The 72,089-nt window shown below is 46.7% G+C and overlaps 2 protein-coding genes and 2 pseudogenes across 2 annotated transcripts; 2 read left to right on the top strand and 2 right to left on the bottom strand.

The window, feature by feature from the left end:
• Nucleotides 1-9,379: 9,379 nt before the first annotated feature.
• Nucleotides 9,380-12,256, top strand: LOC123154333 (uncharacterized; annotated as a pseudogene).
• Nucleotides 12,257-18,967: 6,711 nt separating this feature from the next.
• Nucleotides 18,968-34,669, bottom strand: LOC123153022 (uncharacterized). Its single transcript, XM_044572348.1, has 4 exons — nt 34,255-34,669; nt 19,938-20,530; nt 19,517-19,712; nt 18,968-19,143 (listed from the first exon to the last, which is right to left on the bottom strand). The coding sequence occupies exons 1-3, from the start codon at nt 34,667-34,669 to the stop codon at nt 19,674-19,676; spliced, it is 1,047 nt and encodes a 348-aa protein (XP_044428283.1). The 3' UTR covers nt 18,968-19,143; nt 19,517-19,673.
• LOC123152578 (uncharacterized) lies at nt 34,236-37,644 on the top strand. The gene is made up of 4 exons (XM_044572093.1): nt 34,236-34,366; nt 34,447-34,562; nt 35,351-35,538; nt 36,584-37,644. Exons 3-4 carry the CDS (start codon nt 35,358-35,360, stop codon nt 37,249-37,251), a joined length of 849 nt encoding a protein of 282 aa, XP_044428028.1. The 5' UTR covers nt 34,236-34,366; nt 34,447-34,562; nt 35,351-35,357; the 3' UTR covers nt 37,252-37,644.
• Nucleotides 37,645-43,431: 5,787 nt separating this feature from the next.
• Nucleotides 43,432-43,570, bottom strand: LOC123155173 (uncharacterized; annotated as a pseudogene).
• Nucleotides 43,571-72,089: the final 28,519 nt, after the last annotated feature.

The following is a 72,089-nucleotide window of genomic DNA, read 5'->3' as shown; positions in this document are numbered from 1 at the left end:
AAGAAAATTTTGGAAAGCAATAAAAGGCAACGAATATCATCTCGTTCCCAAAGGTGGCACGTTTTCTACCGAAACCATCACGCTTGTTGTGAGAAGCTCTGGTTTGTGAGAAGCTTATACCAAACCTGTCCCAAATGGGACAAAAGTTTTACCATGGCATGTCGCGTGCCGGTCCATGATACCATGCCAAGTTCTAGGAATTTCAAACGAGTTTTGGATTTACTAGAATTTAAAAACCAGGTATCTCAACATTTTGCCGGCAATCTACAGTGCCCTAGTGTTTCAAATTCATTCTCATTTCTTGCATGGGACCTAAGCATGCACCCAAGGACAAAGATTTGATTTTTCAACCATTTTATATGCACGAGAGCATGTGCATGTATTCCAAATTTGAATTATGCACATAAAATGCCTAGAAAACCCAGTTCATGTGTAAAAATATCCAAACAAACCCTGAAAATTCCAAAACTTAACACAAAAATCATGTGGTTCTATGTTGACACTGGAAATATTTTGAAAGAAATAAGAGGCAAAGGATATCGTCTCGTCCCCAAAGGTGGCACGTTCCCTACCAAAACCATCAGGCTTGTTGTGAGAAGCTCTGGTTTGTGAGAAGCTTATACACAAACCTGCACCAAACGGGACAAAAATTTTACCACTGCATGTTGATGCCGCTCCATGATACCATGCCAAGTTTCATAAATTTTAGATGAGTTTTGGATTTACTAGAATTTAAAAACCAGGTATCTCAATGTTTTACCGGCAATCAAGAGTGCCCTGGTGTTTGAAATTCATTTCCATTTCTTGCATGGGACCTAAGCATGCACCCAAGGACACAAATTTGATTTTTCAACCATTTTATAGGCACGGGAGCATGTGCGTGTAGTTCAAAATTGAATTATGCACATAAAAATGCCTAGAAAACTCAGTTAATGTATAAAAATGTTCAAACGAAGCCCAAAAAATTCCAATACTTAACACAACACTCATGTTGTTCTATGTTGACACTAGAATTTTTTTGAAAGCAATAAGAGGCAATGGATATCGTTTCATACCCAAAGGTGGCACGTTCCCTACCAAAACCATCAGGCTTGTTGTGAGAAGCTCTAATTTGTGAGAAGCTTATACACAAACCTGCCTCAAATGGGACAAAAATTTTACCACTGCATGTTGATGCTGCTCCATGATACCATGCCAAGTTTCATGAATTTCAGACGAGTTTTGGATTTATTAGAATTTCAAAACCAGGTATCTCAACGTTTTGCCGGCAATCAACAGTTGCCTGGTGTGTGAACCTCATTCTCATTTCTTGCAATGGGACCCAAGCATGCACCCAAGGATACAAATTTGATTTTTCAACCATTTTATAGGCGCGGGAGCAGGTCATAATTATAAGAATCGAACACTACTAGGGAAAACCCTAGCAGTAGCGCTGGTTTTGTGCTCACTAGTAGCGCGGGTAGGCGCGCTACTAATAAGGCGCTACAGCTATTGCTTAGCAGTAACGCGTGCCGCACGCGCTACTGCTAGGACAAATAGCTGCAGCGCTTGTTCACTCCCACGCTGCTGCTAATGTAACTACTGGCAGCGTGTTTTATTTCCATCGCTACTAGTATTGTTTTTTTATTTTTTTATTTTTAGTGTATTTATGCGCCATCGTACAAATATTGGTACAATACCAGTTATGAGGTTTACATCATTATGTCCATAATAGTGTGTCAAATGAAGGTGGATTAGGTTCAAGTGGAGGCAATATGTGGTGCATGTCAAAAGTATACTACTAATCCAAACTTGATCTAGTTTGGACTAGTAGTACTTTCGATGTGCACCACATGTTGCCTCCACTTGAATCTAATCCGCCAGCACAAGCTATTTAATCATCATCATAATCATTAGCACCAACAATATTTATTTAATCACCACTAACACTAGCTAATAATAATCATCAGTCATTACCACCAACACTAGCTATTTTATCATCGTAATAATAGTGTAGCACATCATCATCCTCAAACTCATTTCTAGCTAATCACTCCTGCTGCTCTCTCTTAGGTAAAACAACATAAAACATGTGTAGCTCCCCTCCTTGATCAAGTTGGAGCATGCAGATGAACCTATCTCCTAATTTTGGGTAGCACATCTGTTTGCTGCCCCCTAGTACTTGTCTGCGCTCCCCCATCACATATCTGGTCCAGTCTTGCACTATTAAGCATTCATCGCTGATCTTGAATGCACTAAAGTAACATGTATGATATCTTGGCCGTAAGCTAATAATACTCATGGTACCTTTAGTCTCGATCCCATAAGGCACAACATTCATCGGGAGTCCCTATTGAAGAACATCGTATGGTCACATACTTAGCAATGAAGTTTAGCTTCACAAATAATGTATGGAAAAGATGCACTGAGGACAAATAGTAAAAATCTTACCATCCTTCCTAAATAGATGTGACCGTAGTTCATGACGAACACTATTGGTCGCACGTTTTCAGTACTAAGATTTCTAAGTCCAGGAAGAAAATTTGTCTTGACGGTATCAAGATCCTCAAGCCATGAAACATAATGACTTAGCTCCTCGCAGTTTAGTTCAGCCCCGGGACAGTAGTAGGTCCTGTCTACCAAGCGCTGGACATGTTTGCTTGCACCGAAATAAGCTGACAATACAAATTAGTTGTCAACTATTTTTGAATAAACAATATCAAAGACATAAATATGGTTGAGAAACTTATATTTTGGTGTAACTGGAGGCGTCTGCACATCGACCCAGATGTCAGTATTACCTTCAATATCATCTTCCGGACGAATATCAAAGGTGATAACCGTATTAGGCTGAAATGCATAAGTCTTGCATAGTGCTCGCCATGTTTTGCATTCAAAATAGGTGTAGTCGTCTGAATTATATAATTTTGCGTGGAAAATATAACCATGCTCGGTCTTCAAATAAACTTTCTTTACCTCCATATTATGACTAAAACCTATCTTATCCAATACAAAAACTCTTGCATGGCAGGGGATACGCTAGTAGAATAGTAAAAAATATATAAGTTGAAGCAAATAAAGTAGATGTCATGCTTAATTACGAAAAAAGACTTGTCGTTGTGACTTAATGTATCCACTTCGAAGTTCTCGTCCAGCTTGATGCTGAAGCGCCTATCATCATCTAGGAAGATTCCGTTGCACAGGCCGCGCTCGTCTTCGCAGTATTTGCAAATACCAAATTCCTTTTTGTCGTCAGACATTTCTTATGTTCATAGTTAAAATATTAATTGAAAATCAATAAAAGACAACTACCAGGATACTCAACACACAAATCCAAGGCACTCGATATTTCCTACATATTCTGGCAAAAGTCATGCCAAAATTCACGGAAAAATCCGGCATGACCTTTGCTAAAATAGGATATATCGAGCGCCTGAAATTTGCCGGAACGGAAATGAATCAACACTTCGGCAAAACATAGGCCACTCGGAGGTGTAACCTGCAAACATGACCGGCCACTTGGATATTGAGCAACACAAGATATACATTTCAAAATATCTTATAAGACTCAAATTAGCATGCATTCAATAAGCAAAAGTAAATCATCTCATGCGTCCGTACATCGTCGAATATTATCACTAATACATCCCGAATAGTTTCATACATATAACATCACTAGTACAACTAAAACCCTAGCACACGACGGGTATCGGCGCGGGCGGTGGACACCCACAGAAAAGGAACCATCACGGGATCATAGCTCCAATGAGATCCCTGGAGAACCTGCCAGGTATTGGAGAACCTGTGCTCCAACGCAAACAAGTAGCAACGGACGTGCGCGTCCTCCTCACTGACATGGTGACGCACCACCTCCATGAAGTCCTCGAGCCTCTGGACCGTCACTGGCCCACGCGACCGCCACCAAAGAAGGTTCGGGTCAACGACAGGCCAGCTCCTCACCAACCTGCGCCCGCCGGTAGGTAGCGCCTCCCAGTACCACCCCGGCAGAGCCCAGTCCCGGACATGGCCCATCTGGTCAAGCAGGTATCGTCCTCCGCCGACTCGACGACGAGGATGCGGGATAGGCATCGTCCACGTCGATGCGGGAAAATTGCTTTAACTAAAAAAATAGCAACAAGTTCTCACTAACTAGTTCTATTAATTCAACTAGTTCTTACTAAAAATAAACTTACTATAAATAAAAATATTCTAGTACCTAATTAGTACCTAGTTCTTACTAACTAATTAGTACCTAAGAACTACTTCCCTAATTACCATCTAATTTGATGAACCTATAGGGGTGGAAAGTGGTAGCGGATATTCCAATTATCCAACTATAAAGTGAAATAAGTGGTCAAATTTTACTCGTTTTATGATTTATCTTAGAAATTTGATTCGTTTCCACCCTTACATGAACCCTAACTCATTTGAGCCGCATCCGCATCCGATTCGTTTCCACCCTAACTAATTTGACGGAGGTAGAAACCCTAGGCAGAGGTAAGGGAGAGGGAGGAGCAGGCGTGCTCACCTCGGGTGCCTGCGACGAGGGAGGGGCAGGCGGCATCGAGGTCGTGGTCGGGGCTCCGGGGCGGCGTTGAGGTCGGGGGGCGGGGGCGGCGTTGAGGTCGGGGTCGGGGGCGGCGTCCCGGGCGGCGTCCCGGGCGGCGTTGAGGTTGGGGTCGGGGGCGGCGTCCCGGGCGGCGTTGAGGTCAGGGGCGGGGCTGGCGTTGAATCTGGGGTCGAGGCGCCATAGGGAGAGCGCGCGGCGGCCGAGGGGCGACGGCGGTGGCGAGAGTGGAGTTGATTTGGGGGATGAAGTGGTCGTGGGGAAGGATGAACCGCGTGGTTAAGTCAGAAGTACCAGTAGCGCGTTCCAGGAAGGGCGCTACTCCTACGTTAGCTACAGCGCGTTCTGGAATACACGCTGCAGCTAAGGAGATTAGCAGTAGCGCTGGGCCATTATACGCGCTACTGCTAGGTTGGGCTAATCATGTGCGCCCAGTTCAAACGTAGCAGCAGCGCTTTTCGCTAGTACGCGCTACTGCTAAAGTCATAGCAGTAGCGCGGTTTATTTACGCGCGCTGCTACTAAGTAGCAGCAGCGCTTGATTTTGTACAGCGCTACTGGTAAAATTCTGTGTATAGGCTTTTCCCTAGTAGTGGAATGTGTTTGTTTTTATATTATTTTGTGAAGGAATGAAAACAATTTTATATGGAATGGGTTGGGAATTATGGCTAGATCCTGTGTAAATGGAAATTTCATTGATAAGACCTCCTTAATTGTTAGCTAATATTTTACTGGAAATAATTCCGACAACCTCAGGAGAAAAAAAAAGGCATTTACTTATTACAGATTTGGTCAAGGAATTAAAAATATACAAAAAGTCAAAATAAGAGGGTGTTTTCTACAAATTTGAAGCAAACCTGATTTTAGTTTGTTCAAATTCGAAAACATAGTATACCAACAGAATCCTTCCAAGATTCTGATCTAAAAACATATAAAATTGGCTAAAATCAATGCAAGTATAAATTACTTATGATTTTGACAAAAATACATGTGGTTGCATTTTTAACGTATTAAAAAAATAGAAACAAAGTGTATATTCACAATCACTAAAAAAATTCTACCTCAAATTGATATATAATTTGTATATGTATAAGTTTAGATAAGTTAGATTCGAATTAATAAAAGTCAATTTTTCAAAAGATTTTTAAAAACAGAAAAGGATTTTACATGAAAAATAATAGAGAAAAACATTTGCCGACGGCCGCCATTAAAGCCATCAGCATATATATAAGGACGTCAGCGTAGCTCTAGTTATGCAGTCTGCATCGATAAAAAGTCGTCGATATATCTTTTGCCATCGGGAAATACGTTGATTCCGTAGTGTTGCAAATACGTACAACAGAAACTCTTGTTTTTGCGGATCTTGGGCCGCCCCGTACACCGGGACTAAAGACATCCAATTTACAACAAAGATGAAATTTGACACAACGGCCGCAATTTAGAACATTTTTAACTGAAAGAGTCGTCATATTTATTCCCATGAGAATGCCACCCGACCTCCCTTGTGGTGGTGGGCAGTAGCAATCAAAGTCTAACCCTCCATATAAAAATTTCAAAAGGGGCCAAAAGATTAGACCTTCCAGTTTCACTAATGGCAGAGAAATCTAACTTAAAGTCTCTGATTGTCCGGTCAACAAACAAGCATTTTACGGTGTCTCTAACCGTTGCTATTCCAAAACCACATGTCATTGTTTCCAAAACTGACATTTTTTTCTCACTTTCGCTTCGATACAACCCTCTAAACATATCAACGATTTTGAAAGAGTCGTCATATGGTATGGGTTGGGAATTATGGCTAGATCCTGTGTAAATGAAAACTTCATTGATAAGACCTCCTCAATTGTTAGCTAATATTTTACTGCAAATAATTCTGACAACCCCAGGAGAAAAAAAGGCATTTACTTATTACAGATTTGGCCAAGGAATTAAAAATATACAAAAAGTCAAAATAAGAGGGGGTTTTCTACAAATTTGAAGCAAACTTGATTTTAGTTTGTTCAAATTTGAAAACATAGTATACCAACAGAATCCTTCCAAGATTCTGATCTAAAAACATATAAAATTGGCTAAAATGAATGCAAGTATAAATTACTTATGATTTTGACAAAAGTACATGTGGTCGCATTTTTAACGTATTAAAAAATAGAAACAAAGTGTATATTCATAATCACTGAAAAAAATTCTACCGGGACTAAAGACATCCAATTTACAACAAAGATGAAATTTGACACAACGACCGCAATTTAGAACATTTTTAACTAAAAGAGTCGTCATATTTATTCCCACGAGAATGCCATCCGACCTCCCTTGTGGTGGTGGGCGGTAGCAATCAAAGTCTAACCCTCCACATAAAAAATTGAAAAGGGGCCAAAAGATTAGACCTTCCAGTTTCACTAATGGCAGAGAAATCTAACTTAAAGTCTCTGATTGTCCGGTCAACAAACAAGCATTTTACCGTGTCTCTAACGTTGCTATTCCAAAACCACCTGTCATTGTTTTCAAAACTGACATTTGTTTTCTATCCTGATACTACGTCTAACAAGTGAGTTCCTTTTCCTATTGAAATGGGAGATTAGAGCATCTAACTTAGCAAATTCGCCCTCTACATGTCTGCGGACGCGCCTTGGCACGCCCGCGGGCGTGTCCGGATAGGCTCTCATATTTTCATCTCCGCATCCATATATCTTAAATCCGAACTCTCAAATTAATGCAAAGACATGCACGTCAATCATACAAGCCAATGTCGCACGTAAATAGCAAATGTTTGTACAAAGCATAGGTATTGTTTACATAAAATTTATTTTAAGTGCCGAACTCAAGCATTGGCTTCTTTGTTGACATTGTGGGTCCACATGTGCTCCACAAGATCATTGAGTAGTTGTGTGTGCACCTGCTGATCTCGAAGATTCGGATGCATCTGTAGAAAGTTCATCAGCTGAGCCGCATCTTGATCTTTCAGGATTTCAACTTGTTCTCCAGGTGCTTCGAAATCATGGGTTTGGGCTACACCATCACCATCATCCTCGAAAATCTTATTGTGCAGAATAACACAACATGTCATCAGCTGTCACAAAGTTTCTAATTTCCACATCATTGTAGTGATCCGCACAATTCCCCAATGAGCTTGAAGCACACCAAATGTCCTCTCCACATCCTTCCTAGCCGCTTCCTACATTGTTGCGAAGTGGCTCTATTTCTTTCCACGCGGCTCGGATATGGCCTTGACAAACGCCGCCCACTGAGAATAGATACCATCGGCAAGATAATATCTCATGTTGTAGTCTCGACTGTTGAGGTGTAGTTAATTGCACGGCGGTGTTACACCATTGCAAAGCTTCCTGAACACCGGAGATCGTTGAAGCACGTTCACGTTGATGTCGTTTGTGAGAACCCGACATTCCAAAGAAAGCATGCCAAATTCATAAGTCATGTGATGCCACCACTTCTAGTATGATGGTGGCCTCTCTGGTGTGACCTTGATACATTCCCTGCAAACCTTTGGGACAATTCTTCAATTGCCAATGCATGCAATCAATTGAGCCGAGCATTCTTGGAAATCCCTTTGCTTGTCCAATAGCCAACAACTTCTACGTGTCCTGCACATTTGGTTCTCTGAGATACTCAGGTCCAAACATCTCCACCCCGGAACGGGCAAACTTGACAGTAGTATTCAAGCACGTGCTCTACCCCATCCTAACCATCTGATCAACGATATCTGCAGCAGTTCCAAGTGCACGCATCCTTAGAGAAGTCGTGCACTTCTGCTTGGGAGAGAAAGAGAGTTGTCCGCAGCAATCCCCTTTGAGCTTGAAGTAGTCGTCGTGTGCCTCCACTCACTCCACAATGCGCAAGAACAATGGTTTCTGCATGCAAAAATGGCGATGAAACCATGAATCATCCGGGAAAGCAGGCGCGGGAGCAAAGTAGCCTCTGTACATTAGCTTTGCTCCGAATACCCTATCCCGGTTGATCACTCTTCTTTCTTTGATTGAGCCCTTGAAATTGAGGGTGTGCTTCACTTGACGGTCCATCTCCTCTTGCATGCTCATGAGCATAATCATGCCCACTTTTTCGTCTGAATCCGAGGAATCAAAGAACTCATCTTAAATAATTTGGTCAAGCTCCATCGGTCCATACTCCTCGTCCGATGAAGTATCGGAATCCATCGTTTTCCCTAACAAAATTTGAACAAAAAATCCTGTCAGACAATGTGTCGAACACATAAAGCGCAAGGCAGTGCCAGAGAGTTGCTGGACGTACCACGGCAGCGGCCGGGTCGAAGATGAAGTCCCCCGCGGCGAGGACAGAGAGAGCACTGCTCTGCCGGCGCAGAGGCCACGAACGACTGCGGAGGGCGCGCGGCGGCGGAGCTGCGAGCCGGCCGGCGCGGAGGAGGAAGAAGAGAGGAGAGAGCAAATGGATCCGGCAGCTCGGGGCATAGATTTGATGCAATTTGGGGTGAGGTCGGGCTATCGGGTCCGACGTGGCGGGCGTGCCCGGGCGCCCCATATCCGCCGCATATTTAGGCTGGGTGTGAGGGGTGCTGGTCAGCCCGGATGTTTGAGGGTCGTTTGAGGGGCCAGTCTGAATCAGAAAATCATGACCGAACAGTGACCGGGCGGTCCACCCAAGCGTATGAGATGGGTTTGAGAGGTCCGGATGTAGATGCTCTTATCCCAGCCTCCGCATCAATCAATGCACACAGCGATTTATTGCAGAATTCAAGCGTTTAAGGGTTACAGCTGACTTCTCTTGTGCTAGTATTTTGTTAACCCAAGAGGATATCATGCAGGTGTCGCCGGAGCAGCTCATGGCAGTCCCGCTCTTTCTCAGATCACATGTTTCTGGTACGCATCATGTCTTTGTGCCAGCGTAGGGTCCCTCCCATGCATGAAGCATCTACCGTTCATGCCATATTTGCCCTGCCCTTCCATGAAGCATGAATACTACCTCCTTCTGCTGTGTGTGTATCCACTGCTTTGCCGCCGGCTCCCCTGCTCTGCCGCCGGCTCCCCTGCCCTGCGGCTGTATGGTTGGACACAAGTAGCCAGGTAGGGAGCTGATCATTTGGACGCTGATTACTTGCATTTCTTAATCTCAGGCCATGCATGTTGGAGAGGAGGCCACAGCTATGGAAACAGAAGCATCGTGGGAAGGCGTTCATGGCACTGGTTTCCTTCCCGGTGGTCGTGCTCCTCAGCGGCAGTAGCCGAACAATGTCGGGCCTATCGACATCAGCGCTGATCCCTCCGGTGGAGGGTAACTTGCCGGTTCGGCACCGGCCGATCATCGTCCAACGGAGCGATGTAAGTCTTTTCATTCTGCTCGACCGTGCATTAGTTTGGAGTTTGGTAAGATAAACATAATTAGACTTCGACCTATGATCTTATGGTAACAAAAGAGTTGTTGGGTTTGCCAAACAGAATATCCTTTTATTAGGAATAGGTCGTGAAGAGTGAACTGTTGAGTATGTTATTTGTGCATGTATATTAACTAGGCCCACCTCTCTAGTTCGGTTGTATAGATTGAGGTAGAGGCCCCACCTTGTACTTATATATACCATGCACATTGCACCGAATCAATACATCGTGCAATTCATACATCTTCATGAACTAATTATCCTCTTTCTATGGTAGGTCCAAAATACCAGTTCCTTTTGTAGAATGATAACCAAATTGGCAAAGTTTTCGTTTCCTTAGGTTGTATCTACTGTTGAGACCAATCGAAATCTTCTTGAATGTGATTGAATTTATAAAATTATCACACATAGCTAGTACGCATAATCATAATTTATGTCTCCAGAAGCTACTTCAACGTATCATCCCGATGGGCAAGGAAGAGCTGGCCATGGGAAGGAATGGCACGGCCCAATGTAGCAAAAGCAGAGTCCAGACCGTTGCCGATGTGGTCCGCTCAGATGTTGACAGGGGTAATGCTTCTCTCTGTCTGAGTCCTCCTCCTTGATTCATGGATATTTTCCCTAAATTATTCTTCAAAACTAGGTGACAAACAAGTGCAAATGAAGAATATCATGGAGTCGAAGCCCATGGCCTCACAATTCCCTAGGTAATCGTTGCATCCAATCGAAATGTGTTGTTTTGCCCTTCTATGAATGAAAAATAGATGTGTGTAACCTGTTTTTCGTTCCTTGTATGCAGTTCTGCTACAAAGCAGGGGATACCGGAGTTCTTTAAGGATGAATCTGTTGAGAGACCTAAGTTTGCTTCTCTCACAACGCCAGGATCCATGGACAGGAACAATTCAGGGCCTATTGCTGGTATCTTGCGACATATGATGGGCCAAAATGTGACATATGCTCTTCTTAATCACACGGATTATTTTGAGTTCATTCCATTGGAGGAATTCAACTCGGGGAGCAGTGACTATGTTAATTACTCAGAGACAGAGCCCAATGTGCTTATTGAAGTTCTAATAACTACATTTGCAGGTACATTCTTTCTCTTGGAATTCTGATCCTTTAGATTAATGGTAGAGTTTCACCCTGTGTCCTCCTTTAGCTGTTGTCAACTGCGTCAGAAGTACCTAGTGGCTAAACTAGCTTGCTAAGATGCCTTATATTGTGGAACAGAGGAAGTAGCATTTGGTGTACAGAATTAGTCACTATCTCTGAAACTACAAGCCCATTTTGGCTATGTTGCTGTAGGCCTATACTTGTTTGTTTTATTGCACTATGCATCCTGATTGTTTTTTAAGAACAATAAAGATCATTGAATCCTTTCTATATGTATGTATGCAGCTGGGATAATTGTGTGGTTGATATCTACAACGATGAACATCAAGCCGGTGATCTCTAGATGCTTGGGCAAGGATGTACGCATTCTGATTGCTGTTGCTGTTGTGCTCGCGTCTTCCACACATGTGCGGTCTGCTCCTGAAGATATTCCACCTGTCGTGGCCACAGTTTTCGATGAAAGAGGGGAGTCATACGAGCCATTTTTCAATGTTATGCACACGTTGCTAGAAGCAAACACAGAAGCTGATAAGTACGGCCACTATTTTCTTCCTCAACAGAAGCCAGGACCGCCAGCTTGGTGGATCAGTGTCGAGGTGAAAGGTGAAGATATTGGACGCAGTGCCCTCATGTATTTCAGATCAGATAATATATACCTCGTTGGATTTATGAATGGATATGGCACACTATACTGCATGGATGATGCAACAGAAATGTTTCCACAGGGCTGCACCCCGTTGGGTTTCACAGGCAAATATCATGATCTCACAGGTCGAGAAAACAAAGAAGATGATCTTAATCCATTTCTGCGAACCGAGCTTTTAGGAAGGACAGCAGCCCAATATGCAGCAAATATTCTTGTGGAGTACGGGGTTACTATAAAGGCGCCGGAACTTGCTAAGAGAGCCTTGCTTATCTACACTCTTATGATCCCAGAGGCGCTACGGTTTAAGCCCATCGGGAATCAAATCAAGCAAAGTTGGTTACACCCAATGACCCTAACACCGGAGCAATCCAACATTGTCTTCGCATGGCAGGATATGTCTGAATTATTTTGTCGTGGGGATGACATAACCGATCAAACTCCAGTATGGACTAAAGGAGCCAAAAGGCTCGCCAATGCTAACATAGAAAATCGACAGGATATTATCAATACTCTTGATTTTGTGAAATACAAGAAGCACTGCAAGAAGTTCAGGAAGGAAATTCCATAGTATCCTCGGTTCGTTGATTTCCTAATGGAGTAAGATCAACTACTCGCTTATTTACCTGTTTGTTCATTGTGGTATGTGTTTGACCAGTTAGATATACTCTCATATTTTATATTTGTTAGCAAACTTGGCATTGTAATGAGGAACCTCTTTGACATACTTATGGATACTATGAATGCTTTATTATTTACAATGTGAAACTTGTTAGTTTGATGATGAATTCCTCGGATGTATTATGTTGGAATTAACCACAATGTAGTGGTCTCGATCTTGTCCGGCTTGTACGCATTGACAGTCACCTAATAGTAGTAAGATTTAGATGTCCTAACCGTGTAGTTCAGCTTGTCTTATACTTCCTCCGTCCCGAAATAAGTGTCTCAACTTTATACTAACCCTAATACAAAGTTGTACTAAGTTTGAGACACTAGGGCTCATATTTGGTTGCTGGGTAGGAAAAAACCTGAGCAATAAACCCCTAGGGAGGTTTTTTCCCGTGCACATGTGACCCCTCCCACCACGTGGGAGATGTCCCGCTGCCCCAGTGGGCCAAATGGTAACAGGGGGGAGGGAAGGAAATCCCTGACATACTATAGAGTATAGACAAATATAACACAGCAGATCATAGACAAAAATTCTATAGCTAATTTTCGAAAACAACCACAAAAACCACACATACCAAAATTTCTCAATTCAAGTAAATTATAGAATTATTAAAAAAATATTACAACTACCATCACTTCACCATGGTCCAAATATTGGTCCGCATTTCACGACGATCGAGCATTGGCCTAAACCGATTTCTTGTGCCAAAATAAAAGCAATCATTACAAGGGTCATTGATGAATCATTGTACAAGTTTGTGCACTAGAAAAAGTTCTGGATTATCAAGTTGCCATGTCAAAAGTCAGGGACACTTTCGAACAAGACAAGCTGCAAGGTGATGATCACTAGTCCTACTCAAGTCTTTTCTCCACTCCTCATCGACATCACGTACCACAGCCTGATGTTGGCTGAATTACAAAAAGAAATAAGTTAGCTAGATCGGTTCAAAGTCTCACTACACTATTTCTTAGTACAATCATATTGACAAGGAACAGCATGAACCAACATATGATGTGTGCACTGTGAATAACAAAATCATAAAGAAGCTATTTTTTCTTACACAATCTACTAAAATTTGGGGCTGCCACTAGATCATAATGATATGGAGAAGACAATGGAACATTCTCTAGGTGAAAATTTTGTTTGAAAGGGAAAATAACAGGACTCTAGGTGGCTTCTTTGAACATATACAAAAACTCAGATTCAGAATGTCACATGCAGTCACTACAAAGTACTCAGATTTAATATTCATTTGTCAGTGTGTAAAGCAAAAATAATCCTATTTTATGATCAAGCAGGTGGTTGTGTGTGTCATCCTATGACATGTAAAAACGCTAGCTGGACAAGATTGTCACCGATGCAAGCAAGAAAAATAATCACAAGATTGTCACAAATGGTTCCCTATCTTTCTAATTCTAGTACAAAGTGTGTGATATAAGCAAACGTTGATGCTTGAGAACAATGACTTTGTCTTAGCAAAGTACCAAGTTGTGGTGCCATAGAAGAACACATAAATAATGCAAGAAGCACATGAATATGCACTAGCTACCACATATGCCAGAACAGACTACACGTAGATACAAACATGCGCCATTCAAAAACTGATCAATAATTTTCCATGGGCGGAATAGTTGGGAAAAGGAAATCTGTTGCAGTGCAACTAGAAAGGAATCATCGCCCGTGAAAACTCAAAGACATATGCCTAGATAAAAGAAAACCAAACAAAATGCTCAGATAATATTGTTCTTGTTTTTCTTCTCAAATAAAAGATGAAATAAGCTTTAAATACTTCTCCAAAAGAAACATGTAGAAAATGACTGTGGATGTTACTTGTCAGATAAAGAAACATGCAAAGAACCATATATCTAGCTAAGGATATTTCTCCATTTATGCTGCCCAAATAATCTTGATAAATTTTCATGATACAAGAAACATACAAGAAAGTTACACATTGATGCCTTGCCTAGCTCAACACAAGGTCATAACAGAACAAACACAATACCGTAACAAGATGACAAGTTCTAGTTCCGCCTTTATATTATGGGTGACTTGACAAGTACAATTTGGGTAATCAGAAAAATGACTGATAAGTCCTAACCGTTGTTTCCATTGCCCCATTGCATCGCCATTCCAGCCAATCTCAAAGGTTATATCCAACGAAACTATTATCTATGCAAACATAGATATTCATTCAGACAACTGAATACAGTATCAAAAACTAGAGGACCATTGGCGAATCCACTAATCCAATCTACATCAATCAGTTGTAGTCCAAGTTAAGTTACACCCCATATCCAAATGCTAGAATACTCACAGTAGGACCAAGCCTCGGAGCACAAACAAAGCACGAGGACTTCTACAAGAGCATCTGCTCTTCCGAGCAACCAAAACCACTCATCTCCATCAAGACAAAAAATTAGATGGCCTAACAAGTCTTTTACAATCAAGAGATGATTTTTTAGTAATCCATCAGAAACAATGCATGGCTTACACTAAATAGGAGCTAGAAAAATGGTGGTAAAGCCTGACTTCAAAGCAGAAGTAGTGCACATATCTACTGCCAATTAAAAGGAGGCTATTTGTGCTCAGTCTTGATTGGTTACGGTGGGCTCTAGGATGCTGATTGGTTAAAACAAGTGAAGCCGGTGCTTAGATTCTTGGATCTGGATAAAAAAAGTTCATGGACGGTGAGTGTATGGATTGGAGAACAAAAATGAGGTGGAAGAGGAGGGAGTAACCTTGGACAAAGTAGGTGTCTGCCGCCGTCACCGTTACTGGATGGTACATGAGCTTCGAGGCAGAGAGGTTGTCCGGGGAAGGAGGGTGACGGCCGCGGTCCATCGCCGTCGATGTCACTGGAGCTTGATTCATACAACTACATTGATATGCTTGTATCTAAATTTAATCAGTAATCAGTGTTGTGTACCTCATATAACATATGAAATTTGATGTCAACAATGAAAACACTATGGACAGATACGTAGATATGAAATTGAACCAACTGACCCACAGGTCTGGTGCATACAAGTCCAAAGTTTTATCAATAAAGCTTCAGACCACTTCTCACAATTCCATGGGCAGCATAGCATGCTACATAGAAACAAATCATAGCTAGCCCACATGAAAATACAACTCATATGGAGCTGGTGTTTCAAGAGCTACACAAGAAAAATACAAGCTCGTATGGATCTGGTGGTTCAAGATCAGGAGCGGTCAAGGTATGAACTGAAGAAAATGTATGGGGGAAGGAGGGGGCAAACCCTTGATCATATGAGATAGAAACGTCCGGGGAACCGTCGCCGCCGGCATCGCCGGAGGGGATCGGCGCTTCGAGGCGGAGGGGAGATCCGAGGAAGGAGTACTGTGACAGCCCCGGTCCGTCGCCATCGCTGGACGAGCAGAGCTTGGATTCCGAGCACGGTAGGGAGGGGGTCGAGGGCGTCGTTTTTGTCGCCAGCGGAGGAGCTCAGAGGCGGTCGACGGCGCTGTCGCTCCATCGTCTCGCTCGAGCGGTGGTTTTCCTCCCCGACCTCCGGGGTCGTGCCTTTCCTTCCCGTGGAAAGGGCGTGGAAAGGGCAGGGTTACCCCTCGACTGATGCAGACCAAGCGACACGGTCGATTCCCCTGGGCCAGCTCGGCCCATGGTTTTCTGACCCAGGGAAATAACCGGGAGGAACCAAACAAGCCAAGTTTCTCTCTATCCCCAACTGTGGGTACTCACAGTGGAATTTCCTATTGGCCGCTCATTGCGGCAAAATGCCGCCGCTTCGCACAGGGGAACAACCGAGCGACGCTGCTTGGGCCGGCCCACTTACATAGATACGTTAGGAACTGCCCAATCCGGTTTTGTGAACCTTCTAGAAGGTTCCCTGAACCGGGTTTTCGTTTTTTTTATTGGTTTGCTGGTTTTTTCACCTTTTTTTTCTTTTTTTTTCTGTTTCTGTTTCTTTTCCTTTTCCTTTCTTTTTGTTTTTTCTTTTTTCTTTTTCAACACAAGTTCGCAGTTCTACAAAATGTTTAGGATTTTCCAAAAAAGCAAAGAAATGTTCTTATTTTTTCAAAAAATGTTCTTGTTTTCTAAAATTTGTTTCATAATTTCTAGAAATACATGAAAGTTTCAAAAAATGTTCGTGTTCTGCAAATTGTTTTCAAATTTCCAAAACTTTCATGTTTTCTGATTTTTGTTCATAAATTCAATAAATGCTCCGAAATTTCAAAAAATGTTCGTGTTTTTTAAACTGTTCAAAATATTAAAATATGTTCCTGTTTTCAAATGATGTTCTGCAATTTTAAAAAAATGTTCATGGTTCTGAAAAACTGTTCAACAAGTCAAGAAATGTTACGAATATAGAAAACTATTCAGAATATTAAAATTTGTCTCACAAATCCAAATATTGTTCATGTTTTCGAAAAATGTTCTGAAATTTCAAAAAATGTTCAAGCTTTTAAAAACTTATTTAACAATTCAAAACATGAACACATTTTCAATTTTTGTTCTCAAAATTCTATAATTGTTCGAGCTTTTAAAAAAATGTTTGGGAATTTCAAATTATCTTTGCGCTTTACAAAAATTGTTCCCATTATTCAATTTTTTGTTCTCAAAAGTCAATAAATGTTCGCTATTTCAGTCAATGCTCAGGAATTCCAAAATTTGTTTTGTCGAAATATGTTCACGCTTTTATTTTATTTTTTGGAATTTGTCCGAGTTTTTCAATTTTTTGTCTTCTTTATTCAAACTTTGTGCGTTGCTACAAAAAATAACAATTTCGAGGAAAGTTCGAACTATATCAAAAAAGCTGTCCGGGTTCTTTTATACCGCCACGCTCCTATTTTTCACAAGTACTTGTTAGGTCAACTGGTTAGCTGCTCTCCGACCGTAGTTGTAGGTGCTGAGTTCGAATCCTGGTGACAGAGACTCTGCCTGCATTTCCGTTTTTTTAACATCAATGCGCTCACTACATCACCCTCTATTTGGGCCGGCCCAGTCGGGGGGTCCGTGCGTGCGTCGCTTCGCTGTTTGACGCAAAATGCGCTCACTACATCACCCTCTATTTGGGCCGGCCCAGTCGGGGGGTCCGTGCGTGCGTCGCTTCGCTGTTTGACGCAAAATGCGCTCACTACATCACCCTCTATTTGGGCCGGCCCAGTCGGGGGGTCCGTGCGTGCGTCGCTTCGCTGTTTGACGCAAAATGCGCTCACTACATCACCCTCTATTTGGGCCGGCCCAGTCGGGGGGTCCGTGCGTGCGTCGCTTCGCTGTTTGACGCAAAATGCGCTCACTACATCACCCTCTATTTGGGCCGGCCCAGTCGGGGGGTCCGTGCGTGCGTCGCTTCGCTGTTTGACGCAAAATGCGTCGAGTAGGAACTCCCACTCACAGTCTCCTCCTGTGATTTACTGTACTGGTATGATATGCATAACTTGGGCGTCTTTTGTTGTTCCTGGCCCAAGCATATTTTTAGCTAGCAACTGGCATTCATCAACATTAGAAGGGCATAACACCCACAAAAGGTAAAATGCTGCCCTCTGAGCAAGACTGATATCGCTTATTGATTCAGCAGTTTTCTCCTCAGATAATACTTCTGATAAATAACCTTGTGAACCTTCCTGGTGAAATAGTAGAGCAGTGGCAAAATTGAACCAGGTAGGGAAGTTCGTAATTGTCAACCTGCAGCACCACAGCAGGAGCAATTAGCTTTGAATTGAACAGCATTGCTAAATATCTGGATATTATTGTTTGCATGTTAATAAGCATACCAAGCAGAACTGTATTTGAATTTGACCAATCCCTTTGGTGGCTGTTTCTTGCCAAAGTGTGACCCTTTTGATGTTTGTGATTGTATGTTTTTCCATGAAGAGTTGTCACTGCTTGTTTCACCCAAGAAAACCATAGCTTCTATGTAAGAAACAAGATCCAAAAATCGTCTGCATGATATGGGTCCAGTTAGTATGGCAAGTAAATCCCTTTGTTGGCTTGGGAAATAAGCATGTGTAAAGGGACATTTCTGTCCCAGTTCCATGGATATTCCCCATCCCATAGGCTCAAGAAGAATCTCTAACACTCATGATACCACTGCTGTGCAAAGTACTAGCACAGAACCCATACCCCTGCAAACAGAAATGATATACACAAAATAAGGACAAATTATAAAAGAGATCTCCACAAAGAAGCCCAGAAGGTTAATGCATTCAGACAACATGCAGAACCGTGTGGATCCATAATAGTGCTGTGGGTATACCATTTACAACAGGAGGAAGGAATGCTACAGAAGATTAAACAATTAACTCTCTGGTTAATAAAGTTCCATAACTAACAGATGATGAATTTTAAAATGATACAGAACATGAATCTGTTAATTCAGTTTCGAGGTAGTTTAAATCCAAGCTTTGAAGAGTTTACTTGGCCATGAATATTACCCTATTTTCTAATAATGAACTTCAACCTTGCTAGATGCAGGCTCAAGACATAACACTTTTAATTGTGCTGTGTGCAAGTTTAATTGCAAGTGTGAAAATGATTCGAGATGCCAACTGACATAAACACAACAAACTCAGAGTCACAAACAAAAATAGAGAAGCTAGTACAAGTATTATGAGGTGTGAACTTACGTCGCAAGAAACCATATATGGAATAATGACCACATCTCCAAGAACGCTGATGGGGAGCAAACTAAGCATATTACAATCACACGCCATGCTACCCGATCATGTAATTCTTTTCTCAGACAAAGCAAAGGCCTTGTAATTGCTTCTCGTAGCATCTCTGAAAGATCATGTTTCAGAATTGATGGGTCGTAATGCCACAAATGGACCCTGCCACACACAAACCAAAAATGCAAAACAAATCAGTAAAATACGTAAAAGAATGGCAGGATTTTTTTTTCTCAAATTAGGCACAGGAGAAATGATCACTTAATGTAAGCACAGATAAGGTTAAAAAAAGTGCCAATAACCCAACATTGTACTACTCACAAAACAGTACAATTTTTTTGATAAGAGAGGGTTAAGATCGTTGTACACTTCTGGGATTCCAGTTGCACTTTAGCATACATTGCCTTATTGTTCTATATCATGTTTGCAGCGAAAACATTACTAGAAGACAGCTCAAAGCAGACGAATATCATACAACATCCTTAAATCTAATGCTAGTACCATGTTGGTCCATGTAGAACTGTCCCAAGCATACCTTGGCGGGATTGAGCCATCATCGGGAAGCACTTGATAAGATGGATGGGTTGTTACATCCAGAGAAATGGTACCCATCTCGCAACTGCTTTCTCCATCTTCTCTGTAATATGGCGAAGGAAAGAGACACTGGTAACGAGGGGATAACAAGGCTGTTTTCACAGCAGCATGCAACAGATCATAGGAATGCCCCGCAACTGCACAAAATAAAGTCAGAATACATGAACATCAACACAAGCAATTAACATACTGTTAACCTACAGCCAGCCTGAGGAAATGTCATGAGTTGAGCACTGAATTGCAAGTCACGTAGGTATGAATGATTAATAATGCCGCGCCATCTTAAAGTTCGTTTGAAAGTTGCAGCATTGCAATCTACTGCATGCTATTCGGGGAGAGCAAAGGAAGGGGAGAAATCTCACCATCCCGGCCCCCCAATTTCTCGACGAGGGCGGCGCAAGAGCGGACCAGCTCGCGGCAGTCCCGGGGCGAGATGGAGCTCCCGACGCAGAGCATCTCGGCGCGGTCATCGGTCCGGGCCACTCGGCACGAGGCCGAGTCGGAGAGCGCGGAGACGGCGGTGCGGACGAGGCAGCCCAGGCGAGCCCTATCCACCTGCAATGCCAACGCACATCAGCACCGACCAAGGCTCGCAGGGAGGGCAAGGAGATTGGGGGGAGGGGGATTGCCTCCTGTGGGTCGAAGCACATGAGGGAGAGCGCGGCGTCGAGGACCCTGGTTCCGGAGGAGGCAGGGGCGGCGGCGCGGGGGTTGAGGGCAGCCACGAGGGAGGAGATGGAGGCGGAGAGCGAGTCGGCGGCGACGGAGGAGGGGCCCGCGCCGCCGGGAGGGCGGGAGAGGCGGGAGGCCACCTCGGCGAGCAGGTGCGTGACGTCGTCTAGGGGAGGAGGCGCCATTTTTTTGGGGTTTGCCGCCGCGACGGCGACGGCGACGGCGTCCAAATCCGAAGCCGGGAAGAGGGAATGGCCCGGTGGGCTTTTGTGCTTCGGTTCAGCTGGAAATGGGCTTGGATTCGAAAATCTGTATGTCCTAGTCTTAAACTTGTGGCTTTGCAAGTTGCAGTGGTGTAGCAAGACATGAATTTTGTAATCAGACATAAACTCAGTTTTGCTGATCTGGGTGTATTATACTAGCTTATAGTATAGAAGAAATATATATGGCTTTACAATCATGCCAATTAATAATTAATTAAGATGGAGTTTTAGAAGCTTCACATTTGATAACTATTACTTTAGTAAGTTTGCTTGCATGCTTCACATGATATTTGCAGGAGAACAAACCCACAAGTTCAAACCAAGATTTGCATGCAAGTTCAAGTCTCTTTGTTGGATTAAATATTTATTTCTGAGGCTGCACTTGCAAAATACATCGAATTGGTTGCTAAACTTGGTAGTCGTGTTCAAATACGGTGCATTTGTCGCCCGTTCTAAATATTATGGAAATTGTAGTACTAGTACTAAAAATAAAGTTAGAATATTCTTGTCATGTAATAATATGCATACAAAAATAACTTACTTTTAAAACAAGTTAATGTAATTTTTAAAAATATTCACATGTTACTTAAAAAAATCACGCAATAAAGGTAATATTGATGTATTTAAAAAATGTATGTATAATTTCAAAAAGTGTTCATTTGAGGATCTATAGTCTTGGGGTACAGTAGGCTATTAATTTTATTCACACAATTTTTTCCATTTAAATTTATTCAAAAACCAAGTTGATTGGATGATCCAAGAACCAAGTGAGGCTAATTTTGTGGGATCTTCAAAATTAATCAAGATTTGGGGGGGGGGGGGGGGGGGGGGGGGGGCTAGTAACACAAGGGGGTGGAAACACATGTCAAATCCATGCCAACCATGATCTTTGATACCATCTAATGCAAGGTTCCCGATCTTTACGATTCGACTAGTGGTATGAGGATGAACACAAGGGAAACAAGTGTTAAACAAAGGGGAAAAACTCAAATAAAGCAACATAAAGATAACAAGAGCTTGAATGGCTCAAATCCAATAAAACACACCCAAATATGTAGCCTTGAATCTTGGGAACCAAACCCACTCAAGTCTTAATGAAACTAAAATCTCTTATGGTCAGTCCACCGATCCAATAGAACCCAACAAAGAGAAGATTGACAAGAAAAGGTCATGATGTCACTCTAACTAGATCCACTAGGGGATAGGTCTTGGGCACCCCACGAGGGGAGGATCTTGACTCCACATAAGGAGTGGAAAGAGCAATGTTCAATTATCTTTATTAAATTCTAGTCTGACCCTAGATCTGAGGAGAGGAAGAGGTATATACCAGTGTAAGGTAGAAAATGGCATAAGGGGTAAGTGTTGGAAATATGCCCTAGAGGCAATAATAAAATTATTATTATTATATTTCCTTGTTCATGATAATTGTCTATTGTTCATGCTATAATTGTGTTATCCGGAAATTGTAATACATGTGTGAATACATAGACCACAACGTGTCCCTAGTGAGCCTCTAGTTGACTAGCTCGTTGATCAACAGATAGTCATGGTTTCCTGACTATGGATATTAGATGTCATTGATAACGGCATCACATCATTAGGAGAATGATGTGATGGACAAGACCCAATCCTAAGCATAGCACAAGATCATGTAGTTCGTTTGCTAGAGCTTTTCCAATGTCAAGTATCATTTCCTTAGACCATGAGATTGTGCAACTTCCGGTTACCGTAGGAGTGCTTTGGGTGTGCCAAACGTCACAACGTAACTGGGTGGCTATAAAGGTGCACTACGGGTATCTCCGAAAGTGTCTGTTGGGTTGGCACGAATCGAGACTGGGATTTGTCACTCCGTATGACGAAGAGGTATCTCTGGGCCCACTCGGTAATGCATCATCATAATGAGCTCAATGTGACCAAGTGGTTGATCACGGGATCATGCGTTACAGTACGAGTAAAGTGAATTGCCGGTAACGAGATTGAACGAGGTATTGGGATACCGACGATCGAATCTCGGGCAAGTAACGTACCGATTGATAAAGGGAATTGTATATGGGATTACTTGAATCCTCGACATCGTGGTTCATCCAATGAGATCATCGAGGAGCATGTGAGAGCCAACATGGGTATCCAGATCTCGCTGTTGGTTATTGACCGGAGAGTCGTCTCGGTCATGTTTGCGTGTCTCCCGAACCCGTAGGGTCTACACACTTAAGGTTCGGTGACACTAGGGTTGTAGAGATATTAGTATGCGGTAACCCGAAAGCTTTTCGGAGTCCCGGATGAGATCTCGGACGTCACGAGGAGTTCTGGAATGGTCCGGAGGTAAAGATTTATATATAGGAAGTCCAGCTTCGGCCATCGGGAAAGTTTCGGGGGTAATCGGTATTGTACCGGGACCACCGGAAGGGTCTCGGGGGTCCACCGGGTGGGGCCACCTATCCCGAAGGGCCCCATGGGATGAAGTGGGAGGGGAACCAGCCCCTGGTGGGATGGTGCGCCCCCCTTGGGCCTCCCCCTGCGCTTAGGGTTGGAAACCCTAGGGGTGGGGGGCGCCCCACTTGGCTTGGGGGGCAAGCCACCGCCTTGCCCCCCCCCCCTTGAGATGGATCTCTAGGGGGGCGGCTGTTGGGGAACATAGTAATTTCAAAAATTTTCTACGCACACGCAAGATCATGGTGATGCATAGCAACGAGAGGGAAGAGTGTTGTCCACGTACCCTCGTAGACCGAAAGTGGAAGCGTTATGACAACGCGGTTGATGTAGTCGTACGTCTTCACGATCCGACCGATCCAAGTACCGAACGTACAGCACCTTCGAGTTCTGCACACGTTCAGCCCGATGACGTCCCTCGAACTCCGATCCAGCCGAGTGTTGAGGGAGAGTTTCGTCAGCACGACGGCGTGGTGACGATGATGATGTTCTATCAACGCAGGGCTTCGCCTAAGCACCGCTACAGTATTATCGAGGTGGACTATGGTGGAAGGGGGCACCGCACACGGCTAAGAGACGATCAACTTGATCAACTTGTGTGTCTAGAGGTGCCCCCTGCCCCCGTATATAAAGGAGCAAGGGGGGAGAGGCGGCCAAGGGGAGGAGGCGCACCCAAGGGGGGCAATCCTACTCCAAGTAGGATTCCCCCCTCTTTCCTAGTCCAAGTAGGAGAGGGGAAGGAAGGGAAGGAGAAGGAGAAGGAAGGAGAGGGAGGAAAAGGAGGAAAGGGGGGCCGGCCCCCTAGTCCAATTCGGTTTGGGCTAGGGGGGCCGCGCGCCCTGCCTCCTCTCTTCCACCACTTGGCCCATGAGGCCCATTACTTCTTCCTCGTATTCCCGTAACTCCCCGATACCCCCGAAAATACCCGAATCACTCGGAACCTTTACGATGTCCGAATATAGTCGTCCAATATATCGATCTTTACGTCTCAACCATTTCGAGACTCCTCGTCTTGTCCCCGATCTCATCCGGGACTCCGAACTCCTTCGGTACATCAAAACTCATAAACTCATAATATAAATGTCATCGAAACTTTAAGCGTGCGGACCCTACGGGTTCGAGAACTATGTAGACATGACCGAGACACGTCTCCGGTCAATAACCAATAGCGGAACCTGGATGCTCATATTGGCTCCCACATATTCTACGAAGATCTTTATCGGTCAGACCGCATAACAACATACGTTGTTCCCTTTGTCATCGGTATGTTACTTGCCCGAGATTCGACCGTCAGTATCTCAATACCTAGTTCAATCTCGTTACCGGCAAATCTCTTTACTCGTTCCGTAATACATCATCTCGCAACTAACTCATTAGTTGCAATGCTTGCAAGGCTTATGTGATGTGCATTACCGAGAGGGCCCAGAGATACCTCTCCAACAATCGGAGTGACAAATCCTAATCTCGAAATACGCCAACCCAACATGTACCTTTGGAGACACCTGTAGGTTCCTTTATAATCACCCAGTTACGTTGTGACGTTTGGTAGCACACAAAGTGTTCCTCCGGCAAACGGGAGTTGCATAATCTCATAGTCATAGGAACATGTATAAGTCATGAAAAAGCAATAGCAACAAACTAAACGATCAAGTGCTAAGCTAACGGAATGGGTCAAGTCAATCACATCATTCTCCTAATGATGTGATCTTGTTAATCAAATGGCAACTCTTTGTCTATGGCTAGGGAACATAACCATCTTTAATCAGCGAGCTAGTCTAGTACAGGCATACTAGTGACACTCTATTTGTCTATGTATTCACACATGTATCATGTTTCCGGTTAATACAATTCTAGCATGAATAATAAACATTTATCATGATATAAGGAAATAAATAATAACTTTATTATTGCCTCTAGGGCATATTTCCTTCAGTCTCCCACTTGCACTAGAGTCAATAATCTAGATCACATCACCATGTGATTTAACATCAATAGTTCACATCACCATGTGTTTAACACCCATAGTTCACATCGATATGTGATCAACACCCAAAGGATTTACTAGAGTCAGTAATCTAGTTCACATCGTTATGTGATTAACACCCAAAGAGTACTAAGGTGTGATCATGTTTTGCTTGTGAGATAATTTTAGTTAACGGGTCTGTCACATTCAGATCTGTAATGTATTTTGCAATTTTCTATGTCTACAATGCTCTGCACAGAGCTACTCTAACTAATTGCTCCCACTTTCAATATGTATCCAGATTGAGACTTAGAGTCATCTGGATCAGTGTCAAAATTTGCATCGACATAACCCTTTACGACGAACCTTTTATCACCTCCGTAATCGAGAAACATATCCTTATCCCAGTAAGGATAATTTTGACCGTTCTCCATTGATCTACTCCTAAATCACTATTGTACTCCCTTGCTTAACTCAGTGTAGGGTATACAATAGATCTAGTACACAACATGGCATACTTTATAGAACCTATAGCTAAGGCATAGGGAATGACTTTCATTCTGTTTCTATCTTCTGCCGTGGTCGGGCTTTGAGTCTTACTCAATTTCACACCTTGTAACACAGGCAAGAAACTCTTTCTTTGACTGTTCCATTTTGAACTTACTTCAAAATCTTGTCAAGGTATGTACTCATTGAAAAAACTTATCAAGCGTCCTGATCTATCTCTATAGATCTTGATGCTCAATATGTAAGCAGCTTCATCGAGGTCCTTCTTCAAAAAACTCCTTTCAAATACCCCTTTATGATTTGCAGAATTATTCTACATTATTTCCGATCAACAATATGTCATTCACATACTCTTATCAGAAATGCTGTAGTGCTCCCACTCACTTTCTTGTAAATACAGGCTTCATCGCAAGTCTGTATAAAACTATATGCTTTGATCAACTCATCAAAGCGTATATTCCAACTCCGAGATGCTTGAACCAGTCCATAAATGGATCGCTGGAGCTTGCATACTTTGTTAGCTCCCTTTGGATTGACAAAACCTTCCGGTTGCATCATATACAACTCTTCTTCCAGAAATCCATTCAGGAATGCAGTCTTGACATCCAACTGCCAAATTTCATAATCATAAAATGCGGCAATTGCTAACATGATTCGGACAGACTTAAGCATCGCTACGGGTGAGAAGGTCTCATCGTAGTCAATCCCTTGAACTTGTTGAAAACCTTTTGCGACAAGTCGAGCTTTGTAGACAGTAACATTACCGTCAGCGTCAGTCTTCTTCTTGAAGATCCATTTATTCTCAATTGTTTGCCGATCATTGGGCAAGTCAACCAAAATCCACACTTTGTTCTCATACATGGATCCCATCTCAGATTTCATGGCTTCAAGCCATTTTGCGGAATCTGGGCTCACCATCGCTTCTTCATAGTTCGCAGGTTCATCATGATCTAGTAGCATGACTTCCAGAACAGGATTACCGTACCACTCTGGTGCGGATCTCACTCTGGTTTACCTACGAGATTCGGTAGTAACTTGTTCAGAAGTTTCATGATCATCATCATTAGCTTCCTTACTAATTGGTGTAGGTGTCACAGAAACCGGTTTCTGTGATGTACTACTTTCCAATAAGGGAGCAGGTACAGTTACCTCATCAAGTTCAACTTTCCTCCCACTCACTTCTTTCGAGAGAAACTCCTTCTCTAAAAAGGATCCATTCTTAGCAACAAATGTCTTGCCTTCGGATCTGTGATAGAAGGTGTACCCAACAGTCTCCTTTGGGTATCCTATGAAGACACATTTCTCCGATTTGGGTTTGAGCTTATCAGGATGAAACTTTTTCATATAAGCATCACAACCCCAAACTTTAAGAAACGGCAACTTTGGTTTCTTGCGAAACCACAGTTCAGATTGTTTCGTCTCAACGGACTTAGATGGTGCCCTTTTTAACGTGAATGCAGCTGTCTTTAATGCATAACCCCAAAACGATAGTAGTAGATCGGTAAGAAACATCATAGATTGCACCATACCTAATAAAGTACGGTTATGACATTCGGACACACCATTACGCTGTGGTGTTCCAGGTGGCATGAGTTGCGAAACTATTCCGCATTGTTTCAAATGAAGACCAAACTCGTAACTCAAATATTCTCCTCCACGATCAGATCGTAGAAACTTTATTTTCTTGTTGTGGTGATTTTCTACTTCACTCTGAAATTATATGCACTTTTCAAATGTTTCAGACTTTATGTTTCATCAAGTAGATATACCCATATCTGCTCAAATCATCTGTGAAGGTCAGAAAATAACGATACCCGCCGCGAGCCTCAACACTCATTGGATCACATACATCAGTATGTATTATTTCCAATAAGTCAGTTGCTCGCTCCATTGTTCCGAAGAGCGGAGTCTTAGTCATCTTGCCCATGAGGCATGGTTCGCAAGCATCAAGTGATTCATAATCAAGTGATTCCAAAAATCCATTAGCATGGAGTTTCTTCATGCGCTTTACACCAATATGACCTAAACGGCAGTGCCACAAATAAGTTGCACTATTATTATTAACTTTGCATCTTTTTGGCTTCAATATTATGAATATGTGTATCACTACGATCGAGATCCAACAAACCATTTTATTGGGTGTATGACCATAGAAGGTTTTATTCATGTAAACAGAACAACAATTATTCTCTTATTTAAATGAATAACCGTATTGCAACAAACATGATCAAATCATATTCATGCTCAACGCAAACACCAAATAACACTTATTTAGTTTCAACACTAATCCCGAAAGTATAGGGAGTGTGCGATGATGATCATATCAATCTTGGAACTACTTCCAACACACATCGTCACCTCGTCTTTTACTAGTTTCTGTTTATTCTGCAAGTCCCATTTCGAGTTACTACTCTTAGCAACTGAACCAGTATCAAATGCCGAGGGATTGCTATAAACACTAGTAAAATACATATCAATTACATGTATATCCAATATACCTTTGTTCACTTTGCCATCCTTCTTATCCGCCAAATACTTGGGGCAGTTTCGCTTCCAGTGACCAGTCCCTTTGCAGTAGAAGCACTTAGTCTCAGGCTTAGGACCAGACTTGGGCTTCTTCACTTGAGCAGCAACTTGCTTGCCGTTCTTCTTGAAGTTCCCCTTCTTCCCTTTGCCCTTTTCTTGAAAATAGTGGTCTTGTCAACCATCAACACTTGATGTTTTTCTTGATTTCTACCTTCGTCGATTTCAGCATCACGAAGAGCTTGAGAATCATTTCTGTTATCCCTTGCATATTATAGTTCATCATGAAGTTCTACTAACTTGGTGATGGTGACTAGAAAATTCTGTCAATCACTATTTTATCTGGAAGATTAACTCCCACTTGATTCAAGCGATTGTAGTACCCAAACAATCTGAGCACATGCTCGTTGCTTGAGCGATTCTCCTCCATCTTTTAGCTATAGAACTTGTTGGAGACTTCATATCTCTCAACTCGGGTATTTGCTTGAAATATTAACTTCAACTCCTGGAACATCTCATATGGTCCATGACGTTCAAAACGTCTTTGAAGTCTCGATTCTAAGCCGTTAAGCATGGTGCACTAAACTATCAAGTAGTCATCATATTGAGCTAGCCAAACGTTCATAACGTCTGCATCTGCTCCTGCAATAGGTCTGTCACCTAGCGGTGCAACAAGGACATAATTCTTCTGTGCAGCAATGAGGATAAACCTTAGATCACGGATCTAATCCGCATCATTGCTACTAACATCTTTCAACATAGTTTTTCTCTAGGAACATATCAAAATAAACATAGGGAAACAACAACGCGAGCTATTGATCTACAACATAATTTGCAAAATACTATCAGGATTAAGTTCATGATAAATTTAAGTTCAATTTAATCATATTACTTAAGAACTCCCACTTAGATAGACATCCCTCTAATCCTCTAAGTGATCACGTGATCCAAATCAACTAAACCATAACCGATCATCACGTGAGATGGAGTAGTTTCAATGGTGAACATCACTATGTTGATCATATCTACTATATGATTCACGCTCGACCTTTCGGTCTCCCTGTTCCGAGGCCATATCTGTTATATGCTAGGCTCGTCAAGTTAAACCTGAGTATTCTGCGTGTGCAACTGTTTTGTACCCATTGTATTTGAACGTAGAGCCTATCACACCCGATCATCACGTGGTGTCTCAGCACGAAGAACTTTCACAACGGTTCATACTCAGGGAGAACACTTTTACTATGATAATTTAGTGAGGGATCATCTTATAATGCTACCGTCAATCAAAGCAAGATAAGATGCATAAAAGATAAACATCACATGCAATCAATATAAGTGATATGATATGGCCATCATCATCTTGTGCTTGTGATCTCCATCTTCGAAGCACCGTCATGATCACCATCGTCACCGACGCGACACCTTGATCTCCATCGTAGCATCGTTGTCGTCTCGCCAATCTTATGCTTCTACGACTATCGCTACCGCTTAGTGATAAAGTAAAGCATTACAGGGTGATTGCATTGCATACAATAAAGCAACAACCATATGGCTCCTGCCAGTTGCCGATAACTCGGTTACAAAACATGATCATCTCATACAATAAAATTTAGCATCATGTCTTGACCATATCACATCACAACATACCCTGCAAAAACAAGTTAAACGTCCTCTACTTTGTTTGTTGCAAGTTTTACGTGGCTGCCACGGGCTTAAGCAAGAACCAATCTTACCTACGCATCAAAACCACAATGATAGTTTGTCAAGTTGGTGTTGTTTTAACCTTCGCAAGGACCGGGCGTAGCCACACTTGGTTCAACTAAAGTTGGAGAAACTGACACCCGCCAGCCACCTGTCTGCAAAGCACGTCGGTAGAACCAGTCTCGCGTAAGCGTACGCGTAATGTCGGTCCGGGCCGCTTCATCCAACAATATCGCCGAACCAAAGTATGACATGCTGGTAAGCAGTATGACTTATATCACCCACACCTCACTTGTGTTCTACTCGTGCATATAACATCAACACATAAAACCTAGGCTCGGATGCCACTGTTGGGGAACGTAGTAATTTCAAAAATTTCCTACGCACACGCAAGATCATGGTGATGCATAGCAACGAGACGGGAGAGTGTTGTCCACGTACCCTCATAGACTGAAAGCGGAAGCGTTATGACAACGCGGTTGATGTAGTCGTACGTCTTCACGATCCGACCGATCCAAGTACCGAACGTACGGCACCTCCGAGTTCTACACACGTTCAGCCCGATGATGTCCCTCGAACTCTGATCCAGCCGAGTGTTGAGGGAGAGTTTCGTCAGCACGACGGCGTGATGACAATGATGATGTTCTACCGACGCAGGGCTTCGCCTAAGCACCGCTACAGTATTATCGAGGTGGACTATGGTGGAGGGGGGCACCGCACACGGCTAAGAGACGATCAACTTGATCAACTTGTGTGTCTAGAGGTGCCCCTCTGCCCCCGTATATAAAGGAGCAAGGGGGGAGACGCGGCCAAGGGGAGGAGGCGCACCCAAGGGGGGCAATCCTACTCCAAGTAGGATTCCCCCCTCTTTCCTAGTCCAAGTAGGAGAGGGGAAGGAAGGGAAGGAGAAGGAGAAGGAAGGAGAGGGAGGAAAAGGAGGAAAGGGGGGCCGACCCCCTAGTCCAATTCGGTTTGGGCTAGGGGGGCTGCGCGCCCTGCCTCCTCTCTTCCACCACTTGGCCCATGAGGCCCATTACTTCTTCCTCGTATTCCCGTAACTCTTCGGTACCCCCGAAAATACCCGAATCACTCGGAACCTTTCCGATGTCCGAATATAGTCGTCCAATATATCGATCTTTACGTCTCGACCATTTCGAGACTCCTTGCCTTGTCCCCAATCTCATCCGGGACTCCGAACTCCTTCGGTACATCAAAACTCATAAACTCATAATATAAATGTCATCGAAACTTTAAGCGTGCGGACCCTACGGGTTCGAGAACTATGTAGACATGACCGAGACACGTCTCCGGTCAATAACCAATAGCGGAACCTAGATGCTCATATTGGCTCCCACATATTCTACGAAGATCTTTATTGGTCAGACCGCATAACAACATACGTTGTTCCCTTTGTCATCGGTATGTTACTTGCCCGAGATTCGATCGTCGGTATCTCAATACCTAGTTCAATCTCGTTACCGGCAAATCTCTTTACTCATTCCATAATACATCATCTCGCAACTAACTCATTAGTTGCAATGCTTGCAAGGCTTATGTGATGTGCATTACCGAGAGGGCCCAGAGATACCTCTCCAACAATCGGAGTGACAAATCCTAATCTCGAAATACGCCAACCCAACATGTACCTTTGGAGACACCTGTAGAGTTCTTTTATAATCACCCAGTTACGTTGTGACGTTTGGTAGCACACAAAGTGTTCCTCCGGCAAACGGGAGTTGCATAATCTCATAGTCATAGGAACATGTATAAGTCATGAAAAAAGCAATAGCAACAAACTAAACGATCAAGTGCTAAGCTAACGGAATGGGTCAAGTCAATCACATCATTCTCCTAATGATGTGATCTTGTTAATCAAATGGCAACTCTTTGTCTATGGCTAGGGAACATAACCATCTTTAATCAGCGAGCTAGTCTAGTACAGGCATACTAGTGACACTCTGTTTGTCTATGTATTCACACATGTATCATGTTTCCGGTTAATACAATTCTAGCATGAATAATAAACATTTATCATGATATAAGGAAATAAATAATAACTTTATTATTGCCTCTAGGGCATATTTCCTTCACCGGCGCCCCTCCTGGACCCCTATATAAAGAGGGGGGAGGGAGGGCTGCGCACCCTAGCCCCTGGCACCTCCCTCTCCCTCCCGTGACACCTCTCCCTCTCGCTGAGCTTGGCGAAGCCCTGCCGAGATCACCGCTGCTTCCACCACCACGCCGTCGTGCTGCTGGATCTCCATCAACTTCTCCCTCCCCCTTGCTGGATCAAGAAGGAGGAGATGTCTTCCCCAATCGTACGTGTGTTGAACGCGGAGGTGCCGTCCGTTCGGCGCTAGGATCATCGGTGATTTGGATCACGACGAGTACGACTCCCTCAACCCCGTTCTCTTGAACGCTTCCGCTCGCGATCTACAAGGGTATGTAGATGCACTCATCTCTCTCGTTGCTAGATAACTCCATAGATTGATCTTGGTGAAGCGTAGAATTTTTTTTATTTTCTGCAACGTTCCTCAACAGTAAGGTACAAGGGCTTTGCCCATATTCACACATAGGTGGAACCTAAAAGGGGGTAAGTGGGAAAGTCCTCAGGCATGACTGCAGACAGTTTGCGGTTTCCGGTTTGTCTGCGCGCATATTGGAGGTGGCACAGACATGTCCATGTTTTTCCACTAGCAAAATGGAGGTCGTGCGTATAGTCCGTGCTTTGTTCGCGGCTTGTTTGCGATGCCTATAGTGACTCTTCCATCCTTTTTATTTGGGCTTATCTTCTCCTCCCTCAGTTTCGCCTCTGCCGTCACCTGTAGTGGTTCTTGTGGATACCTGAGTATGTATCCACTTGAGTTAACAAACCATTCATACATGGTGAAAAGTCACATGTGTTCAGGAATAGAGTCACCTCGGCTCGTAGAGCTTTAGCTTGGGCTCTCTTCATGGGGCCAATGGACATCATCGAAGTAGTCGGTGGCATAATTGGACTTGAGGAGGTGATGTCCGAGGGCCACACAGGTATCACATGATGACCTTGACTTAGATCCACATGATTATTTTTTTGTAATAAACTTCTCAACATCTTGATCCTTCATAGCTTAACATATAAGCTAGAGCATGCTTTCATTTTGAGTTCCTCATAAGAACTCCATCTTCTACACTTTCTTCTGTTTCAACCTTGAAACCAATACATGGTCCTCAAGTATTGCCTATGAAAACATCCTTTAGATATAAATCAATAAAAACACTAGTTCATAAAAATATCATTAATTATCAAAACCACGCATGGGGCTCCATGCGCTTTCCTGATCACAGTCGCACAAAGTGCCAACTTGTGTGTGTGCGCGTGAGATGGTCCTCAAGCTCAAAATGCATGCCCAGTCCAATGTAGTCAAACGTACACGCCTAAAGATCTCCTTCAAGTTCTTTGGACCTTTCAAGATTGTAGAGCGTGTCAATGTAATGTCAATGTAATGTCAATGTAATCGCTTACATGTTGGAGTTGCCACCAGACTGGCATGTGGACCGATCTTCCATGTGTCGCAGATCAAGTCGTTCACCGCGAAGCTATAGACGGGTCTTCTTTGAGCTGCAGCAACCCGATAGCCTTACAACGGTGCCTCTATTCCCCGCTTATACTGGACGGCTGCCAAAAAAAAAGGGTAACGACGCGATGGTGCAGATCCGGGTACAATTGTGGTCTCTACCACATGATTCCACGATGTGGGAGGACTACGAAGTGCTACACTATCGCTTTTTTATTGGCGCCATTCCGGTAGGGATAATCGTTTCAAGGAGGAGAGGATATCACACTTGTGCCTACAATTGATGATGTTCTCGCGAACTAGAAGGAAGGAGAGTGGGACCCGCGTGTAAGTGATAGGAAGGTGTTTACATGTGTGTGTGTGTGTGTTTGTGTGTGTGTGTGTGTGTGTGTGTGTGTGTGTGTGTTTGTGTTTGTGTGTGTGTGTGTTGCCCCGGTCACAATGTGTAGATGATATAACCCAGCCAACGTACTGAATGAGTGATGAGAAAGTAAAATCTTGCTTCCCATAGTGGATATTTCTAACTCGTGAGCTTTAGTGGTCTCTCTATTTGATTTTTTAAAAATCACATTTTCAAGTTTTTAGAAATGTGGAAAAGAATTCTTGCATGCTGTCACCGACGTATCCCACAAACACGCAAAATATCAATTTGAAATACTTTATATTCGAAGCTACACAAAAATGACAGACGTGTGGATTTGAATATACACACTTTCAAGTCTTCAAAATATACAAATCTTGTCTTCTTAGAATTTCACATCGTGATATTTCATATTTGTAGCATGCATCATTGAATCCATCCACAGAGTTCTTTGAAAACTTGTACAATGTGGTTCCTATTTTTTTACAACGGGGTCACTACTAGAGCTCAGGAGTCAAATAGCTTTTCGACCTTCCCATCTCCTTATCGCACCCACCTTCTCTATTGCTTAAAAAGAAAAAAGAAAAATCTTCTTTCCTTCTTACCTCCTCCTCAAGTAAGCTCCCGAACTGGGCCTTCGTTCAAAGCCCGCAATCCACGGCCCCTTCACTTCACATCTAACCCCGAGCCCCAACACTGCACCGCTTTCTCCTTCCGCTTGCTTCGCGTCGCGGAGCCGCGGAGGAAGGAAGACCCACGGGCGCGGCGCGACTCCTGCCGCCAGCGAGCATCGGCGGCGGCTGCTGCGTCGGAGGTCAGTCCCGTACCGCTCGTGCTCTTCCCCCGCTTCCCCCTCCCTCCCTCCTCGCTCGCTAACATCTCGGGCGCGCGCAGGCAGGCAGGCAGCCGCGGATGCACCCATTCCGTCCTCCGCTCCGGCGACGTTGAAGAGGTCGACGACGTGCGCTTCGCTCACCACCCGCTCCTCCTCCGCCGCCCCGCCCGAGTGGGTAAGTGCATCGTCCTCTCCTCCCCCTCCCTCGGCCGCGACGCGCGTGCGCCCGCCAACCGGAGCGCGGCTGGCAGATGGATGACCGATTTTGGGTCTGTTTTCCATGGATTACGGTTCGGTTAGATGAATCGATGCTTTTTACATGTTGAATGAGCGATTGCTGCTGGATATGGCCCTGGATCCTGCCTCTGTCTGTCTCGCTGTATCGGTGTGTGCATGCCTGTTGTGGTTGTTCTGCTGCAGTGCTGCTTCAGTTCCAGGCCTCCGTGCTGTCTGTAGTGTCCGCGGTAGCGTGTTAAGGTTCTGGGTCAACTCTGTCGAGTCCTTGAGGTTGGCTGCCCTGCTGTTGTGTGCCTTTATGTCTGCTTAGTCTGAATCAAGTTAAGTTCATCTGCTCGTTTGGTATGTGTGTCACTCTGGTTTCCCCACGCCTGAACATGACTGCATTTTGCTGAACTGAACGTGTGGTCATCCAGGACATTGTCTACCAGCAGCGAGCTACAACTGTGTGTGTGTGCGTTGTGGACAATGCGTTGATTGTTGAGGCCTTTGGTTCCCAGTTTAATTGTGGACAATTTCTGCTTCCTCCATGCGGATGGCACCCGCGGCTAGCTTGTACACCTGCCGCATTTTTTCCTCAAAAAAAAGTTCTAAAACCTGCCTGATGTATTGCTTGATGGAATGCCTGAATCTGTGCTCTGTTGATTATTTGCCTAACTGTTTTATCTAGTTGTTTTCATCTACTACTGCTGTTTGTTTGAATGCTCCTTTGATGCTATATGCCAGAGAGAAGATGATGGGAGCAGCGAGGAAGATGGCGACGGTGGTCGTCTTTGGCCTGCTTATCACCACTGTCTCTGCAGGAAGAGTGAGTATTCTTTCCTCTCCAACATCCGCTGAGCATCTGAGACGCTCCTCACTTGCCTCGGCCACCACTTCCTCAAGCAGACCAAAAGACTCCACAGTTCATATTGGTACGTCTTTCGTTTCCACCAACCTTTCTGTATATGCTTAAGACATTCCGTACTTTTGTACAAGCTAGGAGATCATCACAGGAGTGTCATCTCGCTGTGACCAACGAGTGCCCTGCACACCCACTGACACCCAGTATAAGCTCAATTCTCCTAACTGAACTACAGCCCCCAACTATGGCTAATTTTCATTGCGCTTAGTCAATCATGATCTGAGTAATCCGCCAGCGCTCCCGGGCTTCTGAAAGTTTTAATTGAGTTGGAATAGAACGTGCACACATGTATACACTTGGCAGGATAACATGTATAATAGTTGCACTCAACTCTATGCATATCTAACTTCAAAACAATTGTAATGAAGACAGCACACACCTGACGTGTAGGATCCTACATTTGGTGCATCACACATTATCATTCCTCCTGTTTGATATTTACAGCTGCCTGTGGATGGAGATTTCTGCAGTGTTGTGAACTTGTGATATTTGGGAACTCCACTAGGACCTGAGTTTCTCATGTTAGTTTGCATTGCAGCAAGTGTGGGAATGTTAGCTATACATTCCGGGCAATGTTTGTGATGTGTGTTTAAGATTAGATCGATTTTCTCAAGAATTTTTTTGTTACATGCCATTCTATTTGTACAGCATTGGTCTAGTTCATACGGCGGCCATATCGCACATGGATGCATGTGTTTGTCGCCTTGCGTGTCTTCTGAAATCAGTTGTAGTTCATTGTTGAGTAGATTCTTCTTCACCATACTGATTTACTAACTCTGTCAAGTTATAGGCTGTGTTGGTTCCTCAACAGATTTCTCTCGTATTTCATCTACTTGTACTAGTTTTATTTTCCGAGCAACATCCTAGTACCGCAGAGCGAACGCCTGAACTGCTTTATCTCCACAATCAACTACTAGTTTTTTTTTTATATATTCAGTTGCTTCAAGAAGTCTGTTCAGACTCTTAGCTAGACCTGCCAACATTAATTCTCGTCCCTTTGATGCTATTTACAAGTGTGGATGCATATCTTGTCACTGATTGAAATTTGCTTGCAGATTCTGTGATTGGCTGCACTCCAAAGGAAGTGGCAAGAGAACTGGTAATCAATTGCCGCGAGCCTGTCAACGCTCCAATGCCAATTGAGGCTTGCTGCGCGGTCGCTGTCGGCACTGTTGGAAGGCCCTCCTGCTACTGCTTGGTCAAGGAGGAGGCTGCCTTTGGGATGTCGCCGCTTTTCAACATCAGCAACATGGCGCAGCTGCTGGCCAGATGTGGCGCGTCAATCTACTTAAACAAGGCTCTCGACAACCCATGCGATCGGTCATACGATGAGAAGGAAACAGCTGAGTGCACATCGCCTCAGATGACACCCAAGACAGACGGTTGCAAGACCGCCAAGGTGTCAGGTTATGTTGCCTGGATACTGGCCGCTGTGTTCGGTGGGTTCTTGGCTTGGATGGTATGTTGCCAACCAGCACCGGCAGCACAAGTTGTGTACATGCCAGAGATTCAGTTGGTGAGGCCTAGAGGAAACCAAGATGAAGACCAGGGACCGAGAGGATCTGATGCAGGGGCTGGAACCAGTGGCAGTGATTCATCTAATACAGACTCTGAAGATGGGGAAGATGCTGTTTCGCATACAAGTCAGGACCTCATCCTGGAAGGGAAGAGGAACCGCAACGCGAACCCGAGGTTCGTTGGAGGTCCGTGGGTTAAGAAGTGAATGATGAAGGCGAAGTATGCTACTTGAAATATGCTGTTGAGGGAGAAAATCTTGTCTTGGTACTGACTGTATGATCGATTTTGGAGCAACTATGACACAACCGCACTAGCTGTGGTTCTAGGAATACCAGCGATACCATTTTGCTATATACACATGGTCTTAGAATATTGCTGTAGCGTAAGATTCCTCCCTTGTTGAGATAACACAGCGCTTATGCGTCATACTGTATTGCATTCAGGTGGGGATTTTGATTCTCAGTGGCTCACGCGCTGGATGAGCTGGGATGTACTATTTTTTTCCTTTTTAAGAACAGGGTTCGTGTGAGGCATGAACAGGCAAGAGCTGTAACATTGACAGTACACGTAAGATCAACTCGATCCATATTGAAATATCCTTGCTATTCGCAACTCTTATCTTCCTTCCTATTCGCCAGGTTGATCAAAACGTCAATCCTTTTTGTTGCCATGCATCAGAATCTGCAAGAAACGTAGTACAGTGCATCAGGATAATGTTATAACTTCGCAACTATGATTGGCACACAGAAACATCAGTAGCACTAGCACCCATGTTTTTGTGACTTTCTTTACTCCAAACGGTAGTAAACACTGTAAACTATGGAAGGAGCAGCATATCACTGTGAAAGGCGACTAATATAGGAATACAACTTTAGTTAACGACTCTTTTATCAAGGTTTTGGAGAAAAAGTACTAATCACAGCATTTGTTTTACAAGTAAAAGAAGCAACTTATATCCAAGAACGAATCTCAGCCTAAATAAATTTCCAATAATATCCTTGGGCAGCTTCTTACAAATTACAATCTTGTTCATTTGGAGGCAAAGGCCATATAAGCCCAATGATTCCTTGACATATAAAAGTATTGACTGGACACCTTCAAATTTAAAATCTAAAGAGGAGTTGAAAAGTTAAACAGCCAGCATAATATGTGTTGTGTCCGTGAAAGCAGTGTGTTAAGACTTAAACAAGTTGATATGTGAATTTCCTTGTATCTAACTTGAAGAGAAACTACTAAAGCAGTTGTAGAAACTGAAAGTAGCCATTTTGCACACCTGTGTAAAAATCAACTCAGTCAGGCCCTACTTGCTTTTTCTCGAGAAAACACCCGTGCCGATGCATACAAGACCCTGAAAGGGCTACACCTGCAAAGGATAAATGGAAAGTTAGATAATTGCGGTCTTAGATGCCAGTGAGCTCAAACATGCTGATATCTACAGGTGGAGGTACTAAAAAATAATTCCATGCCAAATTTTAAATTTGCAAGTATTTTGAAGACCACCGTGCTAGTTATACCTGTAACTGACAAGCTTGCTGAAATAAAATGAGGGCAGGATGCATCTTCTTCATCCCTTTTCTACGGAATAACACGATGAACATGTAAGATGTAAGTAGTACTGTAGTCTGTAGATAGTCTATAAACCAAGGGGAAAATGAAGGTAAGTAATTATTATAATGACTCTATAATAATCAGTGTTTTTGAAGGAAAGTGAAGCACACATAGGCCTCGTGATTTGTATTTTCTTTCGATTCAGAAATTTATCTTAGGTTATCAAATGGGCTGAGGATACAGATACTATGTATATGTACATTACAGTTGTCCGCTCAGCCAAGGCATTTTGCTCAACCTCAGAACTGAAGCAAGACGTGGAACAAATTAATATGCCTATTCATTTAGCAATGTTTGTTTACACCAGATCACTCAGCAAAATTTGACACTAATTAAGATCTTTTTTATAGAAAACACTAAGAGATCAAGATAGAGTACTATCGATGTAATATTTTTCATTTTCCCATGATTTTCTAGAGGCAATCCCAACATAGAGGTCCACTCTGCCTGAAATACAACTCATGCATGAAAGTTTGGATCGAACGTCTTGCCTAACGAGGCTGACGGATTCATGTTATATAGATGGGAAGATCCCACAATACAGAGTCGGTTCAGTATTACAAGATCTGGACGAACAAGGAAACTAGAAAGAGTCCGAACCAACTACTAAAACGTAGCTAGAGTCCTGATACAAGACGTAATTTAACATCCTCCCTTAATCACAACCTTGACAAGTTGAGCTTACGCTTGAATGACTCAAAACTTCTAGTAGGCAAAGCTTTTGTAAGACCATCTGCAATCTGATCCCTTGAATGTACAAATCTTATCTCCAGCTGTTTGTTGGCAACTCTTTCTCTGACGAAATGAAAGTCTATCTCAATGTGTTTTGTTCTTGCATGGAAGACTGGATTTGCAGAAAGATATGTGGCACCAAGATTGTCACACCATAGACATGGAGACTGAGTTTGCCTTACACCAAGTTCCTTAAGCATAGACTGCACCCAAATAATTTCCGCTGTAGCATTAGCCAAAGCCTTATACTCTGCTTCTGTACTTGACCTTGAGACAGTAGCTTGTTTCTTTGCACACCAGGAGATCAAATTTGGCCCATAAAATATTGCAAATCCTCCGGTTGACCTTCTATCATCTGGACAACCTGCCCAGTCTGAATCAGAAAAAGCACTGAAAAGTGTGGAAGATGACTTGTTGAACGTTAGGCCAATGTCTGGAGCATTTTTCACATATCTTAAGATACGCTTTGCAGCTGTACAATGAGCTGTAGTAGGTGCATGAAGAAACTGACACACTTTATTCACAACAAAGGAAATATCAGGACTTGTAAGAGTCAAGTACTGAAGGGCACCTACTATACTTCTGTATCTGATGCTATCCTCTTGATTCAAGAGCTCTCCTTCTGCAAGTGACAACTGTTCTGTACTGGACAAAGGTGTTGGTGATGGTTTGCAAGCTTGCATGCCAACTCTAGTCAGAAGATCAGTTGCATATTTTTCCTGAGAAAGATGAAGACCTTCTCTAGTTTTCTTCACTTCAATGCCAAGGAAGAAGTGCAAGTCTCCTAAATCCTTGAGAGCAAATTCTGAGTTTAGATCTTTTAGCAGCCCTGTCACTGCCTCATTTGATAAGCTTGTAACAATGATATCATCAACATATATAAGCACAAATATAGATGTATTTGACTTATTATAAATAAACAAGGAAGTATCAGACTTGGAAGGAGCAAAACCAAGTTTTTGTAGCTTTAAACTCAACCAAGAATACCAAGCCCTCGGAGCTTGCTTCAGACCATACAGTGCTTTGTCAAGTTTGCACACATGAAAAGGTGCATTTCTGTCCTCAATCCAGGTGGTTGTTTCATATACACTTCCTCTTCCAGAACACCATGAAGAAATGCATTCTGCACATCTAGCTGTCTCAGACTCCAGCCCCTGGACACATCAATAGATAGGACAAGACGGATGGTAGCAGCTTTAACAACTGGACTAAATGTGTCCTCATAATCGATGCCATATCTTTGTTTGAAACCTTTAGCAACGAGTCTGGCCTTATAACGGTCTATAGTTCCATCCGACTTCTTCTTAATCCTGTAAACCCACTTGCAGTCGATCAAATTTTTACCTCTCTGTGGGGGTACCAAATGCCATGTTTTATTTTTCTGAAGTGCCAAATATTCCTCCTTCATAGCCTTTTTCCACCACGTGTCACCAAATGCTTCCTCAAGATTAACTGGTTCTCCTGTTGAACATGCTAAGCCAAATTTAGTAATATGCTTGTAATTTACGGGTTTGATCACTCCCTTTTGTAGCCGTGTACGTGCTAGTTCAGAAGGAGCAACAGAAATAGCTGGCATAGAAGATCCTGGAGCATGCACAGCTGATCGGGGCAGCTCCACCGATCCTTCGATGTCCCCTGCAGCGCCCGATCCCGAGGGAATCTCGCTAGACGACGGAGACAGGCATGGATCTTCTGTGGCCAAGGCTGTAACATATTGCTGCAGAATATGCATAGAAGATCCCGGCTCCTCGTGACGAGCCAACGATCCCGCATCTGGCGCAGCGCATCCACTGGACCCGACAGGACCTATCATGGGCTCCAAGATGGGCCCTGAACGGGCTGAGGGAATGGCAGCCCGCTGAGTGTACACCCGCGGTTCGTCCGTGAAGCGCGAGACGACCTGAGGGAGGCCGTGACGCCGCGTGTCAGATGGAGATTGGCGCGGTCCAGCGCTGGCGGTCTGCTCGAGATTGGTTTCTGCTCGCAAGGAAGATTCTTCTTCCTGCTGCTGCTGAAATCCCGAGATGGATTCTGCGCCAGTCCTATTCCCTGGTGGAACACACATGCGATAATGCTGATTTTGGACCAGATTTGAACCATTTTCTGCACCGTTTCTTTCTGCATATGTGGTATATGTTCCTGTAGTATCTGCAACATCATGCAACTCATAACCAGAGTCAGCAGAGTTAGTCAATTGATCATTCAAATTATCATCACCCCCTTGACCAATGCCGGTTAAGTGAGATGGAAGAAGCAATATTTCTTTGCGAAGAAGAGCACCAGCATTAGGATGAAGGTGTTCAAAAGGAAAAACTGTCTCGTCAAAGACAACATCACGAGAAATATAGGCACGTCCGGTAGGAACATCAAGACACTTAACTCCCTTGTGTTGGGCACTATAACCGAAAAAAAACGCACTGTTTGGAACGAAACATGAGTTTTCAATTATTGTATGGACGAAGATTAGGCCAACATGCACATCCGAAAATACGAAGGGGTGTATAATCTGGTTTGACATGAAAAAGTCTTTCTAATGGTGTTTCATTCTGGATAACACGACTAGGGAGCATGTTGATAAGATGAACAACAGTGAGGAAAGCTTCATCCCAAAATTTTAACGGCATGGAAGCACCGGCTAGAAGGGCTAGACCTATGTCAACAATGTGTCGATGCTTGCGTTCGGCAGAACCATTTTGTTGATGAGCATGAGGGCATGAGACATGATGAGAAATACCAATTTGCTGGAAAAAGGAATTTAACTTCTCATATTCGCCACCCCAATCAGATTGGACGGCAATAATTTTATGATCAAATTTGCGTTCAACAAGTGCTTGAAATTTATGAAAAACTTGAAATACATCGGACCGTTTTTTGAGAAGATAGATCCACGTGTATTTGCTATAATCATCAATGAAACTAACATAATAAGTATGACGACCAACAGAAGTAGGGGCAGGACCCCACACATCAGAAAAGATAAGTTGCAATGGCTGAGTAGAAATACTAGTGGAAATAGGATATGGCAACTGATGAGACTTAGCTCTCTGACATGAATCACAAATAGTGTCACTACTATGCTCACCAACAAACGGGAGCTTATTATTTCTAAGAACTTGTTGAACTACAATAAATGAAGGATGTCCTAAACGTGCATGCCACCGCTCCGATGAAAGTTTAATGATTCCATATGCTTGTTTATTTGAGCTTCTAAACCGGGGAATCAACGGATATATTCCTTGTATGCATCTACCTCGATGAAGAATTTTCCTCGTGACCTGATCCCGAATCAAAAAGAAATAGGGATGAAATTCTAAAAATACTTTGTTATCAAGGGCAATGCGATGAACAGAGAGTAAGTTCTTCGAGGCACGAGGTATATGCAAAAAATTTCTAAGATGTATATCTTTGTGTGGGGTTTTGATAATAGAATGACCAATATGACTTATCCGCATACCTGTCCCGTTGGCGGTGTGGACTTGATCATGGCCGTGGTATTTCTCATGCATAGTCACTTTTTCTAGCTCGCTAGTGATGTGATCTGTAGCACCGCTGTCAACATACCAATTTGTATCGACTCCATAAGAGCCATCTGCAGCTGTAGCAACTCGTTTTCTTTGATAATTGTTGTCCTCGGCATAGCGCCAGTTGCAATCCTTGGCAATATGATTAGTTTTCTTGCATATTTGGCAGGGCCCAAACTCATCAAATTCATGCCCACGCGATGTATTGTTGTTACCAGATTGTCCTCCTTGGCGGCCCCTATTGTTGGAGTAGAAGGGACGACCATTGCCGGAGCAGTTGTTACCACCACCACCGTTGTAGCCACCATAGCCAGAGCTGCCTCCTTGCTGGTTGTTGTAGCCACCACCTGCTCCTTGCTGGTAGCCGCCACCGTGCTGATTGTAGTTGTTGCCGCCGCCGCGTTGTCCACCATAGTTGTTGCGCGGTTGGCCACGGTTGCCCTTGGGACCACGACCACCACGTGAAGCAGCATTAGCTGAGGACTTGAAATTGCCGGCGGTGCCCTGGAACAGCTCCACCCTCTGATCGAAGTTGGACATGAGGGCAAAGAGGGTGTCGAGGGAGACGAGCTCGGTGCGGACGTCAAGGGCGGAAATCAGCGGCTGGTACTCCATATCCAGCCCGGAGAGGATGTGAGACATCAGCTCTTCGTCACCGAGAGGACTGCCAGCAGCCGCTAGCTCATCAGCCAGCGACCTCATATGGGCAAAGTAAGTTGCCACGTTCTGGTTTCCCTTCTGCGCATTGGTGAGGGCGACCCGAAGATTATTTATCTTGCTGCGTGATGTAGACAAGAACATGTTGGCGAGGTAGGTCCAGAGGCCATGCGTCGTGGGGATCGACACCACTTGGATTAGTACCTCGTTTGTCAGATCATTGAGAAGATACCCAAGCACGAGCTGGTCTTGGCGAACCCAGATCGCGTGCTCGGGGTTTGGCGTGGTGATGTCCTTGCCGTCCTTGTCCTTGGAGGCGAGAACCTTGGGTGGCTCGGCATCTGATCCATCGAGGAGACCAGAGGCCGGCGCTGCGAACCTGCGGAAGGATCTGCACGCGCCAGAGGATATAATTCTGTCGGGTAAGTTTTTCTGTAACCTAGGTGGAAAGCACAGCGGTGGAGGAAGAAGACGCCATGGCTGGGTGGAGGTTTTGGTGTATCGGGGTGTTTGCTAGATGCGATGGAAGAGCCTCGCTCTGATTACCATGAAAGTTTGGATCGAACGTCTTGCCTAACGAGGCTGACGGCTTCATCTTATATACTCCCTCCGTTCCGAAATACTTGTCGTAGAGTTGTCTAGATACAGAGGTATCTAGCACTAAAATGAGTCAAGATACATCCGTATTTAGACAAATCCAAGACAAGTAATTCGGAACGGAGGGAGTAGATGGGAAGATCCCACGATACAGAGTCGGTTCAGTATTACAAGATTTGGACGAACAAGGAAACTAGAAAGAGTCCGAACCAACTACTAAAACGTAGCTAGAGGCCCGATACAAGACGTAATTTAACAGTGCATGCCAGCAAGATAAATATAGTGCTTTCAGGTAGTAATTAAGGTGAACTTCACCAATCATGACCATGAAATACTTTACATGATCACACACCATCAGACAACAATTTTAATGTACAAAAGAAAAGATTCATGAGAGTTAGAAACACCACCATTCAGCTCTCTTTGTAGATACATACACACGTTGATAGATAGAACAAGACATTGACACGTCAAATGTATTGTACTCACTTACAGGAAGATAAGGTGCCGAAGGTAGACAGAATACCACTTCTGAATTAAGCATGACATTAAAAGAAAAATTATCTCTGGGGAGTAGAGATGAAGAACAAACAGCGAAAGCACTTGCCTGGCTGCTCCACAGCAGCTACATACCACTTTGCCTGTTCGTGGATCAGGAAGAAGGCAAATGAGTTTAAGTCCATGAATTAATATTTCAGATAAAACAAAAAAAGAGAGTAATGTTCGAAAGCTATCCGGTGCCGCTGGATCTATCATAGTGCACACACTGAAAAAGTACATCTACGAACCCCTAATTTATAAAGTCGAAATGATCCAGCAAAGCAAGTGGGAGCTCTTGTAGATGGCGTTGCAGAGAGAGTAGCGCAAGGAAGCTCTGCATCTCATGCCGTCTCCAGCCCTGAATGTCATCCCTGCAACTGTCACACTGAATTAACTGCACTGCCGATTTCCCTTTTCGGGAGAATTCATCAGATCGAATCATAGTTTTAAACTAGGAAAAAGGCCCGTGCGTTGCAACGGGGCGTACTTAATCTAGGAAAAAAGTGCATGACAATGAGTCACACATAATTTAGTCGTTCAACATCAATCGTGTGACCATATCTAATATATGCGTTAAGATTCCTCATGTATATCTTCTTGTTCTCTCACCCTCTCTGGTGGCACTTAGCCTAGTGCCAATGACATGGTCCATTCTGAAGCCATTTCATGGTATAACATTAGCTACCATCGACTCATATGATGCATGCACCCAGGATATATATTTCTTCTTCTTATTCCACCCACGAGATTTAACGATGTTATCAAGATAGCTTGTCAGCCAACATGGATGTACATTGCACACGACGAAAAGCAGTAATTATGTTCATATCTAAACGGTCTTATATTTCTTTACAGAGGGAGTATATTCTATGTAGAATAAAAATGACCAAGAATCGAAGCTTATTACTCAGTACACTTATCTTGTTACAAGCTAATCCCGTGTCATTATAGAACTTGGTAGAGTTTAGTAACACTTTGATGGAAAAATGATCAACCAAATGATCTGCATGAGCAGACTACCTTATCAGAAATGAGTACATGACTCTCCTTCCTTGCTGCTGGTAGCTTATAACGCTAATACAGCATACTAAACTCAACTCAATCAAGGTAATATGTATGCTCCCCTCTGAAACACGCCCTTAACTACTGAAGAAAAATAAGAAATAGTAGTCAGCTTCATGCAAAAAATCTTGACGAAAAAGAAGAAATAACAATCAGCTCCATGTAAAAAAAATTATGCTGCAGTGTAATAGAAACATAATTAAGTTACAGAAGGCTGACCAGCTATTCCTGTCCACTAAGCAAATCTGTAGCACTGTCAACCAGAAGCATTGCACAATGCTAAACTTAACATATGTATACCACACCGTTCATCCAAACCTATTTCAGCAAAAGAAAGATCTATTATTTTAGTTTTACATAATTTTTGTAAGCAAACAAAATTGTTGGAAGTGTTGCCGTGCAATGTCAGCTCTACATGGACCGAATAAACCACAGTAAGCTGATGTTAGCTATCATAGGAAAATTGCCCGTGATAATAGAGGTTCAAACTGTAGAAGGAAACACTTGACTGGAGGAGAGAAGAATAGTGATAAAAATGAGTAGTAGTAATTACTAACTGGATCTTACGTGATTGGTTCCCCACCCCATCCCCTCCTCGCTCTCGCTCTCGCGTCGCCCCCCCGCGGGCGGCCGGCCGCGCACCTCTCTCTCCCGCCTCCAGCCTCCCTCTCCCCTTCCTCCCCGCCACTGTCGCTGGCGCCCGCGGCCGGCCTGGCCCCGGGGTCGCTGGTGGCGGCGGCCTTCCTGCCCTTCCCCTCCCGGTGGCTCCGGCGCGGGGCGGAGTTGCACCGAGGGGTGCTCCTAGGCGGCGGCGGTCCAGCTGGCGGCGGGGTTCCTTGTCGCAGAGCAGGCGGGCGGCTGGGCGGCGGCGCCGTCGTTGGCGGCGGGGTGGCGTTGTGGCTCGTCCTGGCGGCGGCGCTCGGCCCAGATCTCGGCCCTACGGGGCCCATCTGGGCCTGGGCGGGCCGGCGGCGGGGCTGGTTGGCGGCGTGATTCCCGGGATGCAGGGGAGAGGCGTTGCACGACGGGGGCTGGCGGCACCGATGCCAGCTTGCTGCAGCATGGCCGGCGGGGCTTAGCGGGCCCGTTTCGGGCCTGGCCGGGCCAGGGGTGGCCTGGTATGCCCCGCTGCCGTGTCCGGTCGGCTACCGCGACAGTGCCGGAGGCACGACTTCTCGCACGACGGCGGTGGAGGTGGTTCCCTTCCGCTCGGCATTGTTGTTGTTGATGAAGCTATGTACCTAGGGTAGGGTCATGGACCTGTCCAAGCTACTCTCCCCAAGGACATCCCTAGAAGAAATCACCTTTCAATCGACTTGGAGGTGATCCACTCGACGAACTCGAAGACACTCGACCATGAAGCCTACCACTCGACCAAGACCCGCCCACTCGACGGCCAGGAGATCTAAAGACGCTCCGCACGCTAACGGTCGGGCATTAAGTAGCCTTCATGGTCATTATAACACTTTATTAGTGGCGTTACCAGTAACGCCGACCTTAATGTACTTTAAACCCTGCATAACTGAGGGCCGGAGGGGTCTGGCGAACTCTATATAAGCCACCCCCCCTCCTCAGTGCAAGGGGTTCGCACCCCTGTAATTCATACACGCATAATCCAGTTGACCGCCTCCGGGCTCCGAGACGTAGGGCTGTTACTTCCTCTGAGAAGGGCCTGAACTCGTAAACCTTGTGTGCTTACAGCTACTCCATAGCTAGGATCTTGCCTCTCCACTACTACCCTCCTACACTACTGTCAGACTTAGAACCACGACAGTTGGCGCCCACCGTGGGGCAGGTGTCTTAGCGACTTGTTGGAGAAGTTGCGTTTTTTCCGATCCAAATCATCATGGTTTCAGGCGGAGTTTTGGTAGAGGGCCGCGAGATCCATCTCAGTGCGCTCACGTTCATCGCCGACGACTCCGCTTGGCTTCAGGAGGCTCCGCTCGACGTCGACGCGCTCCCTGTCCGCGGGGCAACGCACTTTCGCGCGTGCGTTCGCGGCGTCCTCTTGCAGCAACCGTCGACCCATTATCGGTCGGCCCCTGTGTTGTCCTCCCTCCCTGTTTCCCGCCGGCGCAAGCGCTCCAGTCGGTCGAGACTTCAGCGGTGGGTGAGACACGCGGTGGCTCGCCAGTCGGTCACCCCTCAAGTCGCGACGATCGAGCCCGACGAATCTCTCTACGGCCTGTTCGATCTGTCGACTGGCTCCGTAGAGACTGCTTCCGAGTGCGACATCAGTGATCCAGCGGCGGAGGTTCTGATGGTCGATGGACCTCGCAGTCCTCCCGGTTTTCCCCGCACTGACGGAGGCGCCGGCGGTGGCGACCCATCGCATGCCCATGAGGAATATCTCCCCGAGCCTCTGACGTCGCTGCAGAGAGAAGAACTTCGCCGCCGGAACATGGATGTGCTACACACTCCTATCGTTGGAGAAACCCCCGAGGCCCGTGCCTTGGAGGACGCGCGCTTGGCCAGCTTGGCTGAGCGCACTCGACTGGATAACCTCCAGCGAGCACTCGACGAGCGCGCACGACAACGGGTTCCAGAATCCAGTCGTTGGCAGCTCTTTCCGCCACCAACTCAGGTATATCGAACTCCGATTCAGAATTTAGCAGTTGCAGCCCGTATAGCAGAATCGATTCAGCCTTCTCAGTCAGAGGCTAGCAGAGGCCTGTTACAGATCAGAGCATTACTCAGGGCAGCAGGAGATCAGAATCCAGCCGTGTCACAGTCGCGGAATAGGATCCACAGTAGATCCGTCGCTGCAGATACAGTCCAGTCAGCCCACAGCCCAAGATCGCCGCCGAGGCGTGAGGGACGTGGAGACAGGCGTGATCAGTATAGGAACCGTGAGCAGTATGATCACCGACTCGATCGTGATGATCGACGTCGAGTGCCCACCCCTCCTCCGCGGAGTGGATCGTACGTGCCTCGACAGCAGGATGACAGACGCCCTCACAGTGTGGGGCGAAGGATTCCAGTCGACCCCAGGGAACCAGGCTTTGATGCGAGATCTATTCTCGTTTAGAGTTTAGTCGACAGGAACAGAGCTCACCGAGAAGGTAATGATAGAGATGTACCCACCAGCAGCAGAGTATACGTCTCAGGACCAGAGTGCTTCAGCAGAGCCATCAGGGCCGCGGTGATTCCTCCCAACTTCAGGTTGGCGACTAGAGTCAGTAAGTTCACTGGTGAGTCCAAGCCTGATACTTGGCTTGAGGACTACCGAGTGGCTGTTCAGATTGGTGGCGGCAACGATGAGGTGGCCATGAAACACCTGCCTCTTATGTTGGAGGGTTCGGCCAGAGCATGGCTGAATTAGTTAGCACCCAGCAGCATTTACACTTGGGAAGATCTTGCCCGAGTGTTTGTCAGAACATTTGAAGGAACTTGCAAGCGACCAGCAGGATTGACAGAGCTGCAATCTTATGTGCAGAAGTCGAGTGAAACTTTGAGGGATTACATCCAGAGATGGATCACGTTGCATCACACGGTAGAGAATGTGTCTGGTCACCAAGCAGTCTGTGCCTTCAAGGAAGGCGTTAAGTACAGAGAGCTGAACTTGAAATTCGGTCGAACCAGAGACATGTCTCTGAGTCGAATGATGGAGATTGCCACCAAGTATGCCAATGGTGAAGAAGAGGATCGACTCCGGAGTGGCAAGCACAAGTCAGTCGCCCACGAAACCGGAGGAGGGAATTCCAGTCGAAAGCAAAAGCGGAAAGCCGAGCCAGCTGCTCCGGGAGAAGCCTTGGCCGTAATTCAAGGGAAGTTTAAGGGAAAACCCAAAGGGCCTTGGAACCCTAAGAAAGTGAAAGACCAAGACGGAAATGATGTGTTGGATCTGCCATGCCACATTCACACAAAGAAAGATGAAGAGGGTAAACTCATTTACCCGAAACATACCACTCGACAGTGTCGGCTCTTGATCCAGCATTTCCAAGGGAAGCAGCCCAAAGATAAGGAAAAAGAGTCGGACAAAGTTGAGGATAAGGAAGATAGTGATGATGGATAACCCCAGGTCAATTCCACCCTGATGATTTTTGTTGACGTTGAAAGCAAAAGTCGACTCAAAGTTATCAACTGAGAAGTGAATATGGTCGCTTCGGCGAAGCCCAGTTATTTGAAATGGTCTCAGACTGCCATCACATTTGACCAGTCTGATCACCCAACGCACATTGCCACCCCTGGGAGGCAAGCTTTGGTGGTCGACCCAGTTGTCGAAGGCACTCGACTGACCAAAGTGTTGATGGATGGAGGCAGCGGCTTGAATATATTGCATGCAGAGACGTTGAAAAGGGATGGGCATTCCGATGTCCAGACTCAGTACCAGCAACATGAGCTTCCATGGAGTCATTCCTGGAAAGAAGGCTGAGTCACTCGGCCAAATCGCTCTTGATGTGGTTTTCGGTGACTCCAAGAATTATCACAAAGAAAAGCTAATGTTTGAGGTTGTGGATTTTCAGAGTGCTTATCACGCTATTTTGGGCAGGCCAGCTTATGCACGTTTCATGGCTCGACCATGTTATGTGTATCTCAAATTGAAGATGCCTGGTCCCAGAGGTGTGATCACTATTACTGGCAATTGGAAGAAGGCGGAAGAGTGCTTTCAAAAAGGCTCAAAGATCGCCGATGCACAGATGGCGGTGGTAGAGTTATAGGAATACCAGAAAACTGCAGATCCAAATGATTTGTTGTGAGCCAACAAGCCCGCTACAGAGTCAGCGTTCCAGTCGTCCGGTGAGACGAAGTCGATTCATATCCACCCGACCCATCCTAATGCTGCTCCGACTCATATCTCAACAACACTCGACTCCAAATAGGAAGAAGCGCTCATCCAGTTCCTCCGTGAGAACTGGGACATCTTCGCATGGAAGCCTTCTGACATGCCAGGTGTTCCCAGGGGGCTGGCTGAGCACCGTCTATGAGTCGACCCGAAAGTGAAACCTGTCAAAGAACATCTTCGACAGTCCGCCGTCCAGAAGAGAAAGGCCATTTGCGAGGAGGTGGCTCGGCTCTTAGCGGCGGAGTTTATCCGAGAAATTTACCACTCCGAGTGGCTCGCCAATGTTGTCATGGTCCCCAAGAAGGACAAGTCACTTCGCATGTGCATTGACTTTAAACATATCAATCGGGCTGCCCGAAAGATCATTTTCCTCTCCCCCGCATCGACCAGATAGTCGACTCGACTGCAGGGTGTGAGCGTTTGTCTTTTTTGGACGCCTATTCCGGTTACCATCAGATCCGTCTGTATGGGCCTGATGAGATCAAAATAGCTTTCATCACTCCATTCGGGTGCTTCTGTTATGTTACCATGCAATTCAGCCTCAAGAATGCCGGAGCCACGTTCATGAGGATGATTCAGAAGTGTTTGCTCACTCAAATCAGTCGGAATGTGGAAGCATACATGGATGATATTGTGGTCAAGTCACAGAAGGGTTCCGACCTGCTGACTGACCTTGCTGAAACCTTTGCCAACCTCAGGAGGTATGATATCAAGCTTAATCCATCAAAGTGCACATTCGGAGTTCCTGGCAGAAAGTTACTCGGTTTTCTCGTTTCCGAACGGCGAATAGACGCCAATCCAGAAAAAGTTGGTACTATACTCCGGATGAAACGTCCTGTGCGTGTGCACGATGTCCAGAAGCTTACTGGTTGCTTGGTCGCTTTAAGTCGATTCATCTCTCGTCTCGGTGAAAAGACATTGCCTCTTTACCGACTGATGAAGAAGCCAGACAAGTTCGAGTGGACTCCGGAAGCTGATGCAGCGTTTGCAGAGCTCAAAGCTCTGCTCTCCACCCAGCCGGTGCTTGCTGCCCCAATCAGCAAAGAGCCTTTGCTGCTTTACATTGCAGCCACGGGACAAGTCGTCAGTACAGTACTTACGGTCGAGCGGGAAGAAGAAGGAAAAGCCTTTAAAGTTTAGCGCCCAGTGTATTATGTTTCTGAAGTTTTGACTCCATCAAAGCAAAGATATCCTCATTACCAGAAGCTTGTATATGGGATTTATATGACCACGAAGAAGGTTGCACATTACTTCTCTGGCCATTCCATTATAGTCGTCAGCGACGCTCCATTGTTAGAGATTCTACACAACAGAGATGCAACTGGTCGAGTGGCAAAATGGGCGATTGAACTCCTTCCCCTAGATATCAAGTTTGAGGCAAACAAAGCTATCAAGTCCCAAGCAATAACAGATTTCATCGCCAAGTGGATTGAACAGCAACTACCGACTCAAGTTCACTCGGAGCACTGGACCATGTTCTTCGATGGGTCTAAGATGCTGAATGGTTCCGGTGCTGGGGTAGTATTGGTTTCCCCCCGAGGAGATAAGCTCAGATATGTTCTCCAGATTCACTTTGATTCCTCCAATAATGAAGCAGAATATGAAGCACTTTTGTATGGGTTGCGAATGGCCATTTCACTCGGCGTCCGTCGCCTCATGGTCTATAGCGACTCAGATTTGGTGGTTAATCAAGTGATGAAGGAGTGGGACGTCAGAAGTCCGGCCATGACTGGTTATTGCAATGCAGTGAGAAAGCTAGAGAAGAAATTCGAGGGGTTAGAGCTGCATCATATACCCCGACTGAAAAATCAAGCAGCTGATGATTTGGCAAAAATTGGTTCCAAGAGAGAAGCCATTCCCAGCAATGTGTTTTTGGAACACATCCACACACCATCAGTTCAAGAGGATCCTTTCACTGAAGAAGCCCCGCAGCCAAAAAGTGCCTCGGATCCGACTGAAGTTGAGGTTCCAGCTGTGGTCGACCTGATCATGGAAGTTTTGGTCATCACTCCCGACTGGACGGTGCCGTACACCGCGTACATCCTAAGGAAAGAACTCCCAGAGGATGAAGAAGAGGCTCGACAGATAGTCCATCGATCCAAGGCCTTTACAGTCATATAATCCTTGATGAGATCCACTCGGGGACGGTTGTATAGAGAAAGCGTGACTGGAGTCAGTCAGAAGTGTATAACACCAGAAGAAGGTCAGATAATCCTTGATGATATCCACTCGGGGACCTGTGATCATCATGCGTCCTCTCGGACCAATGTGGCTAAAGCATACCGAGCGGGATTCTACTGGCCAAGAGTAAATGAAATGGCGAAAGAGATAGTCGACAAATGTGAAGGATGTCAGTTCTACTCCAATATGTCCCACAAACCCGCGTCAGCCCTGAAGACCACTCCACTCGTCTGGCCCTTCGCTGTTTGGGGATTGGATATGGTTGGACCACTGAGAACAGGAAGGAGCGGCTTCACTCATGTGCTAGTGGCAGTCGACAAGTTTACCAAATGGATTGAAGCTAAGCCTATCAAGAATCTTGATGCCTGCACTGCTATCAGTTTCATCAGAGAGTTGATATTCAAATATGGAGTTCCGCATAGCATCATCACTGATAATGGGTCAAACTTTGATTCTGACAAGTTCAGAGCTTTTTGCGCCTCCCAAGGCACACAAGTTGACTATGCTTCAGTTGCCCACCCCTAGTCAAATGGACAAGCAGAAAGAGCAAACAGTCTAATTCTCAAAGGACTGAAACCCCGAATGATGCGCGATCTCAAGCACGCAGCAGGCGCATGGGTCGACGAGCTTCCATCAGTTCTTTGGGGATTGAGGACCACCCCAAACCGGTCGACTGGAACAACCCCATTCTTTCTGGTCTATGGAGCTGAAGCAGTTTTGCCGAGTGACCTGCTTCACAATGCACCCCGAGTCGAGCTCTACTTTGAAGATGAAGCAGAACAAGCCCGGCAGGACGCAGTCGACCTCCTAGAAGAAGAAAGAGAAATGGTCATGATCCGATCGACTATCTATCAGCAAGACTTGCGTCGATTCCATGCTAGAAATGTGAAGAGTCGAGCCTTCCAAGAAGGAGACTTGGTCCTCCGAGTGGATCAACAGAAACCACACAAGCTCGCTCCTACTTGGGAAGGTCCCTTCATCGTCACCAGAGTCCTCCACAATGGAGTGTACCACCTTTACAATGTCGATCGCCAGATTGATGAGCCACGAGCTTGGAATGTGGAGCTGCTCCGCCCCTTTTACACTTGAATTCTCACTCGGATGAGATGTAATAAGAAAAACTTGTGTAGTTTATTTATCAAAGACAAGAGTGTTATAATTTTCCCAGTGATTGTTGTTGCCTTTGTTTGCATGTGAAATTCCCCAGTGGGTGGCTTAGCTGCGAATCCGTTTTGCCTAAGTTTGTAAAAAAAATTCCTACCGAGTGACGAGCAAGTCTCCCACTCGGGGGCTTAGCTGCCAACCCATTTCGCCTAAGTGTTTGAAAGTCCTACCGAGTGGTGAGCCAGCCTCCCACTCGGGGGCTTAGCTGCAGTCCAGTACTCGCCTAAGTGTTTGAAAATCCTACCGAGTGGTGAGCCAGCCTCCCACTCGAGGGCTTAGCTGCAGTCCAGTACTCGCCTAAGTTTTTGAAAATCCTACCGAGTGGTGAGCCAGCCTCCCACTCGGGGGCTTAGCTGCAGTCCAGTACTCGCCTAAGTTTGAAAAAATCCTACCGAGTGGTGAGCCAGCCCTCCCACTCGGGGGCTTAGCTGCAGTCCAGTACTCGCCTAAGTTTGAAAAATCCTACCGAGTGGAGAGCGACCCTCCCACTCGGGGGCTTAGCTGCAGTCCAGTACTCGCCTAAGTTTTAAAAAATCCTACCGAGTGGAGAGCGATCCTCCCACTCGGGGGCTTAGCTGCAGTCCAGTACTCGCCTAAGTTTGAAAAATCCCACCGAGTGGGGAGCGATCCTCCCACTCGGGGGCTTACCTGCAGTCCAGTACTCGCCTAAGTTTGAAATATCCCACCGAGTGGAGAGCGACCCTCCCACTCGGGGGCTTAGCTGCAGTTCAGTACTCGCCTAAGTATGAAACACATCCCGATCCGCAAGGACGATGAGGTGCAGGTCGACTGCTACCTTCTCCTTCGGAGCTTCGCCACAAGTACAATGTGCGCTCCATCCCGATCCGCAAGGACGATGAGGTGCAAGTCGACTGCTACCTTCTCCTTCGGAGCTTCGCCACAAGTACAACATGCCCTCCATCCCAATCCGTAAGGACGACGAGGTGTAGGTCGACTGCTACCTTCTCCTTCGGAACCTCGCCACAAGTACAACGTGCGCTCCATCTCGATCCGCAAGGACGATGAGGTGCAGGTCGACTGCTACCTTCTCCTTCGTTGCTACCCCACAAATACAAAGGTTGTCTCGAGTGAAGAACAAGTTCCACTCGATAGAGGATTCATGAAGATATTCAACGATAAACCAAGTTTAGATAAATCCTAAAGGTCCCAGACCGCAGATCAAAGTACTCGAGCATTCAGCCCGAAAGAGTTTAACGATTACAAAAATCCACTCGGCATTCCGAGGCAAATTTAAAGCGAAGCATAGAAATTTTACTCCTCAGGTGGAGGGCTGGAGGGCGCGACAAACTGGTCCAGGTCAATCCCATCAGCGATCCGAGTGGTAGCAGCAATGAAGGTCTCCATGAAAGACTGAAAGTTGTGATTCCTGGTATTGGCAACTTGGATATCCGCCAGCTTTTCCTCTCGCACCTCCTTGCAGTGAACACGGACCAAGGACAGAGCGACGTCAGCGCCACACCTAGCAGAAGACTTCTTCCATTCCTGCACTCGACCTGGAACTTCATTCAGTCGAGTCATAAGAGACTCGAGGTCATTTTGAAGCGTCGTTCCAGGCCAGAGCACCGTGTCGATCCGTGACGCCGCAACCTTCAGTTGAGCAAGGTAGTCAACCACACCAGCAACACGAGACTCCAGTCGGAGCACGTTCATAGCAGCCTCATCCTTCACCGGAGAATTAATGGGGTCCAAGCTTGTCTCCACTCGACTGGTCTCCTCCTCGAAGTTCTGGCAAAATTCTGTAAACACAATTCAAAGATAAGTCAGTGGCTTTACGTTGATGACAACAAGTCAGTCAGGTAGGCGAGATTACCTTCAAGCATGACGAATAACTTCTTGGCGAGCCCTCCCAGATAAGCCTCCAGATCGTTCCTCTTCCCTGCCAGTTCACTTGCCTTGTCACTCAGAGCTATCTTATCATTCTTCAGACGGCTGACCTCTTGGTTGGCCGCGTCGAGAGCAGCTTTCAGTTTGGAGTTCTCCTCTTCAAGGTTACCGACTGAAGCTAATTTTTCTTCCGCAAGCTTCGTTTTGTCCGAAGCCGCCTTCTGCGCCTCGGCAAGGTCATGGTCCTTCTTCTTCAGAGCCTCCTCCATTTTATCTGCGAAATGACAGTGAGATCAGCATCAAGAATGGGCAGAAAGAAAAGACAGTCGTCAAATTCTCACCAGCCATACCCTTTGCTTCGTCTCTCTCCTTCTACAAGTTCTCTTAGGCAAGCTTCAAGTCAAGGTTGAGCTGGATCTGTTTGTTTTTCAATTCAGTATAGCGAGCCACAAGCTCGCAGGATTTCTGCGAAGAATCAGTCGACATATATCAAAGGTGGGTTGCTTCCGAGCGACTAAGAGAAAAATCGTGACGTTTCTAATACTACAGCCGAATCAAAAATATTCAACAGTAGTCTCGGGGACTACACCCAGTGGGTGCACTCAGCGTGCCCCCACTGGTTCGACCGAAAGATACTAAGAGGTTATGATCTCATCATGATCTACAAAAAAAGGGGGTTCTTCAGACCTTAGTCGACTGCCAGCAGTCGACCATGGTCTCGGGGACTACACCCAGTGGGTGCACTCAGCGTGCCCCCACTGGTTCCAAGATTCCATTCGACATGGCCTGACCAGACCGAACGAAGAAGTTCGAGTGTAGAAACAAAAAATACAAAGACTACAGTCGACTGCCAGCAGTCCACCATAGTCTTGGGAACCACACCCAGTGGGTGCACTCAGCGTGCCCCCACTAGTACAAAACATTCAGTCGACACACCCAGTGGGTGTACAGATGTAATGACCTTCGGAAAGAGAGTTTTCAGATAGCATATCCTAACAGAACAAGCCGTGATCAACTAACCTGGACATTACTTTGAAGAGCTGAACTGGCATCATAGGCTGCTTGGCTGGCTTCCCGGACCACCTTCACCTGCTCCATCATGATCCTCGCCTGGCGTATAGCCTCCTTAGCAGCACCCACTTGGTCCTCTGGGACGTGGTGTGTGGCAAAAAGGAAGGGCGGATCAGAAATCGATGATGAAGGCCGAACACTCGTCGGCGGCACAGCAAAGGACACAGAAGTCCGAGTGGTATTACCACCCTCCTGAACTACTGTCTCAGGTGCTGATGCAGTTTGTGGTGTCTTGCCAGTTGACGCCTTCCTGTTCTTCCTCGCCCTCAGCGGCACTTCGTCATCATCATCAGGGAGATCAATGACATGAGGAGGAGCTGTAAGAAAAATCCAAAGTTAAAGACGAAAATCCAATCGACCAGAAGAGACCGTCAATCGACCAAGAGTGAAACATCAGAAATTATACCAAGGTTGGAGGTAATAGCGTCTTCCATTTCCTGGTCATCGTTCTTGGCAGAGATCTCGGAGGTAGCAGCACTGCAGATTTCAGAAACCAGTCGGTTTAGTCAATGAGTCGACCAAGAGTCCGTCCATGCTCAACAAAAAAAATGCAAGTTCTGCTGTTACCCGGAAATGGTGGGAACGGTCATCTTCATCTTGGGCAGGGCCTTCGGCGGCTTTCACGACGCCGCTCGCGGATGCTTTGGCGCTTTTTCAGTCGGCGCTAGAGAAGACGTCCAAGGGCGTTTTGACGACTGCCCAACAGGCACAGTCGCCTTTCCACGTTCGCGCGCAGGGTCGTGGGTGAGCTTGGATCGCCTTTCCGTGCGGGGAGGATCGACTTCTTCCTCCTCCTCTCCACTGGAGTCGTCGTCATCATCCTCCTCCCCTTCACCGTCAGATTGCCACTCCTCCCCACTTTCGCCTCCGCTCGCCTCCCACTCCTCGGCCTGCTCTTGCGACCCGTTGGGCATCGAGTACATATTAGTAATGGTCTGGGAGACAACAAACAAGACAAACGTCAATCGACTGTTTTTAAGCGAACAGAATGAAGAAAGCAAGGTCGCAGTCAGAGATGCAGAATTGGACCTGGTCTACTTCGTACATTTGGTCGAGTGGAGGAATCCTCCTGGCTCCTCGGGGGTTGTCCTTGTTCCCTGTGATACTCGACAACCACCCTTCCAACGTCGCATCGTCGACCTCCTTCGGATGAATCCGAGTGGTGTCATCAAGGCCCGAATACATCCACATCGGATGGTCACGAGCTTGGAGCGGTTGGATGCGCCTCCGGAGGAAGACCTCTAATAGATCCATTCCAGTCACCCCGTCGCGAACGAGCTGAACTACTCGACCAACCAACACTTTGACTTGCGCCTTTTCTTTCGGTGTCACTTTCAGAGAGGAAGGTTTTTCTGCTCGGTCCAGGGAGAAAGGAGGAAGGCCCGTCGCCTATCCTGGAGCCACCTGGTCTCTGTAGTAGAACCAGGTCGACTGCCACCCGCGGATTGACTAGGGAAGAATCATAGCTGGAAAAAAACTTTTGCTTCTCATTTGGATCCCAAGACCCCCGCACATCTGAATCACTTGCGTCCTATCGTCACTCGACTTGGCTTTCTTAACCGACTGAGAACGACAAGTGAAAATGTGCTTAAAGAGGCCCCAATGGGGACGGCAACCCAAGAAATTCTCACACAAAGATACAAAGGCAGCAAGATACACGATGGAATTTGGAGTAAAGTGATGGAGTTGCGCTCCAAAAAAGTTCAAGAAGCTCTGGAAAAAAGGATGAGGAGGCAGAGAAAATCCGCAGTCGACATGAGTGGCGATGAGGACGCACTCACCCTCGCGAGGCTGCGGTTCGATCTCGTTCCCCGGGAGACGCGCATATTTGTTAGGAATGAATCCCCCCTCGATCAGATCATCGATGTCATCTTGCCGAATCGCCGAAGGCATCCAATCGCCCTGGATCCAGCCCTTCGGCAGAGCGGACCTCGAAGAAGATCCGCCCCGACCAGACTTCTTCGCCTTCGCCTGCGCCGTCGCTTTCTTCGCACGCTCCAGGGCCGCCGTTTTCTCCTTCACCATCGCCACAGACGAAGCTCGAACGGGCCGGCGGCGCTGAGACGAAAGCAGAGGTGGCGGAAGAATTCGAGAAGAAAGGGGAAAAGTGAAGGCGCACTGTTCAAAAGCCTTGGGCCGGCAGTTTATATGGAGTCGCTTCCGAGTGGCTGACCTGTAGGCCCAGGCGATCCTGTCAAATCCCGCAATAGTCGCGCGCGCGATACGTGGCGAAAAAGGTGGCGCAGAGATCGAGGCGGCTCCGTCCTATCCCAACCGATTACTGCGGCCTCCCCCGTCCCGCGCGCTTCCCGAAATTCGAATCCCGCGAAATCCGCGGGCAGCAGAACAACTTGTCAGACGAAGGATCTCCTCCACGCAGCCACTCGGGAATCTTCAAGTAAAGAAATTCACCCGACTAAAGAAAACCGGAAAAGAAGTTGGTGACATCACCCGGGCTCATTGATCCGAAACAAGATACACTCATGACACGAAGAATGGGTCAGAAGAGTCTTCAACTCCTTCCCCACTCAAATCTCGATCCATTCGGGGGCTAATGATGAAGCTATGTACCTAGGGTAGGGTCATGGACCTGTCCAAGCTACCCTCCCCAAGGACATCCCTAGAAGAAATCACCTTTCAATCGACTTGGAGGTGATCCACTCGACGAACTCGAAGACACTCGACCATGAAGCCTACCACTCGACCAAGACCCGCCCACTCGACGGCCAGGAGATCTAAAGACGCTCCGCACGCTAACGGTCGGGCATTAAGTAGCCTTCATGGTCATTATAACACATTATTAGTGGCGCTACCAGTAACGCCTGACCTTAATGTACTTTAAACCCTGCATAACTGAGGGCCGGAGGGGTCTGGCAAACTCTATATAAGCCACCCCCCCTCCTCAGTGCAAGGGGTTGGCACCCCTGTAATTCATACACACATAATCCAGTCGACCGCCTCCGGGCTCCGAGACGTAGGGCTGTTACTTCCTCTGAGAAGGGCCTGAACTCGTAAACCTTGTGTGCTTACAACTACTCCATAGCTAGGATCTTGCCTCTCCATTACTACCCGCCTACACTACTGTCAGACTCAGAACCACGACAACTGTTGTTCTCGTCGCGTGGCGCTTCTCTCCGGTCTTCTCGGCCTCGTGGTGGTCCTCGTAGTGAGACGGCGTGGGCGGCGGCGCAACTGCGTTGGCGCATTGGGTGGTTGTTTGGATGGTTGGCTCCGGATGGGCGGTGGTGTTTGGTGTGCGGGAGAAATCCTTGCCGGTTCGTCCGGTGCCGATGCGGTGACACCGGCAGGTGCCACCATTCCTTCTTGAAGGGCGTCGGTGGTAGCCATCCCCTACTTTCCTCCACATACCAGGGGAAACCCTAGGACTTGTCCGGGCAGCAGCGTCGTTGGCGTCGCATACCTTTCTGGAGGTGCTGCTTGGTATGCGGCACTCGGAGCCTCGGGCTGTGGTGGGGTGTATCCGGAGGGCGCAGCGGTGGCGGGCCTTCTGCGCTTTGTCGATCTGCCGTTGTTGGCATTATGTTTCTTCTTCCTTTTTTGTCTTTGGGCTTGTTGTGCTGCTCGCCCCAGCGTCGTGATGTATCCTATGTTGGCTGGTTGCTTTGGAATACAAAGCGGAGGAAATCCTTTTTGGGTAATTACTAACTTCGCTTAGGTTGCATCACAAAGGTCAGTGATGACTCACCTTTATCCTCATCGTGCCGCACTACCCACCCTACGCATCACTGCAGCTATATATGCCCACTGCATGCAGTAGTAGGCGTTGAGCTTGATGACGAGCAGCTGCTGAAATCCCAATGATCCTAGGGTTGAGATTGCGATATCCTAGGTGGCTCCTCCAGTGCACGATCTTGTTGCCCAAGATGACCTAAAGATAGGACCAACTCGGCACAGCAAGAGAAAATAAAATAAGAACAAAGCTGAACGGCGACAAAAAAAATCGATGATGCAAAGGCCTATTCGATCAAGCATCAAGAAAACAATGCGGAAAATCAGAAGCCTAATCACCAGCAGCCACAAAATCCATCACACATGCCTAATCACCAGCAACCAGTAGCCACAGATCCACCAGCACATTCCTTAAAAAGCCACAACCTAAGTTGAAGGCTTAAAGCACAGATCATGCACGCATGCATGACAGCGTGAGCAGCAAAGTGTGAAAGGAAACCAAAACGTGGAGACGGAAACCAAAACGTGATGACACCAGGTCTTCGACTGCACATCTCCAGCGCTTGTGATTCCAAACTGTCAGAACCAGAGCGAGGGTAGGAGAGAGAGGTTTTGTGCAACGCTTGATTTCATTGATACAAAGATTACACGTATATGTAGTCACACAGCTCAACTGAACCAAACGAGAACCAGCCGTAGGAATAGGGCAGCACTAACCACTAACCCCACTCCTCTATACATGCAGTACACACGATCGCTAACACCCCGCCGCAGTCGAGTCATCGTCCGCTGGTAAGACACAGAGACTGGACCTGAAAGCTTGAAACGAGCTGGTTGGCAAACCTTTAGTCATGACGTCGGCTAGTTGTTGAGTAGTTGGTACATAAACAACACGAAGCTCACCGAGAGCCACCTTTTTCACGGACAAAGTGGATGTCCAACTCAATGTGCTTAGTCCGCCGATGATGAACAGGGTTCGTAGACATATACACAGCTGAGATATTGTCACAGAACACAACAGTGGCCTTGGAGAGAGAGCAGCCCAATTCGCCGAGAAGTTGCCGCAGCCAAACACAATCAGCCACCGTGTTGGCAACGGCGCGGTATTCCGCTTCCGCGCTGGAACGCGACACGGTGGCTTGTCGCTTCGACGACCAATTGACCAAGGCGCCGCCGAGGTAGACGCAATAGCCGGACGTAGAACGGCGCGTGTCCGGGCAGCCGGCCCAGTCCGCACCGGAGTACGTCACAATGTCAGTCGAGGGAGAGCGGGTAGAAGAAGACCCGAGGTAGCTGTCCCGCGAACATAGCGAAGAATCCGCTTGAGGATGGCGAGGTGGCAATCCCGTGGATCATGCATGTGTAAACAGGCTTGCTGGACGGCGTAGGCCAAATCCGGCCGGGTCATCGTGAGATACTGAAGGCCACCAGCAAGGCTCCGGTACTCGGATGGGTCAGAAACTGGACTGCCGGAGGCCGCAGCAAGCTTGGGCTGGGTGTCCACTGGAGTTGAAGCTGGCCGACAGTGAGTCATGCCGGCGCGCTGAAGGAGTTCTTCGGTATAGTTGGACTGACTGAGGAAAAATCCATGCGGCGTGCGACGAACCTGAATGCCAAGGAAGAAATGAAGAGGCCCCATATCCTTCATAGCAAATTCGTGTTGTAGCTTGGAGACGATGTCGCGTAGAAGATCCGAAGAAGAGGCTGCCAGCACAATATCATCCACGTACAGCAGGAGATAGGCAATGCTGCTACCCTGCTGTAGGATGAAGAGGGAGGCGTCGGAGCGGGACGCGGCGAAGCCGATCGTGGTGGCGAAGCCGGCGAACCGCTGGAACCATGCTCTTGGGGCCTGCTTGAGCCCATATAAGGACTTCGAGAGGCGACAAACATGATCGCGGCGTGCCGAGTCGACGAAGCCAGCAGGCTGGTAGCAATGGACCTGTTCAGCGAGGATGCCGTGGAGGAAGGCATTTTTCACGTCGAGCTGGTGCACCGGCCAGCCCCGCGAACAAGCCAGAGTGAGAACTGTGCGGATCGTCGCCGGCTTGACGACCGGGGAGAAAGTTTCGCCGAAGTCGATCCCCGGCCGTTGAGCAAACCCACGGGCAACCCATCTCGCCTTGTAACGCTCCAGGGACCCATCCGAGTTCATCTTGTGCCGAAACACCCATTTGCCGGTCACAACAGTGGTGTTGGGAGGGCGAGGGACGAGCGTCCAAGTGGCGTTGGAGATTAGGGCGTCGAACTCGGACTGCATAGCGGCGCGCCAGTTGGGATCACGGAGGGCGTCGCGTACAGAGGAGGGCAGGGGGGAGATGGGTGTGGCGGCGAGGAGGGAGTCGGTGTAGCGAGGGTTAGGTTGGAAGATGCCGTGACGAGCTCGCGTGATCACCGGATGACGGGGAGGGGCGACAGGCGAGGAAGACGAGCTGGCGGCTGGGCCGGTGTGTGGGGAAGGAGGCCCAGGGGTCGGTTGATCCGAGCCGTGAGGTGTAGTGGGCTGGCCCACCAGCGTGGTGGCATGGAGGCATGGAGAAGAAGGGTGCGGACTCCGTCATTAAGTGTACGAAGAATGCGCTCGGCCTTGCCATTTTGTTGGGACGTGTAGGGGCAAGAGAGACGAAAGCGGGTGCCATGTGACTCGAGAAGAGAGCGATTCACAATGTTGTCGAACTCACGTCCATTATCCGTTTGGAAAGCTAGGATGGGACGGGAGAATTGTGTGCGGACGTAGGCATAGAAGAGAGTGAGAAGGCGGTGAACTTCAGATTTCCGACGAATGGGAAAAGTCCAGGCATAATGTGTGAAATCATCAAGGATCACTAAATAATACTCCCTCTGTCCGGAAATACTCGTCGGAGAAATGAATGTATCTAGATGTATTTTAGTTTTAGATATATTCATTTTTATGCATTTTTTCGACAAGTATTTCCGGACGGAGGGAGTACAAATAGCCGGATACACTTGGTACAGGACTTGTCCAGAGATCACAATGACATAGGTCAAAGGGAAATGAAGTTTTAGTAGTGGAAGAAGAGAAAGGTAGCCTAGTGTGTTTGCCCGTCCGACAAGCAGCGCAGTGCGTCGAAGGGCTTTTATTGAAACTAAACTTGTAGTAGGAGGATGCCTTGGCGAGGGTGGCGACGCCAGGGTGACCAAGCCGCTGGTGCCACAAATCGGCGGCGACGGTGGCGGTGAGGCAGTGATGAGGGCGGACGAACGGGTAAAGGTCGCCGGAGGAATCACATCGGAGAAGAACCTGGTGGCCAAATCCTTGATAGAAAAGCCATACGGGTCAAATTCAACAGAGACAGAATTATCACGAGTGAATGCACGTACGGAAACTAGATTCTTAATTAAATCAGAATGTCAAGAAGGGAAAGTGAACGAGAATTTGTGGGAAGGGAAGCAGAACCCACGGCGGTGATTGGTAAGGCAGAGCCATCACCAACAATTATCGTGGAGGGAGTGTAGGGATGGGGAGGCGAAGAGAGTATACCGGATCCTGAGCCCATGTGCGAGGACGCGCCGCTATCGAGAATCCACTCGCCCCCGGGCGCGGACGGAGGCTGCACCGAGAGCTGGTTAAGGGCCGCGATCAACGCAGCCTGATCCCACTTGGGCGCGGACGGCGCGGGAGCGGAGTACGACGCCTGGAGGGCGTGAGGCAGGGCCGGCGTGGGCGGCCGGACGCCAAGGAGCCCCGGGGCGGACCAGGCCTGAAAGGTGCCGGCCACGGCCGGAGCGGTGGGCGCCGGTGCGCGGTAGCCGGCATGGGAGCCACCAGGTGCCCCGCCATGGTGAGGAGCCCCGCCGGTGGACGAACCAGCGCCATTAGGCGCGTTCTTCTTGCGCTTCTTCCGGCTGCTGTTGCCGGAGGGGCCGGGAGCAGGAGACCCGGCGCCGAGGAGAACCACGGGAAAGTGAGGGGCCGGCGCCGTCGGTGGTGGTGGCGGGCGCGAGGCATGGAAGGCCTGCGCCTGGGCGATGAGGGCGTTGCGGGCGGCGGAACGCACCTGGCGAGCGAGACGCTGCTCTTCAAGTAGGATGAAGGAGCAAAGCTTGACGAAGGAGGGAGGGCGCCCGCGCGTCATGTGCGGGATCGCGTGCTGGAGGCGCTCGTCGAGGCCGCGCAGAACGTTGTCGACGAGATCGCGTTCCTTCACACGGTCATCTGCTTCAGCTTGGACGTGTATTCGACCACAGAGAGGTCGCCTTGCATGAAACTGTGAAACTCATCGCGAAGGTAGGTGGCGCGGGCGTGGCGGTTGCTGCGGAAGAGCGACCGGAGGGAGCGCCAGAGGGAACGCGCCGTGTCGTTGCGCTCCTCGACGATTTCCAGAGTCGAGGGCGTCACGGTGGCGTTGTACCAGGAGACGACGGCGAAGTCGTTGAGTTGCCAGTCGGAGGAGACCTGCGCCCGCGAGCCGTCGACGTGGTCGAGCAGGCCGAACTTGGCGAGCGCGCCGAGGAATTGGCGGCGCCACAGCCCGTAATTCTCCTTCTCGTAGTCGAGAACGACCAGGACATGTCACGGATGCGAAGCGACTGGATGGTTTGGGTGGGAAGGGTTTGGGTTGCAGCGGGCAGACCAAAGTCCTCGTCGGAGTCGGAACCGGCCGAGGAGGAGTGGGAGGAGGAGCTCATGGTCGCCGGGAGGTTGGGAGGGCAGCGGAAGCTATGGATCTTAGGCTGATACCATGTCAGAACCAGAGCGAGGGTAGGAGAGAGAGGTTTTGTGCAACGCTTGATTTCATTGATACAAAGATTACACGTATATATAGTTACACAGCTCAACTGAACCAAACGAGAACCAGCCGTAGGAATAGGGCAGCACTAACCACTAACCCCACTCCTCTATACATGCAGTACACACGATCGCTAACACAAACATCCAATCGTGCGCCCGTTGCTCTGGCATCTCTTGTGCGACCGTCAGAGACGTGGCCGAGGAAACCCAGAGCTAGGGCGTCGGGCGCCTACGAATCGTTGCTCTGGACGACAGGCGACACTGCGGCGGCCGTGGAGAAGGTTGGCTGGCTGAGCACGGCGAGGGCCCCCACGTGTTCCATGGAAAGCGTGACGTGCCCAGAGGGGTGCGCGGGCGACGGCGTCGGCGACTCGGCGGGGTAAGTCCATCTTCAGAGGCAGCGAGGTGGCTGCGCGGGACGGGCCCGACATAGTGGAAGGAGAGCGCGAGAACGATGGATGGCGGAGGAGTCGAAGAGCAGGCCCAGATCGGCGGCGGAGGGTAGGTCATAGGGGCGGACGAAAAGGACGCAGCGGCCATGAACAACAGCTTTGATGTGGGTTTGAGTTTGATCTCGAGTATATGTAGTACACGTAATCTAAAGAAGCTAACCTATAATACCAGTACAATACGATTTGGTGAAGAAGCCGACACGGACACCACAATTAGCCCCCAGTACGCGAAGCAGAGCAGCGGCCAGATATCTTTTTCCCTCCGAAAAACCCGGAGCCCCCTAGGAGGCGATTAGGGTTTCTCGGGAGGACTGCGGCGGCGCGCGCTGATCTGCTCGGCGGGGTGCGATTTGAGGGTTGCGGATCAGCGATGGCCTCGCCTGCTGATCGGTGGCAAGAGAGGGAGGCGCTCTCGCCCAGGGCGGCGAGGGCAAAACTGGTGGAGGCGCTAGGCAAGATGGAAATAACAGATGAGGAGGCGACTCCATTGGTACTTGACGATCTGGAAGAGGGGACACGGGAGAAGTGGATGCTGGCGGGGAAGGTGCTTCATCGACATACGCTTCACATCCAGACGATCTCCAACGCACTCCGGCTGGCATGGGGAAACCCTAAGGGTTTATCCTTCAAACCTGCAGGGGAAAACATGTTTGTGGCAGAATTTGCACGTCAGAGGGATCGGGATCGTGTGTGGGAGGGATCACCATGGCATGTCAGCAAGAATGCTGTGATTTTATCTAAATTTGATGAGTGCATGCGACCATTTGAGTTAAAATTCGATAAGCTACAGCTGTGGGCTCGAGTGCTCAACCTCCTGTTCAATCTTCGGGCTGAACCATGGAGTACGGCGATTGCACACCAGATAGACAAGAGGGTGACAGCTGTTCAGTTTGATCATACAGCAGGATGCCTAAGGGCAAGAGTTACTGTGGATGTAGACAAGCCCTTGAGGAGATGGATCTTAATAGAATCAAAGAGGAGGAAGTGCATGGACCCATATGATATAGTCTACGAGAACGTCCCACACTTCTGCTTTTCTTGTGGTAAGTTAGGGCACTCGGATCTTGTTTGTACGACCCCTGGAACACGTGATGAGCATGGAGATCTTCCATTTGGGAAGGGCTTGCGTGCATAGGATGAGCGAAGAAAGGCTGGGACAGGGGATAGTTCGAGCTCGACGAGGGACAACTCTGCTCCAAAGAGCAAGGCAGAAACCCGCAACTCAAGCAAGGCGGGGAAGAGCGCGGCTGAGGTCACATCCCCAGTCAAGCAACCGAGAAACCTACAGAAGAGAAAAGGGGGACCTCAGGCGCAGGTGTATAGGAGGGTGGATCCACTCCTTCTAACTAATTCCCCCCATCAAACAGAGGGTGGATGAAGCAAGGAGAATGCTTCTCTCGACGACTCACCAGTTGGCTCGGAAACTGAGAGGGAGCCAAAGAAAAAGAAACCTACTCTGAATAATTCAGACTCTTCGGCAGCGACTGCGGGTCAACCCTGCCAGGGTCAATGAGTTGCTTAAGCTGGAACTATCGAGGGCTTGGGAACCCATCGACAGTTCGAGAGCTTCGCAGTGTAGTGAAGCAGGAAGGGCCCTGTCTCTTGTTCTTGATGGAGAAAAAAATTTCAGCGCATAGAGTGGAGAGTCTGCAGAACCTCTTGGGATTTGCAGGATGTTTTGCGGTGAACAGTACTGGTCTTAGTGGTGGTATTGGTTTGTTCTAGAAGGATGAGTTTGAGGCGGAGCTTAAAAACTATAGCTCTTGCCATATTGATGTTGTGCTTAGAAAAAAAGACCCGAGCGTCGCAAGCGTGGAGGGTCACGGGGTTTTATGGGGCCCCAAAAGTGGAAGATCGACCACACAGTTGGCGGTTTCTTCGAACTCTTTTTGGAATACAGCATGATGCTTGGCTTTGTGTTGGTGATTTCAATGAGACTATGAATGCGTCAGAGCACTTCTCGAACGCGGATCAGCCTGAATATCAAATGAGGCCGTTCAGAGAGGCTATTGACGATTGCTCGCTTTGTGATCTTGGGTGGTCTGGAGCGGAGCATACGTGGGATAATGGACAGAGGGGCAACGCAAATGTGAAAGCCGGGCTTGATCGAGGGCTTGGCAACCTGCAGTTCATGAGCATGTTTCCTAACACACGTGTTAGGCATATTGGTACCATGGAGTCTGATCATTGCTTTGTGATGATAGATCTAAGGGAAAACCTGGCCGACGCAGGTGCAAAAGCTGCTAGGAAGTTCAGATACGAGGATGTGTGGCAAACTCATGTTGAGTACGACCAGCTTGTGCTCTGAGAGTGGCAGAAAGGAGTTGGACAACAGGGTTTGGCGGGGGTGGTAAATGCCCTAGGCGCTATGCAGCAGGTGCTGTCTAGTTGGGGGGCAAAGGAGTTCGGGAACTTTACACGCAGAGTGAAGAAACTGCGAGCCAAACTCGACTGCCTGCGGGCACGCTCTATGGGGCGCGGCCCAACAGCAGAAGAACGAGCGCTGGGAAAACAGTTGCGTGTGGCTCTCCGACAAGAGGAAATCTGGGTGAGGCAACGATCCAGAGTGTTGTGGCTTCCGAAGGGAGATCGTAACACCGGATATTTTCATGCTCAAGCAGCTCAACGGAAACGCATGAATAAGATTGAGTGCTTGGAGTGAGCAGATGGTACAACGTGTCAGACAATTGAAGATAATCAAGCAGAGGTTCAAGGTTTCTATGAAGCGCTATATACTTCTCAGGGTTTTCAGCCTATGGATGAGCTTCTTAATCTTGTTCCACCAAAAGTGACGCCGTTGATGAACGAGCACCTCGACAAACCCTTTACTGCTGATGAGGTGAGGACGGCCCTGTTCCAGATGTCGCTGTCCAAGGCACCAGGGGTGGATGGATTCACGACGGGGTTCTTCCAGCGGCACTGGGATCTGCTCAAAGTAGATATAGTGCCGGCTGTGCTGGATTTTCTAAATGGTGGGGAGTTACCGATGGGTATGAATGACACATCCATAACGCTTATTCCCAAGGACAGATACCCGTAGCACATCTCCCAATACAAGCCAATCTCATTATGTTCTGTTTTGTATAAGATTGCTTCGAAATGCATCTCTAACAGAACGAGGGAGTTCCTTGGTGATATCATAAGTGAAGAGCAAAGTGCCTTTATTCCTAGTAGACTCATTACTGATAATGTCTTAATCGCTTATGAGAGCGTGCATGCGATGAGAAGAAGGAAGAAGGGCAAAAATCATGTGTGTGCTGTCAAACTCGATATGATGAAAGCTTACGACCCGGTTGAATGGCATTATCTTGAAGCTATCATGTTAAAGTTGGGTTTCAGCTCCAGCTTTGTTGGACTAACAATGAAATGTGTGACATCTGTCAGGTTTACAGTGCGTGTGAATGGGGAGCTACTTCCTTATTTCACACCTTCGAGGGGTCAACGCCAGGGCGACCCTTATTCACCTTACATGTTCTTACTTTGTCCTGAAGGGTTCACAACGCTACTCAAGAACTTGAGTGGTGCTCAGGTGGATAGAGGAATTAGACTAGGCAATAATTCACCTTGGATCAATCACCTTCTTTTTGTAGACGATAGTCTCATTTTTATGAATGCAAAGGAGGATAATGCTCACAGGTTGAATCGTGTTCTTCGGATCTGTGAGGACTGTTCTGGCCAAAGTGTGAACGGGGAAAAAGCTCTATATTTTTCAGTCCAAACACAAGTGATCCGGTTAGACTAAGGTTGAAAGTCATTCTCGGCATCTCTGTCGAGGCTTTTAACGAGAGATACCTTGGTTTGCCGACAGCAACGGGACGGATAACGAGTGGTACTTTTCAACATCTCAGAGAAAGGATCAGCAGTCAGTTGCAGGGAGGCACAGAACGCATGATTTCATGCGCGGGGCGGGAGGTGCGCCTGAAGTCGGTGGCTCAGGTGATCCCGGCTTTTTACCATGAGTTGTTTCAAATTGTCTAAAAAAGTTCACAAAGGAATCACCTCATGCATGGCAAGATACTGGTGGAGTAGCTCCCTTGACCGCCGATCTATGCATTGGTTGGATTGGGATACACTTGCAACCGCAAAAGTGAAAGGAGGGATGGGTTTTAGAAATCTGGAGCTCTTTAACTTGTCTCTTCTAGGAAATCATGGTTGGAGGCTCATTACGAGTCCAAACTCACTCTACGCGCGCGTGCTCAAAGGGAAGTACTTCCCTCATACTGATTTCCTCGACGTTGGAGCACACCCGCACGCTTCGGCTACCTAACGAGCTATCTTGGCAGGCAGGGAAGCATTGAAGGCTGGCATGATCAAGAGAATTGGAGATGGTATGACGGTCTCGATTTGGAGAGACCCGTGGATACCGGGGCTGATCGCAATGAAGTCGTCGACTCACCTTGGTACGGCAGATTTGAACACAGTTTCAAAATTGATTGATGCTGAGTCTGGGACGTGGAAAATTAACACAGTGCGAAGCAACTTTATCGCCCCGGAGGCAGAAACTATACTAAATATTCCTTTGCGCCGGATGGGAGGAGATGACAGCTGGGCATGGTCGGCGGAGAAAGCAGGTGTCTACACCGTAAAATCAGCATACCAAACTCTTATGATTCGCAACGAGCATCATGCTCTAGAAGAAGGGTCGGTTAAAGAATCTTCATTGACGAATAAACAGATGTGGACGAAGCATGTGGTGCCCAAAGTTTGCGTGTTCTGGTGGCGTGTGCTTCGGGGGATCCTTCCTGTCGAAAGCACTCTTAAACACAGACACATTGCAACAATAGCCAGGTGTAAAATATGCCTGTCAGCGGATGAAGATATGTATCATGCATTGATACAATGTACACGTGCAAATCGGTTCTGGACAGAAGCCCGCGAGTGGCTGGGCATTAAGCTTCCGGAGTTGCATGGACTGACATGGTCCAGGGATATTCTCTATGACCTTCGTTTTGATGTTTCAGACCAAGCTAAGATCATTTCGGTGATGTGGGCTATTTGGACATCTCAGAACAATGTTACTCATGACAAGGCCAGTATGGATCCGAAGCAGTCATTGCAAATGACTAGAGATGCTCTGGCGGTGCTAGAGCTTCCAACAAAGCATGCTAGCATACTGCCAGGTCATGGGTGGCGACCACCTGACGGTGAGGTTATCAAGATTAACACTGATGCTGGAATCTCTTTGTTGGAGCACAGAGCAGGCATTGGTGGAGTGGCTCGGCCAGCTTCATCGTTCATTTCAGCTTGCTGCAAACCAAGCCCAGACATTACTGATCCACTTGTGGCAGAAGCTACTGCTGTACGTGAAGGCGTGGTGGTGGCTTTACTTCTTGGTTTTACGCGAGTGCAGATTGAGACGGGTTGTTTGGATGTGGTGAATTTCTGGAACTCGCGTCGTACTTCACGCTCTTTGATAGCACCGTTACTCTTAGATATTGAGGAGCTAGCTGCTAGTTTTACTTCTTTTGATATTCTACATGTAAAGAGACATACCAATATCCCGGCCCATCTTTGTGCGAGACATGCGTGCATATTGGAGGTGTCGGAGTGTTGGATGGACTCTCCTCCAGGTTTGCTGGTAACCAGCCTCATGGCTGATAGTACTGGCGCCTTATCATATGAATAAAGCTCTTCATTACCCCGCAAAAAGAAAATTAACCCCCAGTACGTTAGTATGGATTTTCTCTACAATATTTTTTTTGAGCGGTAAACCAGACACTATTACGCAGGAGTACGGTTTACAGGAATGATTAATGGGTCATGGGGTTCTCCCAGCCACACATGGCGATCCTGTGCTAAAGAAGAAGAAAACATAGCTAAACTATGAGCCTCATAATTTACAACACGACCTTCAAACATAAAATTACAATTAGTGAATTCCCTTGATGTTGCCTCGATCTCCTTAATGATAGCGCTGTATCTTCCTTCACTTCCATGCTTGATCTCTGTGACAACCGGTTTGCAGTCACATGCTATAACAATTCTTTGTAAAGAGAGATCAAGAGCCAAAGCTAATGCTTCACGGCAAGCAAGTACTTCTAACGTTGCTGGGTCATGACCATTGCTGAATACCATTGCGGAAGAGCCCAAAATTTTCCAGTATGGTCTCTACATATAGCCGCTGAAGCTCCTGTACCTCCGTTCCCTGCCAGTCCCCCGTCCACATGTATCTTAGCCTCTCCTACTTCCGGTTCTCTCCAAGCATATCTGTCATCCCTCCTGTTACCAGCTCCGTGTTGCCGATCCTGATTCCTGTCGGTGTCCTGAATAGATGCTAGTTCGGCAATGAATGTGTTAACAAACAAGTGAGTAGCATGCGGGCTCTGTAGGATCCCCTCATGGATGGCCCTCCTGCGCGCTGTCCATATTGCCCATAGTGTCACA

Source organism: Triticum aestivum, chromosome 7A (genome assembly GCF_018294505.1).
Source record: "Triticum aestivum cultivar Chinese Spring chromosome 7A, IWGSC CS RefSeq v2.1, whole genome shotgun sequence".
Taxonomy (NCBI): Eukaryota; Viridiplantae; Streptophyta; class Magnoliopsida; order Poales; family Poaceae; genus Triticum; species Triticum aestivum.
The sequence above is the reverse complement of the archived record's forward strand: the minus strand, read 5'-3'. Positions and strand labels throughout refer to the sequence as shown.

Bases quoted from the DNA above. Each gene is read 5' to 3' on its own strand.
- LOC123152578 (XM_044572093.1), top strand. From the start codon at position 35,358: ATGATGGGAGCAGCGAGGAAGATGGCGACGGTGGTCGTCTTTGGCCTG. The intron at 35,539-36,583 runs GTACGTCTTTCG...ATTTGCTTGCAG, and splicing joins AGACTCCACAGTTCATATTG to ATTCTGTGATTGGCTGCACT.
- LOC123153022 (XM_044572348.1), bottom strand. From the start codon at position 34,669: ATGGAAAACAGACCCAAAATCGGTCATCCATCTGCCAGCCGCGCTCCG. The intron at 20,531-34,254 runs GTGCAGTGTTGG...GCCCATTTCCAG, and splicing joins GCAAGCGGAAGGAGAAAGCG to CTGAACCGAAGCACAAAAGC. The intron at 19,713-19,937 runs GTGAGATTTCTC...TATTTTGTGCAG, and splicing joins GAAATTGGGGGGCCGGGATG to TTGCGGGGCATTCCTATGAT.